Here is a 70,271-nt window from a genome sequence, read left to right on the forward strand (position 1 = left end):
AATCCCAGGAAAGGCTGCCAGAGGCCTTACCTGTTCCTGCAGGGTCTGGGGTTGGCCTCAGCCATGTGGGCTCAGAGACCTGACTGACCAGCCCTGTGAGCAGGTCTGTCTCCCCAGTCTGACTGGGTTAGCGAAGCTCAGAGGCTGAAGCACCACACCATACACCAGTTTCTTTACCAATATAGGCAGCAGTGGAAGGACACTCGGCTTCTCTCCAGGGTATTCTTGGCCTAAAGGCACATTTCATGGGAAGCCAGAGTGGTTACAGACTCAGAGGAAGTCTCAGAGGATGCAAATTGGGTAAGAAATATCATAGGAGCTAATATGTCCCAGGTCTTCATCTTCAAGTCCTTAGTGAACTGATATTACTCTTCTTTCATCTTCACATAAACCTGAAAGGAAGTACAGTTATTATCCTCACTTCATGGATGAGCTTAGAAAGGTTGAGAAACTTGCCGAGGTCACACGCTGGTTAGCTGATCTCCATGGCAAGAACACCCAGGGCAATCGCAAATACGCATCTTCCCTGGAGAACATTGTCTGTCCTACCAACGGCCTAGTGACTCTTGCCAGGCCACTTCTGAAGGGTGCTGGCCTATCTCTGCTTGTCAAGGTCCCTAGAACAGCCCAGAGTGCAGCTCAGATGCACCAGCTCTTCACACAGGGCCATGCTCCTCCATGGAGCATGGAATGGTGGAAGATGGGCTGAGTCAAGGTGACCCCCGAAGCTTTGGGTCTGGGTGTAGACAAGGCTGGTGCCCACAGCACCTGTTCATAAACTTTGGCTTGCACAAACCCACCCCCACACCTGCCTGACTTGGGCCTGGGGTCAGGTTCGGATCCCTGTGCTAAATGGGCTGTTCTGACTCCTCACCACCTCCCCCTCCCACTTCATGCAGTGCCTTCTCAGCCTGTGTTCCTGTCCACTCCCCTGCCTGTCCCTGAGGCACCAGCCTCCTCAAGCTTCTGGCCCAGCTTCTCCTTTCTTCTCCAAATGCTCATTCTCATTAGTGCCTTGGGTTGTTTGCGCTGCCTAATAATAGATCCCTTCCAAACTTCCCCTGCCCTCTTTTTGTAGTCTCACCCAGTCCCACTGGAATTAGTCTGGGAGGATAGAGCTCAGAGGCCCAGCCAAGGGATGGTTCTTCCCCTACAGGCTCAATCTTAAGCTGACTGTCCTACTGTGACTCCACTTAGGTTTGTACAGCAGAGGGAACTATACTCAATATTTTTTAATAACCTACAAGGGAAAAGAATCTGAAAATATATATATATATATATATATATATATATATATAACTGAAATACATATATATTTTAAAATATAAATCTAAAAATATATAGTATATATATATATATATATATATATATATATATATGGAGATACAGATATTTATGTGTCTGGATCACCGTGCTGTACACCTGAAACTAACATAATATTGTAAATCAACTACACTTCAATAAAAATTAATTAACTAATTAAATTTTTTAAATTAAGAATCTTTTAGGTCAAGTATGGTCTATCCTCTGCCAACCTCTGCAATCTCATCCGTCTGCCTTTCCCAACCACTGGTTTAGTGTTCACATGGCAGGTGTCTGGGTTGGACCAGATTGCCTGGGTGCCAGGGGGTGGCCCAGGGATCCACCCGCCCCACATAGTTGACTCCAAGCCCTTTTGGTCAGAAGGAGCAGAGGCAGGGTTTGAACCTATAAATGAGGCTGCCAGGGTCTAGCCTTCCTCGTGTTCCTGGGCAGCACCCAATGATGGGCAGCACAGGCTGCCTCCTCCATGGTCATATAAGTAGAATGACCACATAGGACTCCTCAAGCTCACAACTTCAGATATTCCAGGCACACTGTTTAGAGCAACCAGCCACTGATATAGCCACCAGCTTCTCTGGGGTATCCCAATCTCAGCCGTGCTGCTTACTTCTCACTTTCTGCTCCCGGACTCCTTGGACGCTGAGGCATGGAACACATTTAGAAACCTGCTCAACATGCATGGGTGTGCAATCTGGAAGTACTGGGGGGTTAACACCCAACAGGGCACACCTGAACCAAGAAGGGTGGGAACCTATGGATTAATGTTGCCTACTTCTGAATCTTAGACATTTCTGAGACACATTCCCCCAGGTCCCCACAGCTGTAAACAACCCTATGCTGTACCTTTGTACTTGCTTTTCTTCTTCTCTGTTTTACTCTCCACCATCCCTTACTCCTGTTCCCTTAGAGTCATTCCCAAATAGAAGGCAGTCTAGAAGGCAGACTTTCAAGGAAGGGACTCTAGAACTGGAACAGTCCCCTTTCAAACAGAGATAAGGACCCCATTACTGTTAGTAAGTAGGATGGTAATAATCCCAGCATGCAGTAGCATCATTTACCAGAACTCCTATGATTAGAGATTAGAAAGAGATGCAAGGGGAAAGTGAAGCATTGGCTTGTGTCAGCGCTTTTTAATCAGGGGCTATTTTACCCCCCAGGGGACATTTAGCAATGTCTGGAGACATTGCTAAATGCCTGGTACCACTAGGAGAGTGTACTATGGCATCTAATAGATAGAGGCCAGAGATGCTGTTAAACATCCCCAAGTACATAGGACAGCCCCTCACAAGAAAGAATAATCTGGCTCAGAATTTCAATAGTGCCAAGATTGAGAAACCCTGGTTACGACACAGAGAACATATGAGGACAATGGTGATTATAAGGATGATGGCCTTGACTGACTTTTGCTAAGTGCTTTAGAAGCCTTGAAAAAAGAAATGATAGTCCCAGGTCAGCCAACTCTAAACTCAAAGTACACTGTGAAAGCCAGGAGGCCTCCATAGAAGCTTTTAAAAAGACCTTTATCTCCTGCAGCCACAGGAGAGACTGTGTTGGAAATCAAACCCAGGGCTTATTTAATTGATTTAACTATAGGGGTAGGAGAGCTACAACAAAAGGCTGCATGCACAGCTTTGTTAGGTCTATGACAAAGTCATGGCCCTGATACAAAATACACGGAACCCTGGAACATGGAACAGGGACATTTGGGTCAGTTAATTGAGAATTTTTAATTCCTGGATTCCCCCAAACCTTCAAGGCCAGCAGCAGCAGCTCTCTTCCCCATACTACAGGAGCGTAGCCTTTCCTTGACTGGAATCCCTGCCAAGACTCCTCCTAAGGCAAGTGGCTCCAGAGGTGACGCCTATCCTCCTCCGGATCCTCCCTACCTCCCCTCATGGTCTCTATAGTAGAATGAGGTTTCAGCATAGCCTAAGTGGGGAAGTACAGTCCCTGATCCACAAGGAAATAGCATATATATTGAAAAAATGACAGGACCTATGTTCTGGTAGGAACAGGGGTAAAATGTGTGGGAATTTACTAATCTGGAAGCATTCTCTCATTACGCTGGCTTTAACATCCAAGCAAGGATACATAAAACCATCTTCATAAGCTTCTGAGATGGCTCTTTAGTACTTGGATACAATTATGGCCTATGGAAATGAGGTGGAAATGCCAGAGTTTTCTTGACAGTATCAAAGGAGTCAGAAGGCCCAGGGGAGTGAGAATGTTAGATTGTTTTTAACACGCAAGACCAGAGAACCTATCACCGGATTATATTCCCAAGACAAGTTCATCAGACACTCCCTTCACTAAGGCAATACAAAATGCACAGGTGTGGATCTCTAGTGTTAGTGGGGATGGTAGGATTCTAGAATAGCAGAGGCTGGATGGTGACACTTAAACAACAGAGGCAGGGTGGATGTAATTACAGACCAAAGGGGCAACCAGAGGGCTTCAACCCATGGGATCTGTGGTGATGGCTAATACACCATGCTTTTCCTAGGAGTTAAATAAATGGGCAGATGACTATTACTTGACTTATATAACAACCTCACCCCCAAAAGGAAGAGCTAGTGATCAGAAGGCTGATGACAACTGCTACAATGGAAAATAGTGTTTCCTCATAAATTTCCCAGATCCAGGCCAGTTCACGAGCTCAGAGCCTATTAATTGAAAAGGAGTCCAAGTCTCTTTAAGGAAGAACCCTCCTATACTGCTAAAAGTATTTATGATAATTACTTCCCCAATCCTTCCCTGTAAAGGATCTGTGGCTATCTCAGACTACTCAGGCTGCTATAACAAAATACCACAGACTGGGTTGCTTAAACAATAGAAATTTATTTCTCACAATTCTGAAGGCTGGAAAGTCCAAGATCAAGTGCTGGCCAATTCAGTTCCTGTGAGAGTCTTTTTCCTGGCTTGTAGATATCTCTCTGGTGTCCCTTCTCAAAAGGGCACTATCCCATCATGAAAACCCCACCCTCATGATCTAATCTCAACCTAATTATTTCCCAAAGGCCCCATCTCCAACCATACTTCCACACTGGAGGTTAGGGCTTTAACATATGAATTTGGCGGGGGGGTGGGGGGGGTGGGGGGGGACACAATTCAGTCCATAGCAGTGGCCTTTAACCCGAGTAACTCTGGCCTGAGGAAAGGGAAAGACCCAGAGCTGTCAAGAGCTGTTGGATACAGAGTATGAGCTGGCCCTGATACTAATGGACAGGAAGCACCATTAGGGTCCCCCAGTTATACTGGGGGCTCACGAAAGCCAGGTGGTAAATGGAGTTCTCCTGCAAGCAAGTCTAGTGGATTTAAAGATCCACACTGGATCTTTAGTAGTTCCCTGGTCCCTAAGTGCATACCTAGGAGAGATACACTTAGCAGCTGGCAAGACCCTAACATTTACTCCCTGTCCTATTAAATAAGAGAAATTATGGTAGGAAGGACCAAACAGAAGCCTCTAACACACCCACATTTTTGACCAATTTATTACATCAGAAGTAAAACCACCTCCTTGGAGGAATTACAGAGATTAGCACCAACATCAAAGGTTTTCTTCTTTATATCCCTCAGTATGGAGGATCAAAAGCTTTTTTTATGTGGGATGAATAGCAGTACATATCACTGTCTTGCCCTTAGGTTACGTTAATTCTCCGGCTCTCTGTCACAACATAGTATTTAGTGACTTTGTCTTGATATTCCATAGAACATCATGATGGCCCACTGTACTGATGACATAATGCTAATATATCACATCCTAGTGAGCAGATGTCCTAGTAAGACACATTCATACCAGAAGATGGGAGATAAAAAGTATGATTGAGGGCCTTCCATGCTGGTGAAGGTTTTTTTACCTTTTTGTTCCAGAGTGAGTTAAATGTATAGAAAAGTTGACAAAGTAGTAAAATGAAACCCTAGGACCAATATTATGGCCAATCTTATTTCATCTATATCCTCGCTCACTTCTTTCATTCCATATTATTTTGTTTTTGTTTTTGCGGTACGTGGGCCTCTCACTGCTGTGGCCCCTCCCACCACGGAGCACAGGCTCCAGACACGCAGGCTCAGCGGCCATGGCTCCGCGGCATGTGGGATCTTCCCGGACCGGGGCACAAACCCGTGTCCCCTGCATCGGCAGGCGGACTCTCAACCGCTGTGCCACCAGGGAAGCCCCATGTTATTTTGAAGCCAACTGGTGAAGTTATTAGGGATCCAGTAGTCTGAAGCATGCCAGGCCATCCTCTGTAATGTAAAGGCAAGTTGTTGTACCCTGTACCCTCTACCACTAATAAAAAGACATAGTGCTTGGTGAGAATACTGCTCTAACCCATTTAATGGGTGCCTTGGAAGGCTCCCACCTTTGAGTGAAGCCCAGAGCAAGAGAGAGCTCTACAATGTGTCCAACTATAGTACAAGGTTCCCTGCCATTTGGTCCACATGACCCAGCAGAATCAATGTTGCTACAGATGTTCATGGTGATAAGGATGCTGGGTAGAGTCTCTGATAAGCCATAATAAAAGAGTTTCAGTAAGCTCTCTAGGGTGCCAGAGCAAGGTCATGCCTTCTGTAGCAGGGAGCTATTTGCCTTTTGAAAAGCAGCTATTTGGCTATACCTGACAATGGGACATCAAGGGTCTATGCAACTAGAAATATCCAGTAAGAGCTAGTTATTGTCAAATTCTATCAAGTCATAAGCTTAAGCAGGCACATAAGCAATCCATCATATAATAGAAATGGTAGAGTCAGGATCAGGATTGAGCAGGTCCATACAGTTCAGGTAAGTTAATGAACAGGTGGCTCAGACTCCATGACACCTACACCTCAGCTATACCAACACTTCTCCCTCAACTCAAACCTATGGTCTTATGGGGGTGGTTCTCTATAACCAACTGATAGAGGGAAAAAAGTACTCAGCCCTGTCTCACAGGTGCTACCAGCCAAAAAATGGATTGTTTACTGCAACATAGCCCCACTTAGGAGTGGCCCTAAAGGACAATGGTGAAGGGAAATCCTCCCAATGGTCCAGCTATAAGCAGTGTACTTGGGCATTCATTTTGTATGGCAGGAGAAGTAGTTCAAGGTATGGACTTACATATACTCATGGGCTATGGCAAACAGTTTTGTGAAGTAGTACCTGCTGGCTCTCACACATGTACACCCTGAAAGTGCAGGGGAGTCGACCAGTGGAGCCAGAACTAGTAAACAAATGCCTCCTCATTCTCTAAGGCTCTTTAGAAGGTCCCAGCTGGATCAAATCCCAATTACCCACAGCAATTAGGGTTGGGAAAAAGCTAAGGCAAGTAAAAAGAGTGAGGCACTTGCCTCAGGTGCAAAATTTAAGGGGGTGCCAAGAAATTCAATAATCAAGATAAATAATATTTTAACACAGTATTTTTAAAAATCAAAACCAATATAAAAATCCATGATGAACAAAACATCAAAATTTTAAGATACGATCAGTTATTACTAATTTTTTCCTTTGGTCTCAAGCTCTAATGTCACAGCACATCACTGTCGCTGATCCTGGTCAGTACCAATGACCAGTTCAATTACACAGTCTTGCGTCAGCCTTACCTCCTTCCATGTTCACTCTACCTAGTCCTTCACTCCCTTCCTTGGGATCACTACTATAAATAAATGATCTCCACATAAATTCTTATCTCAGGCTTTGATTTTTTATTGGGGTACAGGGGAGGCTGAAATCTAAGCTAAGTAAGACAATGACCACAGGAAATATTGTTCAAAGAAGGATTCTTGTGAAAGGAAAGGGAAACGCTATTAACAATTCTACTGGACTAACAGGCATAAATCACAGCTGTCCTGGCACATCTAGACATATGGTCTTATTACACATAAGGAAACTGAGGTTCCAAGGGGGTAGGAAGCCCCTCTCCCTGTAGACCGGAGGCTACAAAAAATGAGGCAGAAACGTCTCCCACCTCTTAACCAGGGCCTGGAGGAGCAAACACACTTGTACAAAATCTCCAAAGAGATGGGACCTCAGCCTGTCAATCACATCTGCTTCAGGAACCCCAGGACTCCCACTGCAGGCCCAGGCTAGCTCACACAACAGCAGAGGGGCCTTAAGCCTGGACACGAGCAGACTGGTCCCTGCTCTGGTTACCCTGCCAGAACTGGGCAGCAAACTGGACCTTCTCCTCCTCCCTTCCTCCCTCCCTCTGTTACCGGACCATGGGGTGCCCCTTCTGCAAACTTGAGGCCTCCAGTCCAAGAAGACTCTGGCAGCCAGCCTCGATGAAGAGCCCCAGGGGATCAAAATCAGAGCCCAGGAGTAGTGACAGCTGGGCGTCCATTACCGTGCTCTCACGAAGGACCAAGCTCCGTGTAGTATGTTCTCCAGAGGCCTCAAAAGGATCCTGGGACGACCCGGTAGTCCTTGCTCCCCACCTCCCCTCAGTCCGAGCTTGTCTCTGACGCACCGCGATCTTGATCATCCCTGTTTCCCCCTTTTCCGGGCTGTCCCGAAGCCGCCGGCAGGTGACTGAATCCAGCTTGGGGGTTGATGAGCGCCGGGTGGGCGGGTGCCGGCCACTTGCGCTGCGGCGGGCCAGAGGAGAGGGCGCGCTCCTGTCGCCCCTGCGCCCGCAGAGCACAGGCCCCACGCACTCACCCGTCAGCGCACCGCCTGGGGCCCTCCCCTTCGGGCTGGAAGCGGCAGAGGACCCCTGCCCGGGATGAGGTCTGTGGCGACGCCGACAGCCAGGGTCGAGGCCCGACCTCTCAAAGACCTTGCTCTGCAGCCTCGACTCTTCCCATTCGCCCGCTCGCCCGTGAGGCCCTACCGGCAGACCGGGGCTGGGCGCTCAGCACCTAGGGGGCGCGGGGGCCGGGGATGGGGCGCGGGAACTGGGCCTATTTTCCGTACGGAGGCGGCACCGCTGACCTCCTAGCCTCAGCGGAGTGTCTGGCGGGGTCGCCGGGGGCGAGGAGCAGAGCACGGGCGGAGCTGCCCCGGAGCCCCACCCCATCCAGCCCGCTGCCTCGCCCTGCCCCGCCCCAACCGGGATCGGGGTGTGGTCCCGAGTTTCTACCGTGGCTTCCAGCTTTGCGTCCAGCTCCCAGGAACCTTCCAACGCCCGCAGTCCGTTTCCTGGGAACGGTGCAGGCCGCGCGCCTCGCTTTCCCTCAGCCGGCCTGGCCCGCGAGAACGTTCTGACGCCCCCGGGGAACGCCTTCCACCGCGCGACACTGTCCGGGGAACGCTCTTATCATCCCTCGTTGCCAACTGCAGAGCAGCGGCGGGGAGCATGCAGGACTACGACGAGGTGACTGCCTTCCTGGGCGAGTGGGGGCTCTTCCAGCGCCTCATCTTCTTCCTGCTCAGCGCCAGCATCATCCCCAACGGCTTCAACGGTATGTCAGTCGTGTTCCTGGCGGGGACCCCGGAGCACCACTGTCGGGTGCCGGACACAGCGAACCTGAGCAGCGTGTGGCGCAACCACAGCCTCCCGCTGCAGCTGCAGGACGGCCGCGAGGTGCCTCACAGGTGCCGCCGCTACCGGCTCGCGACGATCGTCAACTTCTCGGCTCTCGGGCTGGAGCCGGGGCGCGACGTGGACCTGGAGCAGCTGGAGCAAGAGGGCTGCCTGGATGGCTGGGAGTTCAACCAGGACATCTACCTGTCCACCATCGTGACCGAGGTGGGTATGTGAGCGACCCGGTATCTGCATCAGTCCCCCTCGAGACACCCTGGCAGTGCCTTGGTCAGCGTCCCCCACTCATCAAACCTGGCCAGCAAGTCACCTGGGTTATACTTCCAGCACAGGTGTGCAGCCCAAGAGAGCAGGACTCAGGCTCATTCCCCATCGGTTTGTCTTGTAGGGAGGGGATGAAGAAGGGAGAAGGGAAGCAGTTGTCAACTGCCTTTTCCTCTGGCAGTTTCACAGAAGACGAAGTTGTTTCCCAAGAGCCTAGATACTGCCAACCCCAGGCTCCCCAGATGGACAGCCTGAGTCAAGTTCCTGTCATAGGCATGAGGAGGGGGTGTGGGGTTTGCTGCTGAGCCACGTGTAGACACAAAGAAGAGTCTTGCTGCTGGACAGGGCATGGGCAGGTATGGTCTGTTCCCTGGCCACAGGCTTCTGGAAGCATCACGGGGTCTCCTGCTCTGCCATACAACTATGGTAAGGCTTGGGTCCTGTCCTGAGCCTCCAGTTTCTCTGAAAAGGAGCAGAAGGCCTCCTGATACGGGTGGAGTACAGGGAACTAGAGGAGGCATAACCCTGGCCCCAGGGCACTCATGAAGGGACAGACTCACAGAGACTGTCTGAGCATAGGGCCCAGTGGTGGACAGAGGCTCCGGCTTATGCCATTAGCCCCTTAGCATCCTAAGTGGTTTGGTGGCAGGATTTCTAAGTTTCAGCAGTCAGAATACACACGTACTTTGTCCTCTGCATTTCCTGCTTTGCATCTGGTAAGGGCCAGGAGATGCTATGTCAGGGCACATCTCCTTCTGAGGAGGGTATCCTCATAGACTAGTTTCCTGCTATTAATCAGGCAGGTAGGATTCCCAGTTTCTGGCCCATCCTCTGCACCATGTGAAAACCTGAGCATGGCCTCTGCTAGTCTTTTATCCCCTTCCCCAGCACTATGTGGCAATAATTAGACACCATGTCTGGCCTTGTGCTGAACACCAGGCTATACACATCTGGGGTGTGGGGTCTGCTTTAGAAGCTCAGATACCAACGGGAACACTGGCTGTGTTTGAGAGAGCTAACATCAAACCTGGTTAATAACAGGGTTCTGGAACCTGAATTCAAATACTGGCTGGCTTGTTGTGTGACCTGGGGCAAAAAAACGGCCTTCTCTGTGGGGGTAGCAGGGTGAGGAACTCCTTTAAGAAGGGATGATAAACTTGAACTGAGTCTGGAAATATGAGCAGGACTTGTCCAGGCAAAGAACATGGAAGATTCTGGGAATGAGATTTCATAGATCAGGGTGGCTTGGAGTTCAACAGATGGCAGGTGAGGCTAGAAATGCCTACAGGGGCCTGTCCACAGTGAGCCTTGTAGGAATGTTGAAGAGTTGAGTATATTCTGAGGACAGCAAGGAAATAGTAAGGGCTCCAAGGAAGGGGTAACATGGTCAGATTTGTGTTATTAGAAAGAACTGTCTCAAGCTGCTATGAAAATCAAGAAGACCAGTGAGGAAGCTGTGGGAGTTGCCTTGGCAAGAGATGGGTGGCCAGCTGGGAGTGGTGGCTCTTAAGTCTATAAGACCAGTAGAAAGTGGGCTCAGCCTATGGAGCGCCTCTGGATTCCTCCAGCATTGGTTCCATGCCTACCTTGGGCCCTGAGGTGGCCGTGCTTCTCTGGCTTTGATCCCCTAGCAGGGGCTCCTAGTGCTTACCCACCCTCTGCCCACACCTGATCCTGAGGGATCCAAAAGTAGGGGCCAGCTCACCCCACCTTAGTTCCTAGAAGTGTGGTCAGCACATGAGCTGGAGCTGGCCCTACTGGCTGCAGCCCTCCTTAACAGCTGGGTTGACCTGTCTCTTTCCCCTTCTTTACTGGTTTTGTTCACCTCAGGGTGTGAGGGGTAGGTAGCTGCTGGCTTACAAGTCCATAGCTATCCCTGTTGTACCCTGCTCACAAGGGCCTGTGGACACCTCTGGGGATGCACATCATCCGACACTCACACACATGCACCGGGATTTGCTTTTTTCAGCAGCCTTTCCCTTCCTTGCTACCTTTTTGGGTGCTGGGAGTAAAATAAAAGGCAAAGGAGCACTAATGGTTGGGAGGAAGGAGGGGAGAAGCATGAAAGTGAGTCGGGGGGAGGTGGTTCTGCCTAGAAAGGTAGTGGCACAAGGAGGAGCTCTGGAGTCAGACAGGTGGGTCTGTTCTGACCCCACCCCCAAGCACTGGGCTGACTTAAATAGGTTGCATCACTGCTCAATCAATGCCTCAATTTCCTTATCTATAAAAGGGGACACAGCAAATGAAAAAATGCTCAACATCATTAATCATTAAGGAAATGTAAATCAAAACCACAATGAGATGTCACCTCACATCCATTAGGTTGGCTGCTATTAAAAACAAACAAAACAGAAAAATAAAGATGTGGAGAAGTTGGAACCCTCATGCACAAAATGTAAAATGGTGCAGCCACCATAGAAAACAGTGTGGCAGACTCAATAAATTAAAAATAGAATTATCATATGATCCAGCAATATCACTTCTGGGTGTATATTCAAAAGAATTGAAAGGAGGATCTTGAAATATTTGTATACCCATGTTCGTGGCAGTATTATTCACAATAGCCAAAGAGGTAAAAGCAACTCAAATGTCCAGCAACAGATGAATGGATAAATAAAATGTGGTATATACATACAGTGGAATAGTATTCAGCCTTAAAAAGGAAGGAAATGCTGACACAATGCTACAACATGAATGAAACTTGAGAACATTATGCCAGGTGAAATAAGCCAGACACAAAAAGACAGAAACTGGGGCTTCCCTGGTGGCGCAGTGGTTGAGAGTCCGCCTGCTGATGCAGGGGACACGGGTTCGTGCCCTGGTCCGGGAAGATCCCACATGCCGCGGAGCGGCTGGGCCCGTGAGCCATGGCCGCTGAGCCTGCGCGTCCGGAGCCTGTGCTCCGCAACGGGAGAGGCCACAACAGTGAGAGGACCGCGTACCGCAAAAAAAAAAAAAAAAAAAAAAAAAGACAGAAACTGTATGATTTCACTTATATGAGATATGAAGAGTAGTCAAGCTCATAGAAACAGAAAGTAGAATGGTAGTTGCCAAGGGCTGGGAGGAGAGGGAAACAGGGAGTTATTTAATAGACATAGAGTCTCATTTTGCAAGATGAAAAGAGTTCTGGAGATTGGTTGCATGATAATGTGAATATATTTAACTCTACTGAACTGTACACTTAAAAATTGTTGAGATGGTATATTTTATGTTGTGTGAATTTTATTACAGTTGTTAAAAATGAGAATCATAAGAATGTCCAGCTTATCCAAGTTGTTGGGAGGATTCGATGAGATCATGTGCCATGCTATATCCCATAGCACCAGCAAAATGGGCATCATAGGTGGGTGGATGAGGAGTGGAAAGGGCAAGACCTCATCACCTCTGGCTGCGCACCATGGGCATTGTGGGAGCTGTTCGAAGGTCCAGGTTGCAGCCAGTATAATGGGTGATGAGACTTGCTGGAGGCAGAGCCCCTTTCCCAGGGTGGAATTCTAGGGCCCAGAGAATAGGACACAGGTCTGAATCTACTGTGCCAGGGGGAGAAATGGCCTCAGCTCCCCAACAAGATCAAGCGCAGGGGCCCTGAGTAAGTTCTCCGCATCTCTCTGGCACCATACAGGTAGAGGGACCACCCTCAGATTGTCTCTGCTTTATACCTCTGAAGGGATCTCCTGATGGGCATACCCTTTGGGACAGAGAAGCCTACCTGAGCCAACCCCCTGACCCTTTCACAGGGAAGACGGGTCAGCCAGGGACCCAAGGATGGCATGTTCTGCTGTGGAAATGCCTTTTAGAGAATGCCAGGAGGCGGGAACCTGGTGTCTGAGTTGGGAACTGTGTGGGTGCGTCTGCCTATGTGTATAGGTGTATAAGGTAGTTTCCTTCCTCTAGGAACTCATGGGTGGAGCTGCAGGCAGCTATGCCCTTCACCATGATAGAACGTCCAACAAAGGGCCTGGCCCTCTGGAGGCACTAGCCTTGTGCTGTCTTTCTTGGGACCTGGGGTCAGGGCTTAGACAGAACAGGACACATTGATTCTCCACCCACAACCCAAAGGTATGAAATAGGAACAAGGGAGCCTTATCCTCTACTAACAGGGTGCTTATGGGGGGCACTAGGAGCAGCGAAGGCGGGAACGATGAGACAGACCGAGCTTGGCATCTGACTGACAACTACATGGGACTCCATGTGCCAGCTCATAGAGATGTACCTCTTTTGGGGCCTGGGTGGGCTCTGCCAAAGGTGAAGAGTTTAGGCTGTTATCTTTCCATCAGGCCTGCAGGCTGCCCTGGAATACTGCTGGCTAGTGTGAGACTGGCAACTTGGCTGTTGGGACAGCCTGAATATTAACCAAGTTCACAACCCAGACCTGCCCTCTGGCAGATTCCAAAGGGGATAAAGTGGGGACCTCTGCCTCCAGCCAGTACCAACAGACTTTTATTTCCAGTCAGTGCTTCAGAAAGAAAACAAATAAAGGAGACTGAGGGGCTTTCCCTAGCTCTGGCCTGAATTTCCTTCCCTGTTTATCAGCTGCCTCACGCCAAACAGTTTGCCTGTTGCCTCTAAGCTCTGTTCCTCTGACAAACGCCACCAGGATCTCAGAATGTGCCTTTGTTTTGAGGCTGCTTCACCCGAACCTCCTGCCAAGTTTCTGGACAAACGGACTTTGTCCATCTCTCCTGGTGGGCAGCAGAGCCCTCACACTTTGTCCAAGAGGTAGGGTGGTGCGTTGACAAAAACAAGGCTTGGCAGAGCTGGTCAGAAGAGCTGCAGGTGCCTCAGGCTTCGGAAGGGACTGTTATTTCTTCTTTGTGACAGGCTATATTTGATTTATATTCAAGGCTAACGCAGGCCTGCCTTGTTATCTGAAGCCTTGGTATGGTTTTAAGCATGTCTGTACAGTCCAAAAAAAGAAAAAACAAAAAAAAGGCAGGGATCCTCATTTGAAGTAGAGAGAATGGAGGCTCTGGGGAAAGGCTTGGCTGACTCACATGCCCTAGCGATTGGCACGGACAGCGCAAGGCTGGTGGCTCCTGCTCTGTGTTTGCAGGACTGGAAGGCAGGTTCATAGTGGCACCTTCCAGAGTTGCCCCTTGGTGCTACGTGGCTGGCACAGACCCCATCCTATTTGCTCTCATTTCCAGAGTGGAGCCTGGTAGAGCTGTGTTGGATCTAATGTCAGGACGCAAGTGGGAGAGCCAGGTCCCTGAGTGCCCCTTCTTCCCTCAGGCCCCTCCATTCCATTCCCACCATCCCATTTAAACTACCTGGGTCTTCTGCTTTGGCTCCACCTCTGATGACCACAGAACTGAGGCCTCTCCACCTATGGGTGCTTTTTCTTTACCTCTAATATAAAGAAAAAAAGATACTGAGAACATTTTAGGATTTAGCCTCCCTCCATCTCCTGAGCTCCAAGTTGCAGAGGCTAATTCCTGGTGAGTACAGCCAGGAGACTTGGGGATCCCATCCTCCACTCAGCCCATATTAATATAGTGGCGCCTCTACTCCAGGTTCCACGGGCTGAGAATATTGAGGCCCTGGTTGCCCTTGTCCCAGCTTATTGTAGAGTGGAGATTCCATGCCAGGAGAGGCAAGCCAAAAAAAGGGATGCTACCACCTCCAACCAGCCTCTAACTCATAAGGCAGGGGGTGTCATTCTGAGGGTACTTTCCCTTCCCCCCAGTCCTGGAGCAGGGGCTCAGAGATTTTCCCCAGGGGAAGAGTAGTCCATAACAACAGAGAGCTCTGAAGCTGTCCCCACAGGAAATAACTTCATTTGAAACAAGATGTGCAGAAGTTGAAGCCTAAGAGTGCTCTTTAAAACAATGGAGACTGTGGTAGTAAACAATTAAGAGGAGACTGGTAGCTCCATTTGAGCAACAAGCTAACCTATAGGGCAACTAGATTACCAGAGAGAACCAGAAAAAGAGACAGCTCAGAGCAGTCAGAACAAACCTCAAAGACTTGCCTCAAAACTACTCCTTCAAAGGGGCTTGAATTTAATTGAGCTAGACTATAGAATGATTTGTGCCCCAGAGCATTGTTGAAAACAATAAAGGAATGAGCCAGTAATTGGTGGAGCCTAACAGCTAGGTGTGATTTCAGCAGAGGCAAACAGCTTAATAGAAAAACTGGGGAAAGAGACAGTCAAAAAGAGCCCTGCTAAAACCATTGTCATCCCAGGGTGACTGTGTACATGCCCAAGGCTGTGCCCTCTGAGGAGCAACATCAGAGGCTTCACACTGCAGGGGAAATAGTCTTCACTAAGGGTCCAGCCAAGTCATTAAACAAATAAACAAAGAAACAAAAACAAAGACAAGCACCCCCAGGGTTGGGGGGGCTGTTCAATGCTCAGAGTTTCCACAATATATTTCCTGAAATGTCCAGTTTTTAACCAAAAATTACAATACATGCAAAGAAACAGGAGAATATAACCCAAACTCAGGGGAAAAAAAAGCAGGAAATAGAAATTGCCTGAAAGGGCTTAGATGTTAGATCTAACAAAAACTTCAAAGCAGCCATTATAAATATGTTCAAAGAACTAAAGGAATTCATGTTTTAAAAAGTAAAAGAGGGGCTTCCGTGGTGGTGCAGTGGTTAAGAATCCACCTGCCAATGCAGGGGACATGGGTTCAAGCCCTGATTTGGGAAGATCCCACATGCTGCGGAGCAACTAAGCCCATGTGCCACAACTACTGAGCCTGCACTCTAGAGCCCATGAGCCACAACTACTGAAGCCCACGTGCCTAGAGCCCACGCTCTGCAACAACAGAAGCCCCTGAAATGAGAAGCCCACACACCACAACTAGAGAAAGCAGGTGCACAGCAACAAAAACTCAACACAGCCAAAAATAAATAAATTTATTTTTAAAAAAGCAATAAAAAAAAGTAAAAGAAGGTATGATAACAATGTCCCATCAAATACAGAATACCAATTAAGATATAAAAATAAAAGCTATAGGGCTCCCCTGGTGGCACAATGGTTGAGAGTCTGCCTGCTGATGCAGGGGACACGGGTTTGTGCCCCGGTCCGGGAAGATCCCAAGTGCCGCGGAGCGTCTGGGCCCATGAGCCATGGCCACTGAGCCTGCGCGTCCGGAGCCTGTGCTCCACAGCGGGAGAGGCCACAACAGCGAGAGGCCCGTGTACCACAAAATAAATAAATAAATAAAATCTATAAAAAAGAGAATCAAACAGAAGTTCTGGAGTTGAAATATACAGTAACTGAAAGTTAAAAATTCACTAGAGAGCCTTAATAGTAGATTTGAACAGACAGAAGAAAGAATCAGCAAATTTGAAGACAGAACAATATAAATTATGTAACCCAAAAAACAGAAAAAAGGAATGAAGAAAAATGAACAGGGTCTTAGAGAAATGTGAAACACTGTTAACCAGACCAACATGTGCATAATGGGAACACTAGAAGGAGAGGAGAGGAAGGAGCAGAAAAAAAAATAGTGAAAGAAATAATGGCTGAAAACTTCCCAAATTTGATGAAAAACATTAATCTACACAGCTCAGCAACTCAACTCCAAATAGAAGAAACAAAAAGAGTTTTGCACACAGACACATCATGGTAAAGTTATTTACAGTTAAACACCAAGGGGAATTTTTAAAACAGCAAGAAAAATAAGACACATACAAGGAAACCCCAATAAGATTTATATTTGGCTTCTCATAAGAAACAAGAGAGGCCAAAAGGCAGTGGGATAACATATTCAAAGTGCTGAAAGAAAAGACACATCAACCAAAAATGTTGTATCTAGCAAAACTATCTCTTAAAAATGAAATAAAGACATTCGCACACACAGACACACGCATGCATGCACACACAAACCTGAGAGAATTTCTTGCTACCAGTGTTGCCTTACAAGAAATACTAAAGGAAGTTCTTCAGGAATAATTTTTTTTTAATGCACAACTTATTCTCTGAAAACTACAAGGCATCTTTGAAAGAAATTAAATAAGATGTAAATACAGTAAGTCCCCTACATACGAACCTTCAAGTTGTGAACTTTCAAAGATGCGAAATCACATAAGGCGTGAGTGAAACTGCAGCTTGCCCTGTCTCTCATTGCTGATGATCCTTCAGCTCTACCATCTCCCACCTCCTCTCCCTCCTCCAGTCAGTAACTTTTCTTGCCTGTTCACTCCATGCCAGCCCCTGTATGCCAGCTGTTGTACTGGACTACTGTACTTTTCAAGGTACTGTACTGTAAGATTTAAAATGTTTTCTGTATTTTTTGTGTGTTTGTTTGTTATGTATTGTTTGTGTGAAAAGTATTATAAACCTGTTACAGTACAGTACTATATAGCCGATTGTGTTAGTTGGGTACCTAGGCTAACTTCGTTGGACTAGATGTGGGTCCAGGAAGATCCCACATGCCGCGGAGCGGCTGGGCCTGTGAGCCGTGGCCGCTGAGCCTGCGCGTCTGGAGCCTGTGCTCCGCGACGGGAGAGGCCACAGCAGTGAGAGGCCCACGTACCGCAAAAAAATTAAAAAATTAAAAAAATAAATAAAAACCCACAAGGAGATACATCTTAACACCCCTGGGATGGTTAAAATTAAAAAGACACACAATAGGGACTTCCCTGGTGGCGCAGTGGTTAAGGATCTGCTTGCCAATGCAGGGGACATGGGTTCGATCCCTGGTCCAGGAAGATCCCACATGTCGTGGAGCAACAAAGCCTGTGCGCCACAACTACTGAGCCTGAGCTGTAGAGCCTGTGAGCCACAGTGACTGAGCCCGCGAGCCACAACTAGTGAAGCCCACACACCTAGAGCCGGTGCTCCGCAACAAGCGAAGCCACCGCAATGAGAAGCCCGCACACCGCAACAAAGAGTAGCCCCCCTCACCGCAACTAGAGAAAGCCCACATGCAGCAACAAAGACCCAACCCAGCCAAAAATAAATAAATTTAAAAAAAATACACACAATAACAAGTGTTAATAGGAATATGGAAAAATTAAAACCCTCGTTCATTGCTGTTGGGATTGTACAATGATGCAGCCACTTTAGAAAACATTTTTCAAGTTTCTCAAAAGGTTGAACATAGATTTATCATATGACTCAGTGACTCTACTCCTCATATATACCCAAGAGAAATGAGAACATATACGCTTGCAAAGTGTTGTACACAAAAGTTTATAGCAGCTTTATTCATAATAGCCGAAAAGTGGAAACAATCCAAATGTCTATCAACTGATAAATGGCTAAATAAAAGGTGGTATATCCATACAATGGTATATTATTCAACCATAGAAAGGAATGAAGTACTGATATTTGGTACAACAACATGGATGAACCTTGAAAACATTATGCTAAGTGAAAGAAACCAGTCACAAAAGACTATATATTGTATGATTCCACTTATATCAAATGTCCAGAGTAGGCAAATTCATAAATATATTAGTGATTGCCACAGGCTGAGGAAAGAGAATGGGAAGTGACTACTAATGGGCATGGGGTTTCTTTCAGGAGTGATGAAACCATTCTAAAATTAGATAGTGCTGATGATTGCACAATTCTGTGAATATAGTAAAAACCACTGAATTGTAAACATGAGAATGAATTTTATGGTGTGTAAATTATACCTCACTAAAGACCTTATAAACAAAAAGAATTAAGTAGCCAGCTTTTCCCCCCCAATGGTCAGGAAATTTCCAGTTTTAAGTCTGCAACTAAGTTATAAAGAAGAAATTGTGGGTAGATATATATACTATTATTAACTAACTACTACTTCCTCTTCTTCCCCCCGAATGAAAAATATAACTATAAGAGAACACATAGAAATCCATTCTTAAATGAACCATTGCTAGTTTTTCATTCACAGCTGTCTCTGAGATTGAAGTCCATTTATAAAGGGGTTTTAAACCTTGTGGTAAAAGCTTTTCTGGTTTTTAGTCATTGAATAGAAAGTTCTGTTTTCTAACAATCTCTTCTGCCTAGTCAGGTTTAAGTATAACCTGCTTTGCTTATTCATTAATGCTGTTTGTTATAAGTCATGGTTTTGGTTAGGACAAAGGCATGAGATTAGTAGAAAGGGAACTACCATTTAATGAGGCCTGTAATGTGTCACTGTCAGACACACTACTTACATCTCCTGTCCAATGCTCGTAACAACCTCAAGAGGGAGTATTATTGTCACCTCTTTGAAGATGAGAAAACAGGCTAATGGAGGTGAATGAGTGGCCCAAAGTCACACAGCTGGAAGTGGTAGAACCCAAGAGAGCCTGTGCTCTCTGCTCAACAGGAGGCTGCCTTCCAGAGTTCTCAGTTCTATGCAGGTCACAGGGATACACTTATCTTTATGATCCTTTATGGCTTTGGTAAAGGCTAAAATTGCTAGACTTTGGTTACTTGGAGAGTTCAAGGTTGAGGGTGATTTTCAAAGGACAGTGTGTGAGGGACTTCCCTGGTGACGCAGTGGTTAAAAATCTGCCTGCCAATGCAGGGGACACGGGTTTGAGACCTGCTCGGGGAAGATCCCACATGCCACGGAGCAACTAAGCCCGTGTGCCACAACTACTGAACCTGTGCTCTAGAGCCCGTGAACCACAACTACTGAGCCCGCGTGCCACAACTACTGAAGCCCACCCTCCTAGAGCCCGTGCTCTGCAACAAGAGAAGCCACAGCAATGAGAAGCCCGCACACTGCGACGAAGAGTAGCCCCTGTTCGCTGCAACTAGAGAAAGCCCGCGCGCAGCAACAAAGACCCAACGCAGCCAAAAATAAATAAATAACTGTAAATTAAAAAAAAAAAGGACAGTGTGTGATACCACACATTTCCAAACTAATTTTCCATTACTCCTAATTGTTCAACATTCATTAATCGACAATTTGTTAAGCATCTACCACGTGCCTAGCCCTGTACATGCGTTAGTTATCTAGAATGATTATATGAACGTGTTCAGGTTTTAGAACTCTGTCCACCTGGAGAAGGTTGAGCAGGAGGTGCCTCTTTTCCTCTCTAGCCAGAGAGCACAGTGGCCCAGAACAAAGCCCACCCCACCCAGGATGGCTGGGCTTATGCATGCACATGTGCACACCTGATCTGTCCTGTAAAGTATGCTTGACCTTGAGCTTTGTGGAGGCAGTGACCATGTCTGCTTTGTGCCCCATACACAGTCTGGCCCAGAGCATGTGCTCAGTGATGGTTGAATAAATGGTTAAGCAATTCCTTTTACCAATCCACTAGAACTCAGGCTAGTCACTTCATTGTGCTATGCCTTCATTAACTCATTTGTAAAATGGGGATAAAGAGAATACCCATTTCACATGGCAACTTTGAGATCCCATGAGTAATACAAGGCACACAGTGAGCACACAATACACTGTACTTGTCCTTCCTATTATTATTACTGTTGAGGGCATGAGACGCATATTCTTCTAGGCCAGGAGTGACCTCATGTCCCCTATTACCTTGTGACGTGGTTTTTTGTTTTTTAAAGCAGAGCTGAAGGCTAGATGGCCCAGCCAAATGGAACTTATTCTGCTCTGTTAGGGAACATTGGTCTAAGACCTTGAGGATGAGACAGACACAGTAATCCTGTGAGAGCACATCCAGTGCCTCAACCCGGCACAGTTTGGGACATTCTACTCTTTGTCTATGGTGTGTGTGGGAATGTGGGTTATGTTTCAGTAATGGTGGTATTTGACCTTAAAGCACAGCTCCAGAGCAATGCCAGGCAGCTCCTCACCAGGCCATCAGCCATTAGCCTCTGAGCGGACTGTGTGTATGTATGTATGTTTGTGTGTGCGTGTGTGTACACACATGTGCAGAGACCCACGGGACAGTTCTGTCTCATCAAGGAAAAGGCTGTCTCCCACTGGTCCTGCCATGTCATTGTTAACCACAGGGAGTTCCCTGGGACCTGACTATTAAGGCCCCAAGACACACCCCTAGAAACCCCAAGGGACTGGGGCAGGCAGGGCCTGGCCTCCTTAAGAATAGCCCCGTGGAGAAAACAGGCTGGCAGCTGATTTATTGGACCCCAGTTCCATAAGCCGCAGTGAAAACTTTATCTGCCGATCTTGCAGGTCTCTTGCAGCTTTCGAAAAGACTCTCTGGGTACAGTAATTCCCCAAGAGGGAACCCAGCCTTGGAACCAACCATAAGGAACCATGAGGTCCAGCTGCCTTCCCCTGCCAGTTGTGAACAGGATCTCCCTGCATGGTGTTGACAGGGCTTCTTGGGCCCCTCTTCAGGGAAGGAAGGGGGACCTAGAACCATGGCCTCATGGCCTCCAGTAGGAGAGCAATGGGGAGCTGGCCCTCACCTCACCCTTCTCAGCACCCAATACAGAACTCCTTTCCTTGCTCCATTCCCCAAAGAGACTAGGCTTGACCCACTATCAGGGCCAGCTTCATGGGCATCAACCCATGCAGTCACACAGGACCCCACACTTGGTTTTAATGCTCTGCTATTGATGTCTTGAAATTTTTTTTTATAAATCTATTTATTTCTTTTTGGCTGTGTTGGTTCTTCGTTGCTGTGCATGGGCTTTCTCTGGTTGCAGTGAGCGGGGGCTACTCTTTGTTGCGGTGCGCAGGCTTCTCATTGCGGTGGCTTCTCTCATTGCGGAGCATGGGCTCTAGGCACGTGGGCTTCAGTAGTTGCAGCATGTGGGCTCTAGAGCACAGGCTCAGTAGCTGTGGCACACGGACTTAGTTGCTCCGCAGCATGTGGGATCTTCCTGGACCAGGGCTCGAACCCATGTCCCCTGCACTGGGAGATGGATTCTTAACCACTGCACCACCAGGGAAGTCCCAACGTCTTGAAATTCTTAATCATTTTTGAACAAGGGGTTCTGCATTTTCAGTTTGCACTGGGCCTGCAAATTAGGTAGCCAGTCCTGTTTACTACCTTTGCTCATGCAATGCCTGGCTCCACATCTAACAGCCTTCCTCTTTCCTTTCGTTCTCTAAGTGCTATCTATCCTGCCCAAAGGCAATGTCCTGACAGAAAAATATTTTTAAAAACACAAAGGAGAGCACATTATCTTTGGAAGAGCTTTTCTGTTTGACTGCAGATGGAATGGTGTTTGTTGATAATGGACACTTTAACACCCCTACCAAACTTGGGATTTTCTTGGCTCTGTCCAAGGCTAAAGGCGGTGGTGTGGGGGAGATCTTCTGCCACTAGTCCTGGTGTCACATTCCTTGAAGAAGTGTAGGGCGTAATAAACTCATTTTGTCTGGCCTTTGGAGTTCTTGTCCAAAGCGGGACATGGTTAAGTTCTGAGGCCCGAGTTGGTATTTACTTGCTATGACTTCAGGCAAACACCAGTCTCAGAGCCTAAGTTTACTCTTCTGCAAAATGGGTTATACTCCACATCCTGAGGCTCTGGGGCCGCAATCACTAACCTCTTTGTGTGTTGGGGCAGATCCCAAGATCTTTTCTGACACTTTGGTGAGTGATGTTTTAGAAGTGGGTGGTCATTAATTCAGGTACATGTCTTGTCTACCCCTTCTGACCCGTGGCCTCGCAGGGCACATGAATCTGGCCATACAGTTTTGGAGGGTTTGTGCCCTTTCCCCTGAAGCCTATTCAGGTACCCCAGTTGAAGCAACACTACTCTGGGTGTGGTTTCAGACTTATCCTCAGTTGTGCCTGAGGGGTAGAGAGCAGAGTTTCTGGTCCACATTGTTTTTCTTCTGCAGAGCTGTGTTTGGGCGTCCCACCTGTAACCATCATTGTGAGAACAAGCAGAGGCAGATTTATGAATCTTGTTATTGTCTCCAGGATGGGGGTGTTCTCAAAGACATTATCCTCAACAACACAGAGTGGCCCCTTTGTGGAAGGAAGTATATAGGAGAGGCTTCTCTCAGGTCTCAGTACTCAGAAAAACTGAGCTTTTGCAGAATGAGTTTATCACTTTGCACACCATGATCCTGAGAGCTGAGCTGCTGGGATATTCAAAGCCAGATTTCAGGGCTTCCCTGGCAAGCAGACAGGCCCTTGGGCAGGACAGCCAGAGGTCAGTCTTACCACTGGCTTGCTTATTTTGTAGCCCCTCCTCCCCTGAGATTTTCATTTGCCCAGATTCCCTTAGCTTTTTGTTGTACACATTTCTCTTGTATGTATCCTTATAAATGCCTCTCTCTGCTGCAGATGGGACATGATATAAATGTGTGAACTCTTTTATAAATCTATTTCAGGGAAGTTGTGAGGATTAAGATCTAAATTGCTTTGGGAATGTCATGGGAGCAGCACCACTGCTGGGTGGGGCTGGGATTGGGTGGGAGGCAGGGGATTTTTCCTAGAGTCTGGATCATCTTGCCACACACGGCAACACCGTGACCACAGCCCCAAAATATTTATTGGCACCACCTGCTTGTTTTTTAATGAATGAAAGCTCACTGAACACACTGGATTTTCTGCAGCCTCCCCTTGAGATTTTGCTGAATTGACTTAAGAGCTGGAAACTGAAACTCTGCCTCAAACTCTCATTCTATGGGTTCACAAGCAGGGACTTGCTAGGGCTACCAGAGCCCACGGGCCCTGGGGAATGGGAGGGACCGCACTTCTGTGAGGGCTGCATGGGAAGGAGGGTAGAGGAGTGCAGAGGGGAGATAAGGAGCACTGCAGAGGGGAGATAAGGAGCACTGGAAAGGGGTGGGAACCCCACTCCTAGCACAGTGGAGCCCCAGATCAGGCCCTAGGTGTGGTCTACGGTATAAGTGGGCTAGGGAGCACAGGGTTCTCTGGAGGATTCTGTTCAGAAAATATAATCACAGGCCCCTGGGGACCGCGTGCACTTTTCAACAAAGTAGAGGAATCTTTTACAACTGGATCATGTGACCATGCCCTCTACCCTGCCCTGCAGGCATTTCAAACACCTTCCCTCCATGCTGTGATGCCTTCTGAAGCAGAAATGGCATCTTTGCTTCATACTGCTTCACAGCTGAGGGGTCGCCAGTCAAAGCCGTGCCTCAGCTGACTTCTTAATACACGATGTAAGCAGGGCCAGAGGTATCACCCTCCCTTTCGGAAGAGGAGGGTGAGCCTCAGGCAGGACAGTGACTTGCCCCAGTAAATGGTAGCGTCAGGAGTCAACCCCAGGGCTGCGAAGCCTATGCCCTTTGCATATAAGTGACAGCCTGGCACAGGGGAGGAGAGCCTGCCTGGCTGCCATGCTATGCCCTTGGAGCTGGGCTGGAGGATTTGGGCTCACACTTCACATTTTCCCTGGCAGTGGAGTCTGGTGTGTGAGGATGATTGGAAGACGCCCCTTACTACCTCCCTGTTCTTCGTAGGCGTGCTCCTCGGCTCCTTTGTGTCTGGGCAGCTGTCAGACAGGTAAGGGTACTGGGCGGGAGGAAGGGTGATTGTCAATTCATTGCCTGTCTTGGGGTTGGGCTGAATTTAGGGTATTTTCACCCAGAGAAAGGGAGGCCCCTTAGGCCACCAAGTGAGTGATAGGAGGAACCATGATGTCTCCTCTGTCCTCTGCCCTCAGCCCCTTGCGGGGACCCATTGAAAAGTGGAGCCCTTATATCACCAAACCCCTCGAAAATGTACACTGCTGCCTCCCCACTGCCTCCCCACCCCACCCCTAGCTCTTGGATGCCTTGTGATCTATCCACAACCAGCCATCAGCCAGAGTCAGGGCCAGACTCTGGGGAGTACCCTTCCCTAACAGTGCACCCACCTCCGCTGTGGGTCAGGCCCCTGGCTGGACACTGGGGCCACAGAGCTGACCCAGGCTGGTTCTGGGCCTCCTGGGGCACAGAGTCAGGAGGAGACAGCATCGCAGCTCTGGGAGATGTGCCCTCACTGGCCCTTGAATGTTCTTGTGTATCAGAGCAGGGAGGTGGGAATGCTCAACGTCAGTCTTGGGGAAGGCTTCCCAGAGGAGTGGCTGTCCCTCCCCCAGTCATGAAGCCCAGTGGGACCCCAGACCCAACAGACTGAGAACTGAGTTTGGAAGATGGGGTGGGAGACTGTTCTGCTCATACCTGTGTTCCCTTCTAGCCATTGGACACTATCAGAAAGTCAAATTAAGACTTATAAAAAAAAAAAAAGACTTAAGCCAACTATAGTGTCATTAATGGATGTTGCTGGAAGCTACACTTTCCATAGAGCAGTGGTTCCCAACTTGGGATGCACAGTAGAGAATATTTTCAAGTCCCAATACCCAAACTGCATCCAATTGTCTACATCCGGACGATAAGCATGTTGGAAGGCAGGTGCTGGCACCGGTATTTTTTAAAGCTCTCTTGATTCCGGGCGCAGCCAAGGTTGGAAACTACTGACATAGAAGGACTCTTGGTTCTGGATTGACAGAATTCTCATGTTGTTGATGTTAGATGTATCTGCAATCTATACTCACATTCCAGAAATATGATGGCAGCTTCTACCTATGACTCATTCTAAAGAGTAGATTTCCACATGGTCCTTGCATAAGCTGCTCTGTGCTTTTGAGATACAGGAGGCTCAGAATCTCAGAAGTTACCTCCTGGGCAGATGGATGCCTGAGGCCTCACCAAGGAAGAACCTGGGAGGGTATGACAGGAAGGAAGCCTGTCACAGCCCTGAGAAAAACAAAGTCTGCAGCAATGCCTGACTCAGAGTTTCCACATGCCCTTATGACGGTGCTGCTGTGAACTTCACGGGCCATGTCTTGTCCTGTGCTGTACTCTACAGGTTTGGCAGAAAGACCATCCTCTTCGCAACCATGGCTGTGCAGACTGGCTTCAGCTTCCTGCAGATTTTTTCCATCAACTGGGAGATGTTCACCATGTTATTTGTCATCGTCGGCATGGGCCAGATCTCCAACTATGTGGTGGCCTTCATACTAGGTAGGAATGGCTTCTGACCTACAGGGCTCCTTGCAACCCTCTGAGAGGCCTAGGAAGAGGGGGCCACTGGAGAGGGCACAGGGAGTGCTCTTAGCACAGAAGGAAGCACCTCATCTCATAGGCTGTGCTTCCAAAATGTGACCAGCCTCGGGGATATATGTGCTGGTGGTGGAGGCTCTAGCCACAGGTGCTTTGATGGGTTGCAGGCAAGGCAGGCACGCACAGGGAGCCAGCTCCGTGCTGGGCCCTGAAATGTGACAATGAAGAAGAGCTGCAGCTGGTAAGAACCAGCCAGGTAATAACTGAGACACATTTCAGGAACACAGGGCTCGGGAGAGGGACAGACGAGGGGATCTTGAGGGAGAGACAGCCTAGGGGTGTCTTTGATCTGAGCTATGAAAGCTTGAGGTTTCTGCCTGGGCTGGAGCTAAAGGGTGTTCCCTGCAGCTGGGCATGGCCCATGGAGGTACTCAGGGTAGTTGGTGTGTCCAGTACACAGGTGGAGGAGGCACGTGCAGACAGGAGTCCAGTGCCAGCCAGCCATCATTAGGCAGATCTGGCCTCACCCCTAAGTCAGAGTCCACCCCCAGAGCATATCAGCTGCATGCAGGACAAGCCTTACTGCTGAGAGCAGTCCTATCTCCTAGCAGCACCCTTGCTTCTGGAATATCAGGCTGCATGAGGGGGACTCACAAGCTAAAGGTCGTGAGGAGGACCCCAGGGCCTTTACCAGCTTTTCCTGGGAGGCAGCAGGGTGAGCTCCGGGCAGGGTGATAAGGGTCATCCGCAGGAGTGAGAGTCCCCAGCAGGCTCTCTGAGCCCACCTGCTCCCTCTGAGCAGGTGAGAGAAAGGGAGATGGGGGCACATCTGGGATAATAGACACCAATTCCCATAATCTCCAGTGTGATCATATTTCCTTGTTGGCTGTCCCAGTTTGTCCCTATTGTCACAGCGTAATTACCAATAGTGCCCCTTTAATGTAAGTCTAATGATTCTTCTTGTCTCAAAAGTCTGCATCTAGTAAGATGATTCTGGTCGCTTATGAGATTCTGGATGACTCGTTGGCTTTTGAGATCCTGTGTTCTCTTAGTTGAGGGTGTGTACACCCTGTCACATTGCCAAGATGGAACTGTTCAAATTCTACTCCTTTAATTATTTGTGAAGAGCCCCTCTCCACAGGCCCAGCCTCAGTGTCTGAAGAGGGAGAAGGGGAGGGTATGCTGAAGCCACACGGTCCCCGCAGAAGCACCCTCTTCAGCAGGCCCCAGCAGGATGAGGCCTCTCTCCTCCCTGCAGAGGGAAGGAGGGGAGCAAGATTTTCTTAAAGAGGGTCATTTGAGGAGAGGACCCAGAAAGCTTCCAGCCAGTGGTACTGGAAACTTGAGATTGGAGGAATTCAGGACAGAAGTTAATACCTCCTGATGCCTGATGGCCCCAAGGACACAGAGCTCTTGGACACAGCAGAGCCTGTTGTTCTCATGGTTTAAACCCTGCAGATTCCTTGTTCCTTTTGATGACCGCCCTATACCTGGAAAGCCCAATGGGTAGCTTTGCTTGGGCCAGAACATACCAGAGACTAAACAGAGGAATCTGCCTGATGCCAGCAGAGCCCTTTAGGAGGACCTAAAGAGTCACCTGAAATGGAAGGGCACAAGGTCATAGTGAAGCCAGAGAAGCCCTGTCATTGGGATCAGGAGCCAGGTGGCGTCTGTGCCATGCACGGCATCCCCCAGGTCCTGCGGAATGGCAGCATTGAGACCTGCCTTTCCAGGGGCAAAGGGTGTTTCTGGAGCCATGGAGCCTCCCCTGTGTGAGTGGATGCGGCCAGGAGAGCCCACCCCAGGCCTCCTGCAAGAAAGTCCCTGCCCAGCTGACCTTGACACTACAACCAACTTCCCTCCCTGCTCCCCATGATGAGACGAGTGAGAAGGCCAAGGGGAAAGTAAGATCTGTAAGATCAGTCAGAACCTAGAGGTACAAGCCAGAAATCGGTGGGACGCTGGGTATAGCAGGCTCCCCATCAGCCTGGTCCAGGGCTGTGGTAGGGTGCTCTGGGAGCCTCCCTGGCTATAGTGTTACTCTACTGTGCTCTGCAGGAAACTGCTGACTTTTGTGCACCGGTATGAGCCTCTTTATACTGGGTTCTCAGGCCTGAACGTTTCAGAGTGTCGCTGAGAACCAACCTGCCCCCTGGAGAAGGCAGACTCGCTCATCAGCGCCTGGGGTAGGGTGGGGTGGGGCAGACTCGGCGGAGGCTGACTTCTGGCAGTGCAGCAGCGCTCTCTGGTGTTCCAGACCTAGCATAGTCAAATTCTGGGTTTTATTTAACTAAAAGAAACCTAAGCTTTGGATCCGGTCTGCGTTTTGTCTGGGCCTTCCCTTTTGCCCTCTAGCCCTAGGGAAGGGTTGGCAAGAGGCTGTGATGATAATCTCCCGTTTTAGGATTCTTCACATTAATTCAGGAAGCTGAATTACTCCCACTCTGAAAGCAATGCAAAAATGCATCCTCTCCTCGCTCTGCTTTTTAACAATTATAAAGCCTGCCAGAGTCACAGGAGACAAGAAAAAGAAAGGAAGGAACGGTGCTACTTAAAGGAACAGAACGTGGATACACCTGGAAGTGAGGGAGCTGCCAGAATGATGCTTGTTCAGGAGGAAGTGACCACTCAGGACCAAGGACACTGGCCCTACCCACAGTCTAGCTCCCCCTCACAATCTCCTACTGTTTCCCAGAAACAACGCCTTTGACCTGTCCACAGCCTCTGGGTGAAATGCCAGCGGCATCCTCCTTTATCTCTCATAACCAGCTGCTTGAATTTATTTTGTCTCCTGTCTTGACTGATCCATTAATTCAGTATTTTCCCAGTACTCCTAACATCAACCTCCTCTGCAATATTTGTTCCAGCATGCTGAACTATTTAAAGTTCTGCTTCCTTTGAGGTCTAAATGTATTCTTCCTTTTGATAAGTACATAACTGATGGCATCTTCCTTTATAACTTTGGCTACCCGGAAGCTCAGGCTGTATCAACTATGCAGCCTTTATCAGCCACAGAGTTTTTTAATGGAGATATCGTTTGCATACCATAATGCTAACTCTTTAAAGGTGTATAATTCAGTGGTTATCAGTGTATTCACAAAGTTGTACGATCATCAACTCTACCTAACTCCAGAACATTGTCCTCACCTGCCATTAGCAGTCACTCCCCCACACTCCTCTCTCCCCAGCCCCTGGCAACCACTAATCTACTTCCTGTCTGTGTGGATTTGTCAATTCTGGATGTTTCTGATAAATGGAATCATACAATATGTGGCCTTTGTGACTGACTTCCTTCACTTAATGTTTTCAAGGTTGGTCCATGTGGTAGCATGACTCAGTATTCCATTGTATGGAGATGCCACATTTTGTTCATCTCTTCATCAGCTGATAGACAACTGGGTTGTTTCCACTCTCTGACCAATTTGGAGAATGTTGCTATCAACATTTGAGTACAAGTTTTTTGTGGATCTGTTTTCAGTTCTCTTGGGTATGTACCTAGGAGTGGACTTGCTGGGTCAGGTGGGAATTTTATGTTTTACCATTTAAGGAACTGCCAGACCGTTTGCCAAAGTGATCCATTACATATTTTTGTTCTTTTCTCCAAGGCATAGCTTTTCACCTTTCTTTGTATTTTACTTTAACGTTACCATTATTTTATTTTATTCAAATTATAAGCTACCTCAAAACCTTCAAGGGATGAGGTGGGATATAAATACATTAAAAAGGTGCTGAAATTTGCTGGCAGCCCTCGTTTGCACTGAACTGTGTGAGGGAAGAACCGGGGGGACCCAGGGAGGAGGAAGGACTCACTCCTGTCTGTCGTCAAGGGGCTCACATCTGGTCGGCAGAGGCAGCCATTGCAGTTGTTATAGAGAACGCGGGTCATGGCCTAGGAGTGTTGGGAGGAGCTCCTATAAATTTTCTGGGTATATGCAGAAATAGGAAAGGTTACTTTTAACTAGAATGATCTGTGAAAGTTTGTAGAGGAGAGAGAGGAAGCAAGGGAATATCTGCTGTTTTGATGAGAATTCGGAGTATTTTCCGGGGAGCAAAGAGAGCTTCTGCTGTCTTCCACCGGGTCTCTTGGTCAAAGGCACTGTACTTTCCAACATTCCCCTGACATCTGGCACATGTCAACTGTTTGAGCAGGATGAAAGAATTAATTATTCCTGAGTACCTACCACATGCCAGACACTTGACTAGGCCCTTTATCTATATTATCTCAGGCCTCATAACCATAGCTCCATGAAGTAGGACTTGTCAAAGTCACTCTAGTAGCAAATGAGCATCAAGGAGCCCAGGCTCTGCACATGACTAATGGAGGCCACTCCTATCCTAGGGCCCTTAGGTCCTACCCCAAATCCTGGCAACTGCACCACAGTCTTGTTTCTTGAGCTGGGGTCTGCAGACCTCTGTTTGTCATTCATGGAGTGGCAGGTCCTGCCTCCAAGTGAAATGGATCCAGTGGTTCCTGGGCTGACTGCCACAGAAGGGCCCTGATCAACATGGTAGTAAGCCTGGCACTCTCTGAGTCACTCCCTCTTGGAGAAAGTGCTCAGATTCTGGTGGCAGTGACGGGCAGTGGGCAAACACTCCTGGCCAAGACATGCCTCTTTGGCTTAGATGTCAGAGTCTCACTCCCAAGTGGTACTCAGAGGCCCAACTAGACCAAGACTAAGTGGGCTTTGTCCTAGGAGTAAAAACCTAGGGGGTAAAGGAGGCCAGGACAAGGATCCCCAGTCAGCGGAGCCAGAAGTCACCAGTCACCTATCTCACTGCCATGGAGTTTCTGGCACCTGCAGGCCGTGAAACGTGTGCAGGAAACAGGACTCCTCTCCCAGTGTCCCTCAGAGGGGGCTGGTTGGCCTCTAGTGAGTTCAAAAACCAGCCCAGGTGGGGAAAACACAAATCCTAACTTCTAAAAGGCAGGTGTGGCCTCACCCATCTCCCACACGTCTCCACTAGGACCTCAGTTGAAGAACTGCTTGACAGGGCCAAGGCTTTGCTCCCAGGTAATTTTTTTTCCTGGACAGTATCCACAGGTCAAACTGATCAGGCTTAAAACCTGGCTGTCCCACTTAGTACATATGTGTGAATTTAGGCAATTTGCTTCAACTCTTTAAGTCTCAGCTGATAATGTATAAAATAGAAGTAGTATTAGTTCTTATATAATTGTTGTGAAGATTCAAAGAGATAATATATGTAAACACTCAGTCTGGAACCTGGCTCGAAGTGCCTCCTCAAAACACTGCTAGCTATGAAGATGATGATGATGGTGTTCAAGGCAGGGTGATTGTCTGAAAGGTCAGTGAGCAGGAAGTCGTGCTAACAAGGAACTATTCAGGTTTGTGCCATCTGTGTTGCTCCACAGAAAGGCAGAGGGGTAGATTTATGAAGCTTCTGTCCCCCATGGGTACTCTGCAAAGTTAGAACAACTCTGTTCTGGCCTGAGATCCAAGCTTAGAGGGGGAGATTATCCAAGAATCCAGTGGTGTAACTTCTCTCTCTTCTCTCATCAGGGTCATGGAAGTGTGAGGGAGCTCCCTTGGTCTCATGAGTCTACAAGATTCTCACTTGGTCCTGGGCACTTTCTCTTTTCCACAGTCACATCCTCTGCTGCTTCACCTCTGGATCTCTGCTTAGGAATAAATCACCCCCTATTCATTCTCATGTCATAATAATCACAGCTGAAGTGTTTAGAAACCATGGCATGGTGAGTCTTCTTATGGAGTGGTAGGAAGGTCATTAATGAGGTAAGAAAATATCTGGAAACAACAGTCACGATCCTGAAAGAAGTCTGGCCCTATTCCTGGAAATGAGCTTAGAGGCTGAGAAATGCCCTGGGTGGTTAGGGCTGTTGTCTGCAGTCCAGGTTGTGAGGGGTACACAATCCTGGCCATTTCTATCAGTCTGGCTTTTAGAAATGGCTGTTCAAGAGGGAACCACTGAGGTACATCTTCAGTTATGCTGAGTGAAGAAGAAGAAGAGAGGTGAGGACAGGAACAGGTAGGAGGTGAGAAAGGAAAACCAACAGAAGTAGTAATTTTACTGCTTCTCTGGAATTAGCCCTTAATTCCTTAGCCTGGGTTCAGGGCATCTAAACACGATTGAAAAACTCTCTCTTGAAAGCTAAGCCTGAATGACCTTCGAATGATCTATTTTGTAATTTCTGGGCTGCTTCTCGGTAGTGGTGGGCAGATCTCAAACAAAAGACGGAGCTGTTGCCATTGGCCAGATCTCCGCCCTGGGGCAGAAGACCAAGAGTGAACTCTGGGTAAAGGGCCTGGAGTTTTGTGACAACAGAAGGAGCTTGTTCTTGGACTCCCTGTCTCAAATCAAGCACTCCAAGGAGCAGGCAACATCTCTGGAAGAAGTGGGGCTGAGCGATCCAGTGTGGTGCTGAGCAGAGCAGGAGCCTTTCCCAGAACAGGGCCGGATGCCAAGTAGTCTTGGACCTTTGTGGTGTTCTGGAAAAGCTCTGCGAGCTCCTTCTGTGTGTGGACAGCTCCAGGGCTGCCGCCTGCCAGGCGGGAAGAGCAGCTTCTTCTTGTCTTTCATTGGGCTGTATGGACTGTGACTGCCTGGGGCTGAGCCCTGGGCACAGTGTAGCTGCAGAATTCAGTTCTGGGCGCTGGGGCCCTGCTCTGTGCACCTCCAGAGGCAGCTGGATCCTCTTTATCATTTCTCAGGGCTCAAGGGTGGCTAAGGGTGTCCTAACACAACTCAGTGACTGAACTCTCCACTGTTTCCGAGAGACCCGTGTCTGCTTATTTACAGTGGAGAATTGTGGGAAAGGCTGAATGCCCCATAATCCACTCGCCCTCAGAAGAGCCCCCCCCCCACCCGCCCCTCCCCGGTCTCCTGGGACACCCTTTCTGCTCCTTACCCCGGGGCTCTTACTTTGGAAATGTGGCATCCTCAGAAGAGGTTACCTCTTAGGGCTGGGAGTGATGTTCCTATGACATGAGGAAGCCTTTAAAAAAAAAATCTGTGGCTCCTTTAAAATCTCATGAAAACTCATCCTTCTATGCGGTGGTAAGTCTTGGGTCACGTCCCACCTTCCTCCACCCTGACCGCTCCTGCTCTGGGCCATGAGGCAAACACCTTTTCCCTTTTCTAAGTGGTTATGTTTTAAACTCTAACTGCCAGGTAATGATGTAAAAAGCAAATATTAAAGTGAGTTAAAATGCTAATACTCCTCCCTTGTTTTGAACAGGAACAGAAATTCTTGGCAAGTCAGTTCGTATTATATTCTCTACGTTAGGCGTGTGCACATGTTTTGCAGTTGGCTACATGCTGCTGCCGCTGTTTGCTTACTTCATCAGAGACTGGCGGATGCTTCTGCTGGCGCTGACGGTGCCGGGGGTGCTGTGCTTCCCGCTGTGGTGGTGAGTGTGGCTCGGTCCCAGACAGCCCCCTGCTGCGAGCCAGCAGCCTGGATGGAGCCCAGAGCCTGGGGCTGACCGTGGCGTGGGCTTGCTGGTCTCACTGGAACAGGCTGGGGCCTTGAAGCCCAGAGACCGTTTGGCTCTTTGGGGTGGGCCTATGTGCTGGGGTTTGATTCCCCACCATCCCACAAAGCACCATTCTCAGGAAACCCAGTCCCCCTGAGGCTCTCCCCCCCACCCCCTTATCTGTTACTGGTGGTGATTGTTTGTGGAGATGGTCTGTTGGCTTTTGTTATTTTTAACTCTGCCCCCCTGCTCTTCTGACACTTTTCTCTCGCTAGGAAATCTTGTTCTCCTCATGGCTACAACTAATGTAACTTCCTCAAACTTCCCTGTCGCGTGATGATTAGCGTCTGAGATGTCACTGTTTATCTGCTTTGTCTTGAAGGGCGAGAGAACTCCTTCTGTTTAATGAGTTGTTAGAGAAAATGTTCTCTTCTCTCCTCCCACTACCCTTCAACCAAATTTTGGCACGTCAGTGTGGGAATAACAAAGTGTTGAGACACTGGCCCCAGTTTCACCCAGTATGGCTATGGGGAAGATTTTAGGTGAGAGAACAAATTAAGAATGATGGAATAAGGTCGCAGCCATACCCTTTTTGGGGAGGGATTCCCCATTTCTTTGATTTTTCCATATTTAAGCAAAAGGAAAGGGGATTTTTCCCATTATGGGGTGTGGTGCTCTCTCTCTCTCTCTCTCTCTCTCTCTCTCTCTCTCTCTCTGTCATTAATTAGTCCTGGTTTGGTTTCATGATGTCAAAATCAAATCTCCCAGCAGTGACTGGTTTTACTGAACTGCTTTATCTCTACTGGCTCACACACAATGAAAGTTTCTCTGATCATTTTTTAGAGCTCAGAGGTTAGACTAGCCCTCGTGGTTGCCCTGTCCTGTGGACACACTGCCTGAGGAAGTTTCCTAGAAGGGCCTTCATCTTGCTGCGACTGTTAGGCAGCCGTAGAGGCTGACAGGTAGTACATCGTGACCTTGTTGGACCAGATGGCTCTTGTTAGACCACTCCAAACTACTGTCCTTTTATGACCTCTAAGACTGCTATGATTTACCAGTGCAGATTCTTGGCATGGGTGAGTATGGGGGAGAGAGAACACTTTTTTTTCTTACTTCCCTAGAATTTGAGAGACAGTGTGTTAGAGGTCAGATACTCTTCTGATTTCCTGACCCAGTCTGAGAGCCGGGCAAGTTTCTGGAATGAGAATCAGCCCAGCAGCATCATTACCATCATCATACCCTCCGTCCCTCTCTCCACAACCCCCCTGCTCACTGAATTTATTTTAAAAGATGTCTTGTCTTGAGTCTCTCAAGACACAAGACAAGATTATTCAAAGGTTAGTTTCTGCCTCTTCCAATGAATGATTTTAGTAATCTGTGTTCTTTGGCTCTAGTTGTCACTTTGGCATAAGAGACCAGTACTTTTAAAATATGTTATAGTCAACTTTATTACTGTATGATTCTACCAGAGAGAGAGAGAGAAAGAGCAAAAATAGAAGGGCCCTGACTGACCATAAGGGATTAGTAGGGATTTTAGTTTGTGGGGCTTGGATCTTTGCCTCAGAACCAAATATCACAGCAAGGAACAGCTCTGATGGGTCAGCCTCTTGAGTTTCTAGCACAGAAGGTCCATCCCACAAGGAGCTGCCTTACTCTTTCCCTGAGAAGAGTTGTTCCTCTATTGCCCATAGGCTGGTTGGTAAGTGTTCCTAGCTGTGGGCACATTGTACCAGGGACAGGACTGCCCCAGAGAGAGGGCAACCCGGGGCCAGGACAAACATGCTAAGTGCTTGTCCTGAAAGTTTAACAAGAGTTTTACCATTTTCCTGTAAAAATAAAATAGCTTCTTTTGAACATCTTGTCCTTGAAGGTGGGACTTCCTGAAGCAATGCCCATCCATCCGGGTGGGCTGGGTTGATGTGGGGATTGCTTTGAGCTACTGTGACCTCTGCTGCCTACTTAATATGTATTATAGACTCTCCAGCAACACCCTTCCCCTGTTCAATTTGAATTAAATCTACCGAGAGGCTATAGTGTACAACCTTATTTGGCCCTCCACTAACTTGAAATGATCAGCTAGACTTAATTCTTTATGCACCAAGAAACCATGGCAATTCAAAAGTAGAGATCGCAGCAATCCTGAGTACAGTGGGCTGAAAATGGAGCCACTGCAGGTGGTTTGGGGATTTTTTATGTCTCAAATTTCCTTTAAAAGGCTTGGCAGTAAGTGATCACAGGTACAAATGGACTATGTGTGTAGTGGGTGGGGAAGGAGCCCATAGGTGCAACATGGGGAAAGCTTTGCAACATCTAGCTGACTAAACATTAGGAACCTGAGACCAGCGATGGCACTCTGAGCTTGTAGTAAGAAAGGTAGGATATTTCTAAGAACAACCTGGTTGGGGAAAGATACCTCTCAGAAGTAGAAGTGCCCATGCTGTATATAGTGGCTGTGGGGTAAGACCTCTAATTCTTCACTAATACAGTTGCCAGTAGCCACATGCAACGATTTAAATTAAAATTAATTAAAAGTAAATAAAATATAAAATTCGTTTCTTCAGTCACACTAGTCACACCAGCTCAATAACCACATGTGGTTAGCGGTTGCTGTATTGGATAGCGCAGATACAGAACACCAGTGGAAGTTCTCTTGGACAGCACAGCTCTAGTTACTAAAACGGAGTGGCCTAACATCATCACAGTTGCTACAGGGACCAACCAAGGGATATATTCCAAAAAATGCAGACTGGGTTCATTTTTCAACCCATGTGCTTGTAGTAGGCTAGGGACAGAAGCTGGCGGTTGGCTATTCGATATGTTGTGTTTTGCTCTGAGATAATTCCTATTGAGGCTTTGGAGGGGCCTATTAATTATAGGAGGACTATATCTGCTACATATAATTTATTTTCTAGGATAACTTAATACTGACAAATAAGTAAGGAAAACAAGAGCTGGCAGAAGATTGGCTAAGCAATTCTGAGAAATAAAGATTAGGAAAAAATAGAAAAATTAAAGTATAATAAAAATAAATAGAAATAGAAAAATTAGGAAAGAATAGAAGTCAACCATGTTTGAGCATCAGTTAAAAATGTGGATAGATTGTGTAATAAAAAAATATGTTTCTAACTAACACAACATTGTTAATCTACTATACTCCAATATAAAAAAATTTTTTAATGTTCCTAGGCATTAAAAAAATAAGACCACATTGGCTGTGGTCTGGTTTGGGTACTCACTGAGCTGAGAATCTGTTGAGAGCCATGCGGCAGCCCACAGGAAGGTGTCAGTGCACTTAACCTCCTCCTCTGACTGCAGGAAAAGCCTGAGAAACACAGATGCCCTCTTTTACCCAATAAACTTGTGAGCATCACCAGCTGGGCACCAGGGATTCTCCTAGGGATAGACACACTGAAAAGATACTAGACTGTGTTTCTTTTATGAGCCACACCGTCTATGAAGTTGTGGATGGTGTTCTCCAGGTGCCCTGGCTTAAACATACCCAGTTAATGTTACCCCTTATAGTGTGGCTCTGGCTTCAAGTACAACTAATGATCTGTCTTTTGATTTGATCATAACTTTGAAACTTGAAGGTGATTTTATTTATTCCTACAAATAATGGAAATCTTATGAGGCCTCCCTCTTGATGTTCTTTAAAAAGACAAACTAGAATTTTACAAAATAAAAATTATTCGGGGGCAACTTACAGTTGATAGCATCAACCTTGCTACTGTGAAAAATTATAAAACATTCAAATGAATTTTAGGTTTATTCCTGAATCTCCCCGGTGGCTGATATCCCAGAGAAGATTTAGAGAAGCTGAAGATATCATCCAAAAAGCTGCAAAAATGAACAATGTAGCTGCCCCAGTGGTGGTTTTTGATCCTGTGGAGGTAAGGATTTGCACATGTTTCCTCCTGAGATCAGTTATGCATTCTTCTTCTTTCAAAGTCTTCTTTATTTTTTAAAATTTATTTATTTGTTTGTTTGTTTTTGGCTGCGTTGGGTCTTCGTTGCTGCACACGGGCTTTCTCTAGTTGCAGCGAGTGGGGGCTGCTCTTCATTGCAGTGCGTGGGCTTCTCATTGCAGTGGCTTCTCTTGTTGCAGAGCACGGTCTCTAGGCACGCGGGCTTCAGTAGTTGTGGCACATGGGCTCAGTAGTTGTGGCTCGCGGGCTCTAGAGCGCAGGCTCAGTAGTTGTGGCGCATGGGCTCAGTAGTTGTGGCTCGCGGGCTCTAGAGCGCAGGCTCAGTAGTTGTGGCGCACGGGCTTAGTTGCTCCATGGCATGTGGGATCTTCCCGGACCAGGGCTCGAACCCATGTCACGTGCATTGGCAGGTGATTCTTAACCAGTGTACCACCAGGGAAGCCCCAGTTATGCATTCTTGATTATGGAATTTAATTTGATTCAATAGGTTTTGAGTGCCTATTATGTACCAGGCACTGTTCAAGGCCTTAGAGACACAATGATGATGAAGTTCTGAGCCCTCCTCAAAGGGCTGTGGACCAATTAAGTGCAATAATATATGTAAACTGCTTACCATATAGCAAGTGTTGATTAAATATTAGTTTCCTTCCCTTTTGCAAGTTTATCTCCAACTTTTTATTGGTCTTGCTCCACACCATTGATGCAGCTACATACTGGTGATTTTTGAATGTCCAGATTAAGAGGGGAAAATGTGTTTGAGGGGGTATTCCACCCATGGGCTCCCCACTGTACTCTGAATCTTACCAAAGTCTGCTGGGGAAGCTGTACATGTCTTTAGTCTTGCTATGTTGTGTCTAGAACCTTAAGGCCTGAGAGCACAGGCTGGAGGATTCACCCCTGCAGGCAGGAGGCCACGAGGGAAAGCAGATATTCAGTGGAAGCAGATTCGCTTCCTGCCAGTCAGTGAGGATTCACAGTGTCCTTGGCCATGCCTCGTGCCAGCTCCTAGAGAAAACAAGAAAAATTAGAGACATAAGGAGCACAGAATGTAACCAAGAGTGTTAAGAGGATTAGATGGAAGGTAAGTGATGACATGAAGGAGGAAGTCCCCTAGGAGTGGACACTGTGAGCCAGCAGAGAAAGAGAGTAGAGTGACTCTGGGCTGAAGAGGCAGGTCCAAACAAGGGAGGACACTTAGATGGATGGAGAGGATGGGGCAATGGCACTCCTGGCCAGAGGGTCAGGAACTGCTCAGGACACCTCAAGAAGACTATATGCTTCTTAATCTTTATGCTTGCCCCACCCCAGGACTTTGGAGGGTGGCGAGCACGCCAGTGCTCCACCCTGAGGGCTTCCTCCATTCCTGGCCTTTGCGACCTCTGACAGAAACAGATACCCTGGTGATGGCTGGAGGATTAATTACAGTGGCTATGAGCCCAAGCTCTCAGAAGGCTGCCAGAACAAATATGTCTTAATCCTTTGCTCTTCAGATCAAGAATTCCATTCCCAGCCTTGGTCAATATAACTGGATGCCTGATCCACAGGTCCTGTCTGTGCCTGGTACCACTCCCAGAACCTTCCAGGAGGACTGCTAGTTCCCAGTAGTTTATGCAGGGGCTTTCTTTGTTGGGATAACAGGGTTATACTGCCAGGGGCATGTTCTAGAGTTGTACACTCCACGTAGTGCAGAAGCAAAAAGGTAACATGGCTGTGAGCTGAATGAGGAGGTGTCTGTTTTCGGAAAGAAGGATGCTAATATTTGGGAAGCACCTGCTACAAGGGCAGGTCTGGCACTCTTCCTTCCTTTGTAGTAAAAATTCCTTCCTCAGCCTCTTACTGAACACACATAATAGGGCCACAGAGTCATTGTACTTTATCCTGAGGAGATAAAAGGCTCCACCTCAGAGCCCTGTAACTTTTTAGTTTCAATTCTTTTTTTTAAATTGAAGCATAGTTGATTTACAATATTGTGTTAGTTTCAGGTGTACAGGAAAGTGATTCAGTTATATATACATATTTTTTTCAGATTATTTTCCACTATAGGTTATTAAAAGTTATTGACTGTAGTTCCCTATGCTATATAGTAAATCCTTGTTGCTTACCTATTTCATGTATAGTAGTTTGTATCTGTTAATCCCATAACTCCTAATTTATCCCTCCCACCCTCCTTCCTTTTGCCGTTGGTAATCATAAGTTTGTTTTCTATGTCTGTGAGTCTGTTTCTGTTTTGTATGTAGATTCATTTGTATTATTTTTTTGATTCCACATATAAGTTATATAATATTTGTCTTTCTCTGTTTGACTTATTTCACTAAGTGTCATATTCTTTAGATCCATCCATGTTGCTGCATATGACAATATTTCATTCTTTCTTATGACTAGTATTCTATTGTACATATATACCACATCATCTTGAGCCAGTCATCTGTTAATGGGCACTTGAGTTGTCTCTGTGTCTTGGCTATTGTAAATAGTGTATTGATAGTTTCAATTCTAATAAGCTTGATTATCTAGATTCCTAACACATGGCAAGTTAACTTCAGGAAATTAAAAGTAAAGGAAGGAAGCCCATCAACAGCGGTATGAAATTGCCACCAACCACTGACAGCTCACATCTTTTCCTCAATGGTGCAGTAATTATAGTAATAGTTAAAATGTATGGGGCATCTACCATGGTTCAAGTACTATGCTAAGATTTATATATATGATCTCATTTAATCTTCTCAACTCTTGATTATTATACCCATTTTACAGAGAGGTAAACTGAGGCTCATAGAGGATAAATAGTAACTTGCCCAAGGTCCCCTAGTTAACCCATGTGTGTTCTGACACTGAAACAACAACAGGACAAGTATTAAAAGCAGATATGGACCTCAAGGCAGTTTGGGGCTATATGGCGCTACCCACTCAACAGGTCCTAAGGCTCAGTGTGATTAAGGTCACCCATAATGATGCCCATGAGTCAAGGCAAGGCTGTGTTAGCAGTCAGGCTTTATATAAAGAGACAGTGAAGCCAATGTTATATATTTTAAAGGCTTCTGTCTAAAATGGGCCACAAACATTTTTAAACGTTATAATAAGCATCATATATTTAGATGCCCTTATTCCCTGCAAATTCCAGACTTCTGAGCATATTGAAAGTGATGTGAGACATACATGCCTAAGAATATATTGTCATAGCCAAAGATACTTCCTCACCACCTCTCAATCTCATGGTTGTGTGCATTACTTTAACAACAGGAGCTATCCCCCGTGAAGCAGCAGAAAGTTTTCATTCTGGACCTGTTCAGGACTCGGAATATTGGCACAATAACAATTATGTTCTTGCTGCTATGGTAAGTAATAAGAGATCTGGAAATGAGACATACAGAATGTAAATATACAATTGATTTTCTTTAATTCAGGGGACAAGGTCAAGGCCTGGGTCTTCCTGAGGCAAAATTAAAATTTTAGAATTCTAAGTTATTTGGAAAGGCTTCAATTTAATTCATGGAACTGGATACTGAAAAAAAATGTCACAGGGAACAATATTTAGGTCTGCAATACTGTGACCCACTGGGAAATCATTCCCTGCTCCTCCTAGAGTTACTGGGATTAAAACTAATGATGTTCCTGATGCCTGAAGCTGAGACGCTAATTCAGCTCCTGCTTCCAGAAGCTATACTGAAAATTAATCAGTGAAGTTAGAATACCCTGAATCCCCACTGCCTGCATTGGAGTTTTGACAAGCTTTTTATACTTGCTCATAGGAATCTACCAAGTGATTTTAAGGCCTAGAAATAACGAACTGACTTTGTAGGCAAGATTTAATAATGTATCTGCCAAGAAATTAGGAAGAAGACAAAAAGAACATGCCTACCCCATGATGGCAGCACAAAAAATGACGGTAATCAGAACAGGTAGAAGATGGTGGTGTGGAAAGATGCAGAGTTCGCGTATCCTCACAACTAGGGTGTCTGCCAGATGCTGGTGGGGGACCCCAACACCCAAGGAGATGGGAAGAACCCCCAAGTGCACCAGTAGAACATGGGAGGACTGAGCGGGGGAAGGAGAAGTGGAGGCCAGACAGGACTGGCACCCCTGAGGGGTGGCTCAGAGTGGGGGAGAGGTTCCCATGCCTGGAGGGACCCTCGGGGGCTTGGATCAGGGGGAGCACACCCAGCGTTTCCCCTGCTGAATCGGCTGGGGAAGTCTGCCCAGCTCTCGAGCCAGGTCCTATGCTCTCAGAGGTCCCCTCCAGGCTGGGTTGGTCCTGGGGGTGTAGGAGGGAGGCTGGAAGAGAACAGGAGAGGCAGCTGGGAGGGGCCCTCCAGGATGGGAGGAGCAAGAGAGGAGCAGAGGGTATTTGCCCTACCCACTCAAGCCCAGGAAGCCTGCTGGGCTCCCAGGTGGGTTCCCCCATCCTCTGAGACCAGAGGCGATGGGCATGCCTGAGCCCCACCCCCAGTGCCCCCCAGGGCCTTTTCCAGCTCTGTGGGTCCTAAGCATAGGCCTTGCCCACTGCCCAAACCTTGCCCCTGCTTAGGCCCTGCCCTCCACAGCCAAGGCCTTTTCCACCTTTTTTTTTTTTCTCCATCTCTTTTTTAATATCATGGCTCTGTTTTACCTTCCGGTTGTTGTTTCACCTATATTTTTATTTTTTTTCTAACATATCTGTCAGTTTCCTAGTCTAATTTTATTTTCTACTTTGTTATAGTTGTTTTTTGGGGTTTTTTTTGCCACACCACGCAGCTTGTGGGATCTTGGTTCATGACCCAGGGGTCGGGCCAAAGCTCCTGTGGTGGGAGCTCCAAATCCGAAACACTGGACAAACAGAGAACCTCAGACCCCAGGGTATATTTATTGCAGTGAGGTCTCCTGGAGGTCCTCATCTCAGCACCAAGACCCAGCTCTACCCAACAGCCAACAAACTCCAGTATTGGAAGCCTCAGGCCAAACAACCAGTAAGACAGGAACACAATCCCAGTCATAAAAAAAAAGGAAAAAAAATGAGACAGCAGAAAAATATGTCACAGACAAAGGAGCAAGGTAAAAACCTACAAGACCAAATAAATGAAGAGGAAATAGGCAATCTACCTGAAAAAGAATTCAGAGTAATGATAGTAAAGATGATTCAGAATCTCGGAAATAGAATGGAGGCACAGATTGAGAAAATACAAGAAATGTTTAACAAAGATCTAGAAGAACTAAAGAACAAACAAACAGATGAGCAACACAATAACTGAAATGAAAAATACACTAGAAGGAATCAATAGCAGAATAACTGAGGCAGAAGAACGAATAAGTGAGCTGGAAGACAAAATGGTGGAAGTAACTGCTGAGAAGCAGAATAAAGAAAAAAGAATGAAAAGAATTGAAGACAATCTCAGAGACCTCTGGGACAACACTAAACGCACCAACATTCTAATTATAGGGGTCCCAGAAGAAGAAGAGAAAAAGAAAGGATCTGAGAAAATATTTGAAGAGATTATAGTGGAAAACTTCCCTAACATGGGAAAAGAAATAGTCACCCGAGTCCAGGAAGTACAGAGTCCCATACAGGATAAACCCTAGGAGAAACACACCAAGACACATATTAATCAAACTAACAAAAATTAAATTCAAAGAAAATATATTAAAAGCAGCATGGGAAAAACAAAAAATAACATACAAAGGAATCCCCATGAGGTTATCAGCTGATTTTTCAGCAGAAACTGCAGGTCAGAAGGGAGTGGCAGGATATACTTAATGTGATGAAAGAGAAGAACCTACAACCAAGATTACTCTATCTGGCAAGGATCTCATTCAGATTCGATGGAGAAATCAAAAGCTTTTCAGACAAGCAAAAGCTAAGAGAATTTAGCACCACCAAACCAGCTTTACAACAAATGCTAAAGAAACTTCTCTAGGCAGGAAGCACAACGAAGAAAAAGACCCACAAAAACAAACTCAGGGGCTTCCCCGGTGGCACAGTGGTTGAGAGTCCGCCTGCCAATGCAGGGGATGCGGGTTAGTGCCCCGGTCCGGGAAGATCCCACATGCCGCGAAGCGGCTGGGCCCGTGAACCATGGCCGCTGAGCCTGCGCATCCAGAGCCTGTGCTCCGCAATGGGAGAGGCCACAACAGTGAGAGGCCCACGTACCGAAAAAAAAAAAAAGAAACAAACTCAAAACAATTAAGAAAATGGTAATAGGAACATACATATCGATAATAACCTTGAATGTAAATGGATTAAATGCCCCAACCAAAAGACACAGACTGGCTGAATGGATACAAAAACAACACCCATATATAAGCTGTCTACAAGAGACCCACTTCAGACCTAGGGACACATAAAGGCTGAAAGCGAAGGGATGGAAAAAGATATTCCACGCAAATGGAAATCAAAAGAAAGCTGGAGTAGCAATACTCATATCAGATAAAATAGACTTTAAAATAGACTGTTACAAGAGATAAGGAAGGACACTACATAATGATCAATGGATCAATCCAAGAAGAAGATATAAAAATTATATATGTTTATGCACCCAACATAGGAGCACCTCAATACATAAGGCAAATGCTAACAACCATGAAAGGGGAAATCAACAGTAACACAATAATAGTAGGGGACTTTAACACCCCATTTACACCAATGGACAGATCATCCAAACAGAAAATAAATAAGGAAACACAAGCTTTAAATGACACAATAGACCAGATAGATTTAATTGATACTTATAGAACATTCAACCCAAAAGTGGCAGAATACACTTTCTTCTCAAGAGCACATGGAACATTCTCCAGGGTAGATCACATCTTGGCTCGCAAATCAAGCCTTGGAAAATTTAAGAAAACTGAAATCATATCAAGCATCTTTTCTGACCACAATGCTATGACATTGAAAATCAATTACAGGAAAAAAACTGTAAAAAACACAAATACATGGAGGCTAAACAGTACACTACTAAATGACCAAGAGATCACTGAAGAAATCAAAGAAGAAATTTTTAAAAATACATAGAAACAAATGACAATGAAAACACAACAACCCAAAACCTATGGGACGCAGCAAAAGCAGTTCTAAGCGGGAAGTTTATAGCAATTCAATCTCACCTCAAGAAACAAGAAAAATCTTGTTTAATAAGATTTAATAAGATAGATTTAATAAGATTTAATAAGATAATAATAATAAGATTTAATAATTGGCATAAACAATCTAACCCTACACCTAAAGCAACTAGAGAAAGAAGAACAAAGAAAACACAAAGTCAGTGGAAGGAAAGAAATCATAAAGATCACAGCAGAAATAAATGAAATAGAAATGAAGAAAACAATAGCAAAGATCAATAAAACTAAAAGCTGAAGCTGGTTCTTTTTTTTTTTTTTTTTGCGGTAGACGGGCCTCTCACTGCTGTGGCCTCTCCTGTTGAGGAGCACAGGCTCCGGACGCGCAGGCCCAGCAGCCATGGCTCACGGGCCCAGCCGCTCCGCAGCATGTGGGATCCTCCCAGACTGGGGCACGAACCCGTGTCGCCTGCATCAGCAGGCGGACTCTCAACCACTGCGCCACCAGGGAAGCCCTAAAAGCTGGTTCTTTGAGAAGATAAACAAAATTGATAAACCCCTAGCCAGCCTCATCAAGAAAAAAAGGGAGAGGACACAAATCAATAAAATTAGAAATGAAAAAGGAGAAATCACAACTGACACCGCAGAAGTACAAAGAATTATAAGAGACTACTACAAACAACTATATGCCAATAAAATGGACAACCACAAAGAAATGGACAAATTCTTGGAAAGGTACAATTTTCCAAGACTGAACCAGGAAAAATTAGAAAATATACACAGACCTATCACAAGTAATTAAATTGAAACTATAATTAAAAGTCTTCGAACAAACAAAAGTCCAGGGCCAGATGGCTTCACAGGCGAATTGTATTAAACATTTAGAGAAGAGCTAACACCGATCCTTCTCAAACTCTTCCAAAAAATTGCAGAGGGAGGAACACTCCCAAATTCATTCTACGAAGCCACCATACCCTGATACCAAAACCAGAAAAATATATCACAAAAAAAGAAAATTATACACCAATATCACTGATGAACATAGATGCAAAAATCCTGAACAAAATACTAGCCAACAGAATCCAACAACATATTAAAGGGATCATACACCATGATCAAGTGGGATTTAACCCAGGGATGCAAGGATTCTTCAATATATGCAAATCAATCAATGTGATACACCATATCAACAAATTAAGGAGTAAAAACCATATGATCATCTCAACAGATGCAGAAAAAGCTTTTGACAAAATTCAACACCATTTATGATAAAAACTCTCCAGAAAATGGGCATAGAGGGAACCTACCTCAACATAATAAAGGCCACATATGTCAAACCCACAGCAAACATCATACTCCATGGTGAAAAACTGAAAGCATTTCCACTAAGATCAGGAACAAGACAAGGATGTCCACTCTCACCACTCTTATTCAACGTGGTTTTGGAAGTCCTGGCCGTGGCAATCAGAGAAGAAAAAGAAATAAAAGGAATACAAATTGGAAAAGAAAAAGTAAAACTGTCACTGTTTGCAGATGACATGATACTATACATAGAAAATCCTAAAGATGCCACCAGAAAACTACTAGAGCTAATCAATGAATTTGGTAAGGTTGCAGAATGCAAAATTAATGCACAGAAATCTCTGGCATTCCTATATACTAACAATGAAAAATCAGAAAGAGAAATTAAGGAAACAATCCCATTTACCATCACAACAAAAAGAATAAAATACCTAGGAATAAACCTGCCTAAGGAGGCGAAAGACTTGTACTTAGAAAACTATAAAACTCTGATGAAAGAAATCAAAGATGACATAAACAGATGGAGAAATATACCATGTTCTTGGATTGGAAGAATCAATATTATGAAAATGACTATGCTACCCAAAGCAATCTACAGATTCAATGCAATTCCTATCAAACTACCAATGGCATTCTTCACAGAATTAGAGCAAAAATCTTACAATTCGTATGGAAACACAAAAGACCCTGAAAAGCCAAAGCAATCTTGAGAAAGAAAAACAGAGCTGGAGGAATCAGGCTCCCTGACTTCAAACTATACTACAAAGCTACAGTAATCAAGGCAGTATGGTACTGGCACAAAAACAGAAATATAGATCAATGGTACAGGATAGAAAGCCCAGAGATAAACCCATGCACATGTGGTCACCTAATTTACAACAAAGGCAGCAAGAACATAAAATGTAGAAAAGAGAGCCTCTTCAATAAGTGGTGCTGGGAAAACTGGACAACTATAGTAAAAGAATGAAATTAGAACACTACCTAACGCCATACACAAAAATAAACTCCAAATGGATTAAAGACCTAAATGTAAGACCAGACACTATAAAACCCTTAGTGGAAAACATAGGAAAAACACTCTTTGACATAAACCACAGCAAGATCTTTTTTGACCCACCTCCTAGATTAATGGAATGAAAAACAAAAATAAACAGATGGGACCTAATGAAACTTAAAAGCTTTTGCACAGCAAAGGAAACCATAAACAAGATGAAAAGACAACCCTCAAAATGGGAGAAAATATTTGCAAATTAAATGACAGACAAAGGATTAACCTCCAATATATACAAACAGCTTATGGAGCTCAATATCAAAAAAACAAACAACCCAATTAAAAAATGGACAGAAGACCTAAATAGACATTTCACCAAAGAAGACATACAGATAGCCAAGAGGCACGTGAAAAGATGCTCAACATCACTAATTATTAGAGAAATGCAAATCAAAACTGCAATGAGTTATCACCTCACACCAGTCAGAATAGCCATCATCAAAAAATCTAGAAACAATAAATGCTGGAAAGGGTGTGGTGAAAAGGGAACCCTCCTGCACTGTTGGTGGGAATGTAAATTGATACAACCACTATGGAGAATAGTATGGAGGTTCCATAAAAATCTAAAAATAGAACTACCACATGACCCAGCAATCCCACTACTGGGCATATACCCTGAGAAAACCATAATTCAAAAAGAGACATGCACCACAATGTTCATTGCAGCACTATTTACAATAGCCAGGACATGGAACCAACCTAAGTGTCCACCATTGGATGAATGGATAAAGAAGATGTGGCACATATATACAGTGGAATATTACTCAGCCATAAAAAGAAACGCAATTGAGTTATTTGTAGTGAGGTGGATGGACATAGAGTCTGTCGTACAGAGTGAAGTAAGTCAGAAAGAGAAAAATGAATACCGTATGGTAACACATATATATGGAATCTAAAAAAAAAAATGGTACTGATGAACCTAATGGCAGGGCAGGAATAACGATGTAGACATGGAGAATGGACTTAAGGACATGGGGTGGGGAGGGGGAAGCTGGGGAGAAGTGAGAGTAGCATCAACATATATACACTACCAAATGTAAAATATGTAGCTAGTGGGAAGCAGCTGCATAGCACAGGGAGATCAGCTCCATGCTTTGCGATGACCTAGAGGGGTGGGATAGGGAGGGTGGGAGGGAGGCTCAAGAGGGAGGGGATATGGGGATATACGTATGCATATGGCTGATTCACTTTGTTGTACAACAGAAACTAACACAGTATTGTGAAGCAGTTATACTCCAGTAAAGATCTATTTAAAAAAAAAAAATTACATAACATTAAAAAAAAAAAAGAACTAGTAGGCTCCTGCTGCAGCTAGTCTAATTTTAGAGCCATCTTGTATTGCAATTAGAAGTTATCAATGACAGAGTTTATGCCCCTGAATTAAGCAAGTGTGTCCTGGGCATGTGGCTTTCCTCACAGTAGATCTCCTTAGTTCTTACATGTCAGCAGGTATCACTGATGCAAATGTACCTTGAGCAGTGGCACTACTGAGCCAATAATAAACTAATCACTAGTTTTATCTAACCTGCTCTTATTACCAAATGTGGAAAATCACTAAGATCCCAGAGCAATAAAGTTTCATTTTTTGTTTTGTTTTGGATTAGCCCTTGTGCTACCCAACCTAGTAGAGTATGTATAAAAAGATCCGACATTGTTCCTGAAAACATTTTTCAGGTGTCCTCTGCTTTTCAGTCATGTTGATAATAAGTGCATTTCTGCACAGGGGAGTTTGCATAGTGTAGTGTTTTTTCCACAGAGAAACTTTTATGTGGACGTTAACTATAATGACAGGATATGCAGTGTGCACTCTGTGATACCTTTTATGGGACTTTCACTTTCTTCCCTACTAAAGTGAGTTTTACTAAATCAATTGGAATTTACTATAAGTGGATCCCACAGTATTACCTATATTTCTTCTTCTCCTCCTCCTCCTCCCCCTCCCCTTTGCCTTCCTCTCCTTCTCCTCCTTATTCTTTGGGGGGGGGGGGAAATGACATATGGATTTTATGTTCACTGATGTGACTGACATTCTTTCTTCAAATAATAGCTCTGAAGGAATGAGAATATACAAACTCTCCTATTGAAACCTGAAATTAACTAGATTAGGATAGGTATTCTTGAATATTGGTATATCTAGACTAGTGCTGTCCAATAGAACTTTCTGCAATGATGAAAATGTTTTATATCTTTTTTGTCCCTTATGGTAGCCACTAACTGCATGTGGCCACTAAACAATTGATGAGTGGCTAGTGCCAAAGTGAGGGACGAAATTTTAAATTTTATTTAATTTTAATTTATTTACTTTTTCTTTCTTTTTTTTTTTTTGGCCACGCTGGGTCTTAGTTGCAGCACGCGGGATCTTTGTTGCTGTGTGCGGGATCTTCAGTTGCAGCATGTGGGCTCTTAGTTGCGGCATGAGGACTCTTAGTTGCAGCATTCGGGATCTAGTTCCCTGACCAGGGATTGAACCCTGGCCCCCTGCATTGAGAGCACAGGGTCTTAACCACTGGGCCACCAGGGAAATCCCTGATTTATTTACTTTTAAATAGCCATATGTGGCTATTTGTAAGACAGCAACATCTAGACAATTTCCTGACCATCATGAAATTGTAAAGAGACTCAAGCCATCCTTTTGTCATTTTTGTCTTTTGTCTTTCAGGATGCTCACCTCAGTAGGTTACTTTGCTCTGTCTCTCAACACTCCTAATTTACATGGAGATGCCTACCTGAACTGTTTCTTCTCTGCCTTGATTGAAGTTCCAGCTTACATTACAGCCTGGCTGCTACTTCGAACCCTACCCAGGCGTTATATCATATCTGGAGTACTGTTCTTGGGAGGAGGTGTGCTTCTCTTAATTCAACTGGTGCCTGCAGGTAAGAAGTTATCCAATATCAACAGCTTACCAGAAAAGATCCACACCTTGACAGGGCTAATTATTAGTCCCTGTTCCCTACTTATGTAGCCTTTACATCATAAGTCATTCTTAAGTCAGTTATACAAGTGATAACTAACTCTGTGATTTCCCATGTTCAAAATTACTCCCTTCAAATAGTTAAGAGTTAACCTTAGAGAATCAGAAATCACCACCTGAGAAGGAAGAGTAATGCTCCCAGTCATCCCCTTCACAGAAACATTCACCTAAACCCTCAAACCTCTTTCTGAGTCATAATCCCAATTCCCAATTTCTTGGTACTTTCTTGGTATTTTCAAACCTTCTCTCTGATGTGTATATTCAAGTGTTAGAGTTGGTAGTACATGCCAGTTCCAGTATAAATTCAGTGATTTTTATGGTCTGTAATCTTTAAGTAGTTAGAGAGCACATGAAAAGATATATGCTTCTCTTTTCCCCTTATGTCTAACTTTCTCATATTGTTAAAATGTTAAGTCAACAGATTTTTGATATATAGTACTATGCATAGAAATATATATTTCTTAATAATAATAAACAGGATAAAAATGATTGGGCCTTCTCTTCGAAGATTAAACTTAACTGTATTAACATGCTAACAACTGACTATGAAACTGTTGTAATAAATAAAGGTGGACAAGGTCACAGAATGCATAAATGATCTAGAATAACAGAAGAGCGAAGCTCAAAGCAACCCTTCACGCTCCATCTTTGTCCATGTCCAATTAGTAAGGCTTTGAAGAGACTGTATAATTTGGGGAATATCTTTAGATTATAAAACATTTCTATACAAGCAAAAAGGACAATACAAGCAACTGTTAAGAAAGTATCACTTCTAAAAGCACCTCTGTTTACACTGGTCTCTTTTCCAGATTACAACTTCTTGTCCATTGGTCTGGCCATGTTAGGAAAATTCGGGATCACCTCTGCCTTCTCCATGCTGTACGTCTTCACTGCAGAGCTCTACCCAACCCTGGTCAGGAACATGGCTGTGGGGGTCACATCCATGGCCTCCAGAGTGGGCAGCATCATTGCTCCCTACTTTGTTTACCTTGGTGAGATGCTTCTTATAAGTCTATTCTTTTTTTAAATATAAAAGTAATAGGTTTTCATTATGAAAAATGCAAACAGCATAGAAAGTACTGGAAAAAGTACAAGTTCACCTCTACTCTCTTAGTTCCCCAAATCACAGCCCTCAGAGGAACTACTGTTAACAGTTTGGTGAGTAGCCCTTCAGACATTTCATTTTGCACAACATATATATATATATATATATATATATATATATATATATATTTATATTTATATATATATATTTAAACACACAAAATGATATCATAAATATTGTTTCACAACTTTTTTTAAACTTAACATTGTATCAGAATATTTTGCCATATCCGTATATATAGCTTTTTTAGTTAGTACATAGACTTCCAATGTATGTATACACATTATTTATTTAACCAGGTTCATGGATGAACATTTAGGCCATTTCAAAGTTTTTGTTACCATACATAACACTGCAGTGAACATTCCTCTACGGCCCCCACAGCCTTTGTATATTTGGATCAATAGATTGCTGGAGCAATTTAAAAATTTCATAGATATCGCCAAATTGACCTCTAAATACTATACCAGTTTACAATCCAACTATCAATATATGAGAGTGCCTGTTTCTCCATATCCTTACCAACAATGGGGATTATCCAATTTTTTAATCATTGATAGTCTGTTATATGAAAAACGGATATCATTGTTGCTTTCATTTCCTTTTCTTCAATTATGAATGAGGTTGAGCATTTTTTCATATGTTTATTGAAATTCTATTTATTTTTAAGAGATCTGACTGTTCATGTCTTTTCCCATCTTTCTAATGGTTTGTATCAAGTTTAGATATTTGATTTTGGGAGCTCTTTGTAATTGAAAAATTAGCCCTTTGTATATATATTATAAATATTTTTCCTAGTTTATTATTTCCACTTTGACTTCATGACTTTATTTGCATTGCTGGCAATTTTAGCTTTTATATGATCGAATTTATCAATCTGGAATAACACCACAGAGGGGCTTTAGTGGGATGTTCAGTGGATCTAGGATCTGGCACTCCAAGCTAAACCTCATCAAGAACTCTACTGGTGAGAGATGTAGACACAGCTCCTTATTCTTCCTAGTCATCCATTGGTTACCTACTAGTTCAAACACACACACACATACACATCCCCAAAGACATATGTGAATTCTCAGAAAAGGTATACTCTAAATCCTTACAGAGAAAGAGAGACATTTTCCACACAGCTGCCCTGAACACCTGAGAAAGTACATTATTATATAGAATGGTGTCGTTTCCCCTTTGTTCTTCCCTATACTTTCAAACCATGCTAATGTGGTCTAATGGTGGACCACTGGTACATAAGAAATGGAGAAGTCTGAGAAAGAACTTTGTATTCCACAGTAGTGGCTCCTGTTGGTGACACAGAGGCCTCAGAGAAGCTTCAAGATTGATATTTTTTTGTCAAATAAAATTCTTGGGTGTGTTATTCCTCTGTAATCTCTGTATACAGAAGGGAAGCAAGATGAGGATCTATTATTCCCCTGTCTGAGTAACACCACATAAAGAAGAGGTGGAGTAGTTCTTCCAATTACATGTAAAACCGAGACATATAAATGCTGCAAAAAGAAACCACAGTGCCTGACATTTATTGATTTAAATTGGATTGAATATATTAATTAGGTTATTTTAAGAGTCTCACAGCTCTGTGGACCAAGATTTCCACAGGAGCCTACTGGTTTGGGCAAAAGCAAAGGTCATATCAGTCATAACAGCCAGTAGGTGTCCCTGCAACATCCTGGTCAACGTCTTTCCCCTTGGTGTCCTCCCACCCCCCATCTCCAATGACCTCTACCTTAAGAGGAGAACTTTGGTAGGCAAAAATGTCTATCAAAGGAACATTTACCACACATGATTAAGTAGTAGCTTAGAGAATGCAGTTGACGTGAAAGACCTTATGATAATGCAAAATTGAGTAGGTGAATGATTATGGAAATTCGGAGGCAATGACATCTGCCAAACAGAAACTGTGGTATTTTGCACACTTTTTTTCTTCTGTAAATATTCAGGTTTAAAACTGCTCTCAAATACTGTTTGCCACCTTTACAAAATGATTCTCAAGAACATCTGGAGAAACCCTGTATCTAATTGATGTTCTTATGTCCTGTGCCTTACAGGTGCTTACAACAGAGTTCTGCCCTACATCCTCATGGGAAGCCTGACTGTCCTGATTGGAATCATCACTCTTCTCTTCCCTGAAAGTTTTGGAATGACTCTACCAGAGACCTTAGAGCAGATGCAGAAAATGAAATGGTAAGTGGAACTTTTAAAAATGATATCAGAATTCCTCAGAATGAATAAACATGAAAGAATAAATAGGAAAATTCTGAAAAGAAAGTGTAATAAGTGGAAAGTAGTTCTATCAGATAATAAAGGATATTATTAAGCAATGGTAATTAAAACAGTATGATGGTGGTAGAAGAAAAGAAATCACTGGAATGGAATAGAGTTCAGAATTAAATGAAGAAAATATGAGAATTCAGTGTGTGATAACAAGTAGCAATTCAAAATCAGTGGGGAAAATTTAGATTATTCAGTAAAAGGTGTTAGAACATTCAACTAGCCATTTTGGCTAAATAAAAAGCTTAACTCTTACTTCAAAATACATCAGGATAGGGCTTCCCTGGTGGCGCAGTGGTTGAGAGTCCGCCTGCTGATGCAGGGGACGCGGGTTCGTGCCCTGGTCCAGGAAGATCCCACATGCCGCGGAGCGGCTGGGCCCGTGAGCCATGGCTGCTGAGCCTGCGCGTCCGGAGCCTGTGCTCCGCAGCGGGAGAGGCCACGACAGTGAGAGGCCCGCATACCACACACACACACAAAAAACACATCAGGATAAATTCCAGAAAGATTAAAAATTGAGAACTGAAAATATAAAGTGATAAATGTAGCAGAAGAAAACATAAATATTTTTATAACCTTACAGAAGGCCTTTCTGAGCATATTATGAAAAGCAAAGAGCCATAAAGGAGAAGATTGATATATCTGATTATGTAATTTTAGAAATTGTTGGTACAGCAAAAACGAAACCATAAATTAGAACAAAGGTCAACAAACCAGGGGAAAAATATTTGCAACACACAATGTAGACATAGAGTTAATAAATTTAAGATGCAAGAAGCTCTTAGAGATCAGTGGGAAAAAGACAAACAACTCAGAAAGAAAACTGGCAAAGGTCATGAACAAACAGTTTATAGAAAAGGAAATTTCAGTGGCAAATATATACATAAAAAAGAAATACTTATCCATATTAATTAAAGCTTAAAAAATGTCAATGTCATTTTTTGGCCTATGAGATTGTGCAAGGGTTTTCCTTCTGATATCAACCAATTCTGACACCAAATAGGTGTCCTATAATTTCATCCAATTTTGACTCTAATTACTCAGGGCTAGCATCAGACTCTACAGGTTAAAGGCTCACTCCCACAAGACAGCCTTCTCTTCAGATGCCAGCCACAAGCAATGGTTCCCCAAGGTTATCCACATTTCTGGCTATTGGGGAGGGGGAAATTTACCCTTTTACCCCTTTAAGGTCTTGTGGCTAAACTAATCATAAAATTGACACCAGTCAACAGGAGAAAAATAAACAAATTTTAATTCATTACACAGAGATCTCTCAGAAATAGGACCTAAGAAATGGCCAAAGCAGGAAGCTTTTACACGTTTTAGACAAAGAAACAATAAATTTGAGAGGAATTGACAGGACAAAGAAACTTAGGTTTGAGTGCTTAATTAGTAAGGAATTTAAGCAGAGTTTGGGCTTGTGTAGTAAATTAGTAAAGAAGTAACTAGGTTTGTTTATAGAGATTTCTTGGCCCAGCCCTGGAATTCCCTGTCTTTGGTAATAAGGATGTCCTTCTACCTCCATATGCAGGGATTGCACCTTTCACATGAGGGATTTATTCCCTGCTTTCAGGGGCACAGAGGAGGCCAGAGTTTCCTTTTGCATCAGCTGCTTCACAAGCAACTTCAATTCAAAATAATCAATATGCCATTGTGGCAAATTTTGGGGCAGCCTGCCCTGAGCTCCATCATGTCCAACTTGGCTACAAAGTCTGGTATTTCCACAACCCTCCTCTTCACATTCAGGAATTTGCTAGAATGACTCACAGAACTCAGGAAAACATTTTACTTACTATTACTGGTTTGTTCTAAACAATACAAATGAACAGCCAGGGGGAGATGTACACAGGGTGAGGTCCAGAAGGGTCCAGAGCACAGGAGTCTCCGTTCCTGTGGAGTTGGGGAGCATCGCCATCCTGGCCCATGGATGTGTTGGCCAATTCAGAAGCTCTGTGAACCCCAGTGTTTAGGGGATTTTATGGAAGTTTCATCACATAGGCATGATCAATATTGATTTGACCTCAGTCCCTCTCCCCTCCCTGGAGGCTGGAGGATGGGCTTCTAGTCAAGGCTTGGTCTTTCTAGCAACCAGCCTCCATCGTGAAGCTATCTAGGGACCCACTGAGTCACCTCATTAGAATAAGAGGCAAGACACCATTACCCTTGTCACTCAGAAAATTACAAGGGGTTTAGAAGCTCTATGTCAGGAACCAGGGACAAAAATCAAACATCTTTCTATGACATCATAGATTGGAAAACATTTAAAAGACTAATGGTATGGTAGGAGAAGTTTAGATTCTAGCATGAAACTGAATGGCCTCAAATCCCAAATCTACTGAATAAACTTGGGAAATTTGCTTACTTTTCACTAAACCTTAGTATTCCCATCTGTTATATGGAAATAGTTCATATGGCTTTTGTGATGTTATATAAGATAAAGTGTTTTTAGTGTGTAGCCATGATAAAAGTCTATATGTGAGTGGATTCTGATCCCAAACTGAACATGTATAGTGAAAGATGCCCATTTTTAATAAGTTGTTTCTTCTAATGATAAAACTACTTCAATATCAACTTTAACTTACCAAGAACTTCATGCTTACCACTCTATTCTTTCCTCAGGAAAACTATAAAATCATAGAATACTAGCTCTAGACTCATGAGGTTCTTATTAGAGTTAAGATAATTACCTGTTCATTGACTGGAGAAATGTTTTTCAGTGTCAGTTTGGCATTTTGAGGAGGGGAGTCTTAAATATTTAATTTTCTTTAGCACTTATCTTATTTTCAGGTTCAGATATGGGAAAAAAACAAAAGATTCAATGGAGAAAGAAGAAAATCCCAAAGTTCTAATAACTTCATTCTGATAAAATTCCCACCCTATTTGGTGAACTGAAAAACGGATCCTAAGACTATGAAGACACTAAAGCCTTTCCTGATGAAATGGACTGCCTATGAAGATTAACACTAAAATGGACCTTGCTATTAAGAAATGCTTGTCATATGGCAAACTCTGGACCACGCTTACAGATAAGCTCCTTATTTTAAAAAACAAACCATTTCCAGAAAGTCCTCCGTACTAATTAATTCGATGAAATGGGTTTGCAGGATTTTTACAAAACGTGTTGGTCAAGGACTGGTAAATCCATATAAAGATTAACATGCATTTCCAAATACAAATACTATCCAAATTTTTAAAGAAGTCATTGAATTAACACAACTATCAGGCTTGGGTGTGTGTATGTGAGTGAGTAAACCAGCAAGTTCAAAATTACAGTAGTTTTTGAAGTGAACTCATACACTGCTGTAGCCAAATGATTATAAGGAGTATTCCTATCCAGGAAATTTTATATACTACTTTGAGAGGAATTGATGGCAGATATTAATAGCATTTTACAAGTGAAATGCAGCAAGAGATCAAGTAGCCTGGCTTAGATGGCCTGTCAGCCTTTAAGAAGGGAACCAAGGCAGTTCCTAGCTGCAATTTCAGCAGCTATGGCTCACAGCCTATTGAATGGTCCACATTTGTGCTCTCTGTGAACACTTAACTAAGCTTTCTGTTCACTAAGACTGGCTTAAGAGACCTTTTTTTGGTAAATAGAGAATCAGGAAAACTGCAAACTAGTTAGATTGGTAGAGGTGGTTTGTGTGCCCCATAGCCAAGAGGGGTCAGCACCCAGGAAGAAGGCTGTCCAAGCCAAGAATCTGAAGAGCCTTTTAAAATAGTTCTTTCCCTTAATACATCCCTTCCTAAATCTGGTATGCAGTTGTATCCTCTTCAACCAGGGGTGCATCTGGTTCCAGGAATGAGCAAGGTAAAAGGTAAAAGCCACTAATGGATAATGTATCAGCATAAACTCAGAAGATGAGTGTCAGCTCTGTGTCTCACCACATTTTAGGCATGCTGACATGGTAACAAAGCAAGAAGTTCGTCCTGGAGACCTGGGCAGCATGCTTTCACCAAGGGCGGCTCCTTTTGGAGCAGCACGTGACAAGCTACTGACCCTTTAACATATCAGTGCAACGGTGCACCTGTAGAATAGGCAGCCACTAGTTTTTAATATGCTGCTTGGTGGCATCATCTCCTAAAATTAATTATCCCCAAATGTAAATATTCACTATCTAAATATTTTTCAAAGGAACCTTTGATGTAACATCTTGGTAAACAATCCTTATTTCTTTAAGATCTTTATCTGGAACTTTTCTGATTAACTCAGAATTTTTCTTTATATTGCCATATTTCTAACACATATTTTATATCCTACTGACACATTGATCCCACCTTTTGATTGTTACTTTAAAATCCAGTAGAATATCTTAGAATAGTTTATGCTTTGTCATTGGGGACTCAGGTGCACAGCTTCATCCACCCAGTGCCTTTATCTTCCCCACTGATGCGGCCTGTCTGGATCACCTTTCCACCTACCCTGCCAGACAGTAGTAGCTGCCTGTCCTGCAAAGAACAGGCCCTGCTGCCTTTCAGGAAGCGCTCCTTGAACTTCCTTCCCACCAGCAGCGACTGTTCACTCCTCTGTGCTCTTCTGGTACTTGTTACCTTCACTCAGTTGGGCTTTTGTCTAGTTGTCCCCCCCGACACACAACATGTCTATAAGCCTCCAGGAGGCCAGGGACCTAACTTTGCTTATCTTTTTATCCGTTGCAGTGCTGCTTACTGTAGTGCTTTCTTGCATGTAACAGGCATTTGAGGATATTCATTTTAATTAAAATATTTTGTAACACTAGCGTGGTGAAAATGTTATGTTTGAAACATAGACACTTGAATTTTTAAACACCAAAGTATAAAATGCTCTTAAATTTTTTCTAAATATAAAAAGTAAGGATGTGGACTTCCCTGGTGGCACGGTGGTTAAGAATCCACCTGCCAGTGCAGGGGACATGGGTTCCATCCCTGATTCAGGAAGATCTCACATGCCACAGAGCAACTAAGCCCATGCGCCACAACTACTGAGCCTGCACTCCAGAGCCTGCGAGCTACAACTACAGAGCCTGCGTGCCACAACTACTGAAGGCTGTGCACCTAGAGCCCATGCTCTGCAACAAGAGAAGCCACTGCAATGAGAAGCCCACGCACCACAACAAAGAGTAGCCCCCGTTCACCGCAACTAGAGAAAGCCCACGCACAGCAATGAAGACCCAACGCAGTCAAAATTTTTAAAAATTAAACTAAATTTTTTAAAAAAGTAAGGATGTGATAATTGCCTTTTACTGCTGTTTGTATGGGTGTTTTATATTTTATAATAGTAAGAGATGACTTTTTAAAATCTGTTTATAAAAAGGCAACAAGTATACAAATGAATTACCTCTTTGGTAGTTCAAAGACCAAGTAGATGAATACATGCCAAAATAGTATTCGATTAAATTCAAGATATATTCCTGATTTTTATAAACTACTTTTAAAATTAGGTCTACAAGGCAACTACCTGAACTTGCTTATGAATATCAGTCTCAGACTGACAGCCAATATTACACTGCATGTTAGAGTGTAACATGAAACACTGGAAGCATCCCATTAACAGTAGTTTTATGGATACATGTTTTAACATCTTTTCAACATTTTGGGCTAAGTTTTAGTAACTATAATCATAATATAAAATATAGATAAGAAGTAAAACTATTAGAAAATAGATAAAATTATCAATATTACAAGGAACATATAATGATATTCTATTTTTAAAATCCAAGAGAATTAATTAAATCTAGTACCTAAGAGTTTCAATTTAAGTGGAGTCATATAAGAAGTGTCCCTAAATCAGCAACTTTCTATATACTAAAAATAACCAGCTAGAAAACATACTGGAAAAAGCCAGGTTCCATTCCTAATAATCATAAGAACATAAAATACCTAGAAGTAATCTCTAAACAGATGTATAAAACCTAAGTGAAAAAGTTATTCCATTTAATTAAGAGTTGAGTGGAGACATGCTGTTTTTTTGTTTTTTATTTTTATTAGGTTTTTATTTTTGGCTGCGTTGGGTCTTCATAGCTGCGCACTGGCTTTCTCTAGTTAGAGACATGCCATTCTTTTTTTTTTTTTGTGGTACGTGGGCCTTTCACTGTTGTGGCCTCTCCCGTTGCGGAGCACAGGCTCCGGATGCACAGGCTCAGTGGCCATGGCTCACGGGCCCAGCCGCTCCGCGGCATGTGGGATCCTCCTGGACCGGGGCACGAACCCGTGTCCCCTGCATCGGCAAGCGGACTCTCAACCACTGTGCCACCAGGGAAGCCCAAGACATGCCATTCTTGAATGTGTAGAATGAATTCTGTGAACCTGCATTCTTACCAAATTAATTCACTATTTTAGTATAATTAAAATTAATATTTCAATGATGTATTTTAGGAACTTAAAAAATAATTCTAAAGGGCATCTGAAAGAACAAATAGGCAAGATTGTCTAAGAAATTTTTGGAAAAGAAGAGTTGTAAGGTAAAATATTCCCTCAGATTTAGAAATACAAAGATAAACAGGAAGGCCAGAAACAGACCCAAATGTTTATAAAATTGTAACATATGATAAAGTGTATTACAAATTATCAAGAAAAGGATAAAATTTTCAAAACTAGTGCTGGGACAATTGATAAGCTGGGGAAAAATAGCATCTCACCATAAAACACATACCAAGGGCTTCCCTGGTGGCGCAGTGGTTGAGAATCTGCCTGCCAATGCAGGGGACATGGGTTCGAGCCCTAGGCTGGGAAGATCCCACATGCCGCGGAGCAACTAGGCCCGTGAGCCACAACTACTGATCCTGCACGTCTGGAGCCTGTGCTCTGCAACAAGAGAGGCTGCGACAGTGAGAGGCCCGCAATGAAGAGAGGCCACACAGCAATGAAGACCCAACACGGCCAAAAAAATAAATAAATAAAAATAAGTAAATTAAAAAAAAACAAAAACACATACCAAATTCTAAATGGATTAAAGATTCAAAAGTAATAGATAAATAAGCTGAAAGAAAATACAGGTGATTGTTTAATCTAAGGATGGATAGGGAATTAAAGATAAGGTAAAATAGATTTTGCTATAAACTTTAAAAATTTTCTGTACACCAAAAATCTTAAAATTAACACAAATTGGAAAAATATATTGGACACAGCGTCCTTTCTGTTTATGCATCAATTTAAAAGTACCAGCTAATACTCCAGTTAAGGCAAATAATAAGACGGTTAAGTGCATCTTTGGAGACCATTGTTCCTGGGCCTAATTCTGGGTCTGTCATTTATCAGCTGTGTAGCCTTGAGCAAGTTATACAGGCATACCTTGTTTTATTGTGCTTTGCTTTATTTGTGCTTCACTGATACTGCATTTTTTACAAATTGAGGTTTGTGGCAACCTTACATTTTCGGATGATGTTTAGCATTTTTTAGCAATAAAGTATTTTTAAATAAATTTATTTATTTTATTTTTGGCTGCATTGGGTCTTCGTTGCTGCGTGCGGGCTTTCTCTAGTTGCACAAGCGGGGGCTAGGGGCTACTCTTCGTTGCGGTGCGTGGGCTTCTCATCGCAGTGGCTTCTCTTGTTGCAGAGCACGGGCTCTAGGCACGTGGACTTCAGTAGCTGTGGCTCACGGGCTCTAGACTGCAGGCTCAGTAGTTGTAGTGTAGGGGCTTAGTTGCTCCGTGGCATGTGGGATCTTCCCAGACCAAGGCTCGAACCCTTGCCCCCTGCATTAGCAGGCAGATTCTCAACCACTGCACCACCACGGAAGCCCCAGCAATAAAGTATTTTTAAATTAAGGTTTGTACATTGGTTTTCTTTTTTTTTTTTTAAGACACAATGCTATTGCACACTTAACAGAATGCAGTATAGTGTAAACATAATTTTTATATGCACTGGGAAACCAAAAAATTCCTGTGGCTCGCTTTACTGTGATATTACGGTGGTCTGGAACTGGACCCGCAATATCTCCGGGATATGCCTGAGTCTTCCTAAATCTCAGCCTCTTCATCCGTAAAAGGAGGCTAAGCAGTTCCATGGCATGATTGTGGGGAGATAATGCATATATTTAGTCTAAGTGCCTAGCAGACTTAGATGTTTTCCTCTATCTCACATCTCACTGAACTCAAAAGTTAATCATTATAGGGCTTCCCTGGTGGCGCAGTGGTTGAGAGTACGCCTGCCGATGCAGGGGACACGGGTTTGTGCCCCGGCCCAGGAAGATCCCACATGCCGCGGAGCGGCTGGGCCCGTGAGCCATGGCCACTGAGCCTGCGCGTCCGGAGCCTGTGCTCTACAACGGGAGAGGCCACCACAGTGAGAGGCCTGCGTACCGCAAAAAAAAAAAAAAAAAAAAAAAAGTTAATCATTATAATCAACTTCTTTGCCCCCTTCCTTAATCCACCTTACTCTATCAGGCAAACTGCAAGGCTGGTTAAATACAGCCCCCCTCCTACTTCTACCGGTACCTGCACAGCTAGATGTAGCTGGGAAAAAAATATGCAAAACATGCTGACTGGTTTCATTTAAAATTAATCATCAGTCATCAAGAGGAACCTTACTGCTGACTGACAGTCATGCTCCACTGCCCTGGTCCATTCTCTATCCTTAATGACCTTTCTCTTCAGAACTCTAATATCTCCTCCCCCACGCTCACCCTCAGCTGTGCCTTTGCTTCCTATTTCACGTAAGCTCTTACCATCTTAATCCACCAACCTAACTGCATTTGTACCCATACACTCTGTCTTTTCTCTTATTACTTGAGATAAATGGTCTCTGTTCCTAGCACAAAATTCTGTCTCTGTGTGTGTGTGTGTGTGTTTCTGCACTTGGTGCCCTCACCCCCTTCCTTACCTACTCAAGGACATTGCTCCAGCAATTAATTCTCTTGTCTGCCCCATGATCAATCTATCAATCTTTTCTCTCTCTACTGGATCTTTTTCATTCAGCATGCAGACATGCTGGTATTTCTACAATGCTGAAAAAGCTCTCCCTTGACCCCACTTCTGCCTTCAACTACTGCCCCATCTTTCCCTATCCCTTTACAGCAAAACTCCTCAAAAGAGAGCTCTATATTTGCTACTGCTAGTTTTTTTCTTCCAATTTTCTCTTGAGCCAACTACAATTAAGTTTTAGCCTCCGCCTCTTCACCAGAGCAGCGTTTATCAAGGTCCCCGATGGCTTGCATGTTTTTAACTGAATGGTCAATTCGTGGGCTTCCCTGGTGGCGCAGTGGTTGAGAGTCCACCTGCCGATGCAGGGGACACAGGTTCGTGCCCCGGTCCAGAAAGATCCCACATGCCACGGAGCAGCTGGGCCCATAAACCATGGCCGCTGAGCCTGCGCGTCCGGAGCCTGTGCTCCGCAACGGGAGAGGCCACAGTGGTGAGAGACCCACGTACCCCCAAAAACAAAAAACAAAAAAACAATGCAGAAAGGACAGTCTCTTCAAAAAATGTTTTTTTTTAAACTGGATATTCACATGCAAAAGAATGAAATTGGACCCATACCTTATACCATATACAAAAATTAACTCAAAACAGACCTAAGCGTAAGACCTAAAACTATAAAACTCTGAGAAGAAAAGCTTCCGAACATTGAATTTGGCAATAATTTCTTGGCTATGACACCAAAGCACTGGTGACAAAAGTGAAAACAGACAAATAAGACTACATCAAACTTAAAAACTTTTGAGGGTCAAAGGAAACACCAAAACAAAAAGCAACCTATGGAATGAGAGAAAATATTTGCAAATCATATTATCTGATAAAGGGTTAATATCCAGAATACAAAAAGAACTTTTACAACAAAAACCAAATAACCTGATTTTAAAAGGGGCAAAGGAATTGAATAGACAATTCTCCAAAGAAGATGTAAAAATGGCCAGCATGCATATGTGAGGCTCATCATCACTAATCATTAAAGAAATGCAAATCAAAACCACAATGAGGTACCACCTCATGCCCATTAGGATGGCTGCTATCAAAAGAACAGAAAACACATATTGGTAAGGATGGGGAGAAATTGGAATCCTTGTGCACCTTTCGTGAAAATGTAAGATTGTACAGCCATTATGGAAAACAGTACAGAGGTTCCTCAAAAAATTAAAAAATAGAATTATCATATGATCAATCCCACTTCTGGGTATACATCCAAAATAATTCAAAGCAGGATTTCAAAGAGCTATTTGCACACCCACGTTCATTACAGCATTATTCACAATAGCAAAGAGCTGGAATTACCCCAAATGTCCATCTACAGATGAGTGGACAAATAAAGTGTGGTTTATACATACAATGGAATGTTGTGAAGCCTTAAAAAAGGAGGAACCTCAAGGACATTATGCTAAGTGAAATAAGCCAGTCACAAAAGGACAAATTTTGTACGATTCCACTAATAGGAAGTATCTAAAACAGTCAAAATCATAGAAACAGAAATTAGAAAGATGGTTACCAAGGGTGAGGGGAGAGGGGAAAAGGGAGGAGGAGGAGTTAGTGCTTAGTGCATTTTGGTTTTGCAAGATGAAAAAGTTCTAGAGATCTGTACACAACAATGTAAATATATTTAATACTATGGGACTGTACATTTAAAAACTGGTAAGATGGGGACTTCCCTGGAGGCGTAGTGGTTAAGACTCTGAGCTCCCAATGCAGGGGGCCTGGGTTCCATACCTGGTCAGGGAACTAGATCCCACATGCATGCTGCAACTAAGAATTCGTATGCCACAACTAAGGAACAGGCAAGCTGCAACTAAGGAGCCTGTGAGCTGCAACTAAGGAGCCTGCCTGCCACAACTAAGACCCAGTGCAACCAAATAAATTTTTTAAAAATTGGTAAGATGGTAAAATTTATTTTTTTATCACAATTTTAAAAGCTGTATGGAAATAGTTAAATAAATAACGGTGTTTTTATGAAAGAATATTATTCAGCCTTTAAAAACAGAGTTTAAGAATTATTTTTAATAACACGATACAATACTTGTGATATAATGCAAGTATTTTTAAAAGTATACAATAGTATTGACCAAATAATGAATGCATGCATGAATAAACTGTTTAAAAGGCATGAAAAAAAAAACTAGAAGGAAACCTCTCAAGGTATTAATAGTAGATATGTTTGGATGGGGGATTATAAATGACTTCTATTTTAGTTTCTTTTCTGTAGTTTTCCATACTTTATAATTGTTTCACAAATAACATAGTTTTATAATCATATAGAAGTTAAAATATTAAAAATTTTTATTTTTTATTTTAATTTTATTGAGTGTCAACTCAATAAAAGTTTTTCTTTTTAAACTTCTATGTGATTATAAAGTGCAAAGTCCTGGGAAGCAAAGATGAAGAACATGAAGAATGTAAAATTGGAGCTCTCCATGGGCTCAGTCTGGCCAGATTATAAACTCCTTCCTTTGTGGCCTCAGCAACTAGCTCAGTGCCCCGACCTGGAGCTGAGCTCCGTGGAGGTGATAGCCAGGTCAAAGTCATTTTCTCCCATCTGGACCTGGGCATTTTTATCTCTCCTCTCACTCTGCTTGAACAGCAGTTACCTCTACCTCTATTTAGACCAAGTCAAACTTGCTCTGCTGAGGTGAATTACCTTACCACGAGGTTATATTTAACAGACTGCTGAATGGGTCATAAAAAAATTATGAGGATTTGAACTATCATCAGCCGGTGCCTCTGCATTGGCACAGAAACATCTGAAACCTGATTTTGAGAACCTGGAAACCATCTCTCTCCAACACAGCAAATTTAATCCCTTTTGTCAAATACTTGCATTCTGACTCCCCTCTGTGCTCCCTGTCCCTGCATAGCCCACTGTCTCACCCTCCCACTGTTTACTTCCCTGCTACTGTGTCCTCTGAAACCTCCACTCCATTGTGAACAGACAGCTTTCCTCCATCAAGAATATCCCTGGGGCTTCCCTGGTGGCGCAGTGGTTGAGAATCTGCCTGCTAATGCAGGGGACACGGGTTCGAGCCCTGGGCTGGGAAGATCCCACATGCCGCGGAGTAACTAGGCCCGTGAGCCACAACTACTGAGCCTGCTCATCTGGAGCCTGCGCTTCGCAACGAGAGGCCACAATAGTGAGAGGCCTGCGTACCGCGATGAAGAGTGGCCCCTGCTTGCCGCACCTAGAGAAAGCCCTCGCACAGAAACGAAGACCCAACACAGCCATAAATAAATAAATAAGTAAATAAATAAATAAGTGCCAAAAAAAAAAAAAGAATATCCCTGGTTGCTCTCTCCATGCCCTCGCTTTGACAGAGATCCAGCTTCCCCCCCGCCGAGCACTCCACTTCCTCATGGTCCTGTCTCTCAAAGGGAGGCTCTTTCTTTTCCACTTCCTATGAACTTCAAAGCCAGGTAAGGTCTCAGGATTTTCTTTGTTCCCCACCGTTAACTTCTTCACTTTCACATAGATAAAATGTCTCCTCTGAGGTTTATGCTGTGCCCTTCTGGTTGCTGTTACCAGCAATCTGCCAGTTGTTTATCCACATTCTGTGAGTTCTCTGGAATCTGACCTGAGGTATTGATGACTTTTGTGCTCAGGGTGATGAGTAATCCTATACCACATCCTCATAGTACTTGACCTTTACCAGTTCTATAATCCCTCCCTGTCAAGGACACACCCTGGGCCCCGTCATCAGTCACAACAACTCCACTTCATTCCAGAACCTTTTATTTTCCTCACAACCCTTTATCTCTGACCTTGACATCCTTTCCTTTCCCTTCCAGTTTATACCTCACAATCCCCTCGATTCACTCACACCACTACCCTAGTCCTTTTGTTTACCAATCTTGCAAAATCTAAGCCCAAGATAAGTCAAACCATTTTACTTTTCACTCTCAATCTGCTCCTGAATTAAGATAGAAGGGAAGGAGGATCATTGATGGATTGGAGGAACATGTGGGTTGGGAGAGTGACAAGTGGGGTGAAAGTCCAGCTGTGATTGAAAAGGTAAATTTGTAGAGACAACAATTCACATGGTTGTGTGATCTTCTCTAGTGTTGCAGGACAGGAGTGAAATGCACAGACGGTTGGATTTTAGGATTTGCAGTACAGGTGAGCAGAATGACAAGACAATGGAGGAAATGAGATTGAAGCAAAGGACTGTAATATCTAGATTGAAGATGAAAGGGAATAAAAACATGACTTTTTTTTTTTTTTTTTTTTGGCTGCGTTAGGTCTTCGTTGCTGTGTGCAGGCTTTCTCTTCACTCTCTGTGGAGAGCAGGGGCTACTCTTCGTTGCAGTGCACGGGCTTCTCATTGTGGTGGCTTCTCTGGTTGCAGAGCACGGGCTCTAGGCGTGTGCACTTCAGTAGTTGCAGCACGCGGGCTCAGTAGTTGTGGTGCACGGGCTTAGTTGCTCTGCGGCATGTGGGATCTTCCCAGACCAGGGATCGAACCCGTGTCCCCCTCACTGGTAGGTGGATTCTTAACCACTGTGCCACCAGGGAAATCCCCAAAACATGACAACTTCTGTTGATTCTAGTATGCCATGTCCATCAACCTTCTTTCCCTTTTTTTGGTGTATGAGAACCTGGCACAGTGTTAAGATTCAGAGTGTTCAAAAGAAGAAACTGGCAGATCAGCCTACCTAACGTGGTAGGATCAGGACCATCTTTCTTGGACCATTCACCGCTAACAAAGACGTGACCATGGTGATATGAAACCTAAGGAGACTGAATGTAGTCAGTTGGTAAGGGCCGAGGGCTAGATTTCATTTTTCAGAATAATGAGACTAATAATTAATAGTGTAGACCACTATTGAGGCAGACCAACCAGAGTTTTAATTTGGCCCTGCCACATACTTACTATAATCACTGGGTAAATTACTTCCTTCGGTTTCCTTATCTGTAAAGTGAGGACAATAAGAATATCTTATACAGCTGTTGTGAGGACTAAATGAGGTCTTGGGCTATTGCTAGTACTATTATTGTAATAATACAATGGCAGAGAGGGTGATACTTTCCCAGGAATTTCTCTCTTTTTTTTTTTTTTTTTGCGGTACGCGGGCCTCTCACTGTGGTGGCCTCTCCCGTTGCAGAGCACAGGCTCCGGACGCGCAGGCTCAGCGGCCATGGCTCACGGGCCCAGCCGCTCTGCGGCATGTGGGATCTTCCTGGACCGGGGCACGAACCCGCGTCCCCCGCATCTGCAGGCGGACTCCCAACCACTGCGCCACCAGGGAAGCCCAGGAATTTCTAATTTCTAACCTGGCATCTAGCTCAAAAGATTAAGATCTTCAATAACTTATATTATCCAAATTTAACTCAGTCAAAACCTTCTGATATTCTCCTATGGCATCTTACTCCAGTATGACTGTATCCCATAAGGAGACCTATGTGTTCCTATGCATCTTCTCTCTTGGTTGATCTCATCCAGACCTGTGGTTATGAATACCATCTACATGTGGATAACTCTCTAACTTATATCTCATTCTGACCTTTGCTATGATCTTCAGACTCATATGTCCAACTGTCTCCAAAATTATATTTAAATTTAGGTTTAAAATATTAATATATTTAAATATCAGTTTATTTTTATATTTAAAATAAAACTCGTTTGCACAGGCAACAACAACAAAAGAATAGATAAAACTGAACTACATCAGAACTAAAAACTTCTGTACATAAAAGGATCCAATCAACAGAGTAAAAAAAGGCAACCTATGGAATGGGAGAAAATATTTGGAAACCATATATATTTATATTTTTTAATATCTTTATTGGAGTATAATTGCTTTACATTCTTGTGTTAGTTGCTGCTGTATAACGAAGTATATCAGCTATACATATACATATATCCCCATATCCCCTCCTTCTTGTGTCTCCCTCTCACCCTCCCTATCCCACCCCTCTAGGTGGTCACAAACCACCTAGCTGATCTCCCTGTGCTATGCGGTTGCTTCCCACTAGCTATCTATTTTACATTTGGTATTGTATATATGTCAATGCCACTCTCTCACTTCGTCTTAGCTTACCCTGAGTTCTCAAGTCCATTCTCTACATCTGCGTCTTTATTCCTGTCCTGCCCCTAGGTTCATCAGAACCTTTTTTTTTTCCTTAGATTCCATATGTGTTAGCATATGGTATTTGTTTTTCTCTTTCTGACTTACTTCACTCTGTATGACAGACTCTAGGTCCATCCAACTCACTACAAAAACTCAATTTCATTTCTTTTTATGGCTGAGTAATATTCCATTGTATTCATGTGCCACATCTTCTTTATCCATTCATCTGTCGACGGACACTTAAGTTGCTTCCATGTCCTGCCTATCGTAAATAGTGTTGCAATGAACATTGTGGTCCATGACTCTTTTTGTTTTTTTAATTATTTATTTTTATTTTTGGCTGCCTTGGGTCTTCATTGCTGCGTGTGGACCTCTCTCTAGTTGCGGCGAGTGGGGGCTACTCTTCGCCGTGGTTCCCGGGCTTCTCATTGGGTGGCTTCTTTTGTTGCAGGGCACGGGCTCCAGGCGTATGGGCCTCAGCAGTTGCGGCACTCAGGCTCAGTAGTTGTGGCTCACGGGCTCTAGAGTGTAGGCTCAGTAGTTGTGGCGCATGGGCCTAGTTCTTCTGTGGCATGTGGGATCCTCCCGGACCAGGGCTTGAACCCGTGTCCCCTGCACTGGCAGGCGGACTCCCAACCACTGCGCCACCAGGGAAGTCCCTCTTTTTGAATTATGGTTTTCTTGGGGTATATGCCCAGTAGTGGGATTGCTGGGTCATGTGGTAGTTCTATTTTTAGTTTTTTAAGGAACCTCCATACTGTTCTCCATAGTGGCTGTAACAACTTACATTCCTACCAACAGTGCAACAGGGTTCCCTTTTCTCCACACCCTCTCCAGCATTTATTGTTTGTAAATTTTTTGATAATGGCCAGTCTGACCAGTGTGAGGTGATACCTCATTGTAGTTTTGATTTGCATTTCTCTAATGGTTAGTGATGTTGAGCATCTGTTCATGTGTTTGTTGGCAATCTGTATATCTTCTCTGGAGAAATGTCTATTTAGGTCTTCTGCCCATTTTTGGATTGGGTTGTTTGGTTTTTTTGATATTGAGCTGCACGAGCTGTTTGTATATTTTGGAGATTAACCCTTGGTCAGTAGCTTCGTTTGCAAATATTTTCTCCCATTCTGAGGGTTGTCTTTTTTATCTTGTTTAAGGGAAACCGTATATCTTATAAGGGGTTAATATCCAGAACATAAAAAGAACTCCTACAACACAACAACAAAAAAATGAAAAACCCAATTAAAATGGGCCAAGGACTTGAATAGACATTTCTTCAAAGAAAATATACAAATGACTGATAAGCACATGAAAGGGTGCTCAACAGCACTAATCATCAGAGAAATACAAATCAAAATCGCAATGAGATATCACCTCACACCTTATTAGGATAGCTACTATAAAAAAGAGAAAATAACAAGTGTCAGGGAGGACGTGGAAAAATTGAGACCTTTGTGCACTGTTGGTAGAAATGTAAAATGGTGCAGTCCCTATGGAAAACAGCATGGCAGTTCCCAAAAAAATTAAAAATAGAATTATCATATAATCCAGAAATTCCATTTCTGGGTATATACTCAAAGACTTGCAAGCATGGACTTGAAGAGATATTTATACACCTATGTTCACATTATTCACAATAGCCAAAAGATGGAAGCAACCCAAGCGTCCATTGACAGATGAATGGAAAAACAAACTGTGGAATACTACTCATACATACAGTGGAATATGATTCAGCCTTAAAAAGGAAGAAAATTAGGGCTTCCCTGGTGGCGCAGTGGTTGAGAGTCCGCCTGCTGATGCAGGGGACACGGGTTCGTGCCCCAGTCGAGGAAGATCCCACATGCCGCAGAGCAGCTAGGCCCGTGAGCCATGGCCTCTGAGCCTGCGCGTCCAGAGCCTGTGCTCCACAACGGGAGAGGCCACGACAGTGAGAGGCCCGCGTACCACTAAAAAAAAAAAAAAAAAGGAAGAAAATTCTTTCACATGCCACAGCACAGATGAACCTTGAGGACATTATGCTTACTGAAATAAGCAGTCACAAAAGGACAAATACTGTATGATTCCATTTATATGAGGTACGTAGAACAGTCAAATTCATAGAGACAGAAAGTACAAGGGTGGTTGCTAGGGGCTGGGGGGAGTGAGGAGTGCGCAGTTATTGTTTAATGAACACAGAGTTTCAATTTTGCAAGATGAAAAGAGTTCTAGAAATGGATAATGGTGATAGTTGTAAAACAATGTGAACATACTTAATGCCACTGAACCATACACTTAAAAAGAGGATGATAAATTTTATGTGTAT

The 70,271-nt window shown here is 44.2% G+C and overlaps 1 protein-coding gene across 3 annotated transcripts; it reads left to right on the top strand.

Moving 5' to 3' along the window:
• The first annotated feature begins 8,594 nt into the window (after positions 1 to 8,594).
• SLC22A4 (solute carrier family 22 member 4) lies at positions 8,595 to 55,870 on the top strand. Of its 3 annotated transcripts, none has more exons than XM_065873390.1 (10): positions 8,595 to 8,987; positions 24,247 to 24,350; positions 25,698 to 25,852; positions 33,108 to 33,279; positions 37,109 to 37,235; positions 40,512 to 40,606; positions 49,310 to 49,524; positions 50,432 to 50,614; positions 52,785 to 52,920; positions 55,795 to 55,870. In XM_065873390.1, exons 1-10 carry the CDS (start codon positions 8,595 to 8,597, stop codon positions 55,868 to 55,870), a joined length of 1,656 nt encoding a protein of 551 aa, XP_065729462.1. The 3 variants fall into 3 exon arrangements, with proteins under 3 accessions (XP_065729462.1, XP_065729463.1, XP_065729461.1); XM_065873391.1 differs by having other exon boundaries at positions 40,515 to 40,606; XM_065873389.1 differs by having other exon boundaries at positions 37,109 to 37,233; positions 40,504 to 40,606.
• Positions 55,871 to 70,271: the final 14,401 nt, after the last annotated feature.

This window comes from Phocoena phocoena, chromosome 3 (assembly GCF_963924675.1).
Source record: "Phocoena phocoena chromosome 3, mPhoPho1.1, whole genome shotgun sequence".
In the NCBI taxonomy this organism is placed as follows: Eukaryota; Metazoa; Chordata; class Mammalia; order Artiodactyla; family Phocoenidae; genus Phocoena; species Phocoena phocoena.

What these genes read in the sequence shown, in the direction of transcription:
- SLC22A4 (XM_065873389.1), top strand. Translation starts at nt 8,595, where the DNA reads ATGCAGGACTACGACGAGGTGACTGCCTTCCTGGGCGAGTGGGGGCTC. An exon ending in TCTGGGCAGCTGTCAGACAG is followed by an intron (nt 24,351 to 25,697) that starts GTAAGGGTACTG and finishes TGTACTCTACAG; the next exon opens with GTTTGGCAGAAAGACCATCC. An exon ending in ATTATGTTCTTGCTGCTATG is followed by an intron (nt 40,607 to 49,309) that starts GTAAGTAATAAG and finishes TTTGTCTTTCAG; the next exon opens with GATGCTCACCTCAGTAGGTT.